The sequence below is a fragment of the Hibiscus syriacus genome, unplaced genomic scaffold, assembly GCF_006381635.1.
Source record: "Hibiscus syriacus cultivar Baekdansim isolate YM2019G1 unplaced genomic scaffold, ASM638163v2 tig00111132_pilon, whole genome shotgun sequence".
In the NCBI taxonomy this organism is placed as follows: domain Eukaryota; kingdom Viridiplantae; phylum Streptophyta; class Magnoliopsida; order Malvales; family Malvaceae; genus Hibiscus; species Hibiscus syriacus.
Genome location: NW_024062992.1, coordinates 73271 through 129586, shown reverse-complemented (window position 1 = coordinate 129586; position 56316 = coordinate 73271). Strand labels below are relative to the sequence as shown.

Sequence of the window (56316 nt, the reverse complement as noted above, 5' to 3'; positions counted from 1 at the left end):
TATATACAATGCTGAATGTGTCTTCCCAATGTCATTTGCATCAAGAAAACTATAAATGACCTCAGCATCACTACAATGCTCAGCCTGGAAATACAATATCCAGTAACATCAAGTCATCAACTTCGCAGCAACTGATTCAACTTTTTAAACTCAGGAAAAACATGTCCATTTCCTTTAGTATGCTTTCCATGTGATCAGCTAACATGCTAAGCAGCCTATTATCAATAAACTTGGCATGTGAGCTAGCATAAACAAATTAAACAACATTAAACTTCACCTCCCATATAAGATGATAAAAAAGAAGGTGAAAAGTACCCACATATTCTAACCAAATTTTGAGGTAGCGGAGGTCATCTTTATAACGATCTGAATTCCAGAAAGCTCGAACACATTGCTCGTAGATCAATACGAGACCCGAAAAGTCTCCACCTGGTGAGAATGCCTCTTGAACCCATTTAATGCAACTTAACCCACAAAAGAAAAGGTACAAAACAAACAATTAGCCGTAGAAACGGACTGCCCATATCTAACTTCGAACAATAACATCTTAATTAAAAAAAATTAAATCAACGGTAGTTGCTCTTCATTTTTTGTACTTAATTAGTTTCAAATTACAATCATTCAAAATGTAAAACTCAAATCTATTTTCAGCAGAACAGAACATTCAAGATTCAAATAAAAGTTAAGTAATGGTAAGAATAGTTACTCAAGCCAAGGCTGGAGATGATCTTCTCCTTTATAGTCGTCAATTGCCTCAATCAATCTCCTAAAGATCCAAAGACAAAGTACCCAGATAAGAAGATGGACCAAAATATAATTTCTTTAAAAAAAAATAGGTCAAGACACAGACACGCACAAGATAATAGTAGATAAAGATTATGGAATAGACCTTCTGTTATCAAGGAGAGATTTCTTGAGTTGATCATCGGTGTGAGTTTTGAGAGCATGGTTTAAGAAATCGACATTGCGGCCTCTCTTCAAAGGCCTGACGTTTTCTTTGAAGAGTTCCCATTCGTTTCCGGTTTTTCGTTTCGATACAAGGAACTCAGTCTCTGGATCCATGGCTGCTGTTCTGTTTGAGAAATGGGAAAGGAGCCAAAAAGAGAGAGAGAGACAGAGAGAGAGAGAGAGAGAGAGGAGAATTCAAAATTTGAAATGTAACAACGGCTCCTCCTAAAGTTGCCGTTTTATGGAAATCAGGTCTTGGAATAAATTAACATACTCATTGGGGCTGCTCTGGGCTGGGCCATTTCCCATTTTTTTTCTTTTTAAATGTTTGGATAAAAATGAGTTTAATATGCCCAAGTTTTGACGTTCACATATCAAGTTGGATTTGACCCATATATATATATATATATATATATATATATTTATTTTTGTATTTTTTATAGGGTAAACTACACGGGAGACCACTAAACTATGGTCATAAATGAATTTAACCACCGAAGTTTTAATTGAAAAATCAGACCACTCAACTATTTAAATGTTTTAATCAAGTCACCGACTATTAGTTTTTAACGGAGGTGGTGACGTGTTATTAATAAAACTGGCACAATTCTATATTTGTCCTTAATATTTATATATTCTATCAATTTAGTCACTATTTTAATTCAATTAAATAAATTTAACTATCCAATTAGAACGTGACATGTGTCAATACATAATTGGAAGGTTTTATTTATGAATTTTAAATTATTTAATTAAATACTTTTTCTATCCATTCAGGTGGTGACATGTGTCACCACCCAATTGAAGTGAAAATAAAAGGACAAAGTTGCGCTCCAGAAGATTCAAACCAATGTCATGGGGATTATGAGCAACCAAGCGCCCAAACCATTGGGCCAAAGATCCCCAATGGTTTAAAGCTACAACAATTTGTATTTGAATTTGCAACCTTCTCGACTTTGCAGGTTCACACTCTTCATCTTCTTCTTCTCTACCTTAACCAAACCACCACCTTCTCCATTAACAACAAATCGAAGTCTATAAAGTTTGAATTTTATGTTTTTTAATCCTGAGGGTATAGTAGAGAGAGACGATAATAATGGGACGTCGTCTCTTTTCTTGTTTCGGCAAGGGTTCATCTTCATCTTCATCAGGGACTGAAAACCATGCCAAAACCAATGGAACGGTATATAAAGCTCCGCTCCCTGAAGGTCCGATCATGGTGGAATTGTTTTCTTCCCAATGTTGCACGACGTCCCCGACGGTTGAGCTTTTGCTGTCGAGGCTAGGGAGAGGCGATTTCCATCTTGAAGCTCCGGTGATCGTGTTGGCTTATCACGTCGATTGTTGGGACTATAACGACTAGAAATACCCTTACGGATCGAGTTTATGAACTATAAGACAAAATGCTTATATCGAAGCCTTGAAACTTGACACCATGTTTACACATCAGGTTATGGTTCAAGGGAGGGCTCAATGCATGCTTGATGATGAAGATGTTCTTTTGTCCACCATTACTACTGCTCCCATATTTCCAGCTCCATCATTCAAAGTCTGTTTTTGCTTTACTTTTCTTTGTTTTCTTCCAACACTTTATCGTTATAACTTGGAAAAACTGCACTACTGTCCGATTATAGGCGAATTTCCAGAGGCCGAGGAGCTTTGGTAGTGGTTTGGTTGAGGTAGAGAAAAAAAGATGAAGAGTGTGAACATACAAAGCCGAGAAGGTTGCAAAGACAAATACAAATTGTTGTAACTTTAAAGCATTAGGGACCTTTGGCCCAATGGTTTGGGCGCTTGGTTGCTTATAATCCCCCCGACACTGGTTCGAATCTCCTAGAGCGCAAATTTGTCCCTTTATTGTCACTTCAATTGGGTGGTGACACATGTTTATGAACTATAAGACAAAAAGGTTATATCGAAGCCTTGAAACTTGACACCATGTTTACACCTCAGGTTGTGGTTCAAGGTAGGACTTAATGCATGTCTAATGATGAAGATGTTCTTTGGTCCACCATTGCTACTGCTCCCATATTTCTAACTACATCATTCAAGGTTTGTTTTTGCTTTACTTTTCTTCATTTTCTTCAAGCACTTAATCGTTATAACTTGGAAAAGATGCACTACTCTCCGATTACAGGCAAATTTCCAAAGGCCAACATCGGAGACATTGCAAGTGATACTAACAGGAGGAGCTTTGGTGGTGGTTTGGTTGAGGTAGAGGAGAAGAAGATGAAGATGAAGAGTGTGAACCTACAAAGCCGAGAAGGTTGCAAAGACAAATACAAATTATTGTAACTTGAAACTATTGGGGACCCTTGGCCTAATGGATTGGGCGCTTGGTTGCTCATAATTCCCCTGACACTGGTTCAAATCTCTTGGAGCGCAACTTTGTCCCTTTATTTTCACTTCAATTGGGTGGTGACACGTGTCACCACATGAATGGATAAAAAAATTATTTAATTAAATAATTTAAAATTCATAAATAAAATATTCCAATCATGTATTGCCACATGTCACATTCTAATTAGATAGTTAAATTTATTTAATTGAATTAAAATAGTGACTAAATTGATAGAATAAGTAAGTATTAAGGATCAAATATAGAATTATGCCAGTTTATTAACGGACACATCACCACCTCCGTTAAAAATTAACGGCCGGTGGATTGATTGAAACATTTAAATAGTTGAGTGGTATGATTGATTCAATTGAAACTTCGGTGGTCAAATTGATTTTTGACCATAGTTTAGTGATCTCCCATGTAGGTTACCCTTTTTTATATTATATAATTTATATTTATTAAACAATTTATTTACTTTTTTATATAAAAAATAAAATTATTGATCGTAATCTAATATTAATTAGGACAAAATCAATGTTTTACACACCATAAACTTAATCGGCAATAGTTAAAACTCTTTGAAACAACGTTATAATAATTATTCACAGTAGTAATGGGTTTGAACTAAATTTCAAAAATTTTGTAATCAACTTAGTTTAATTAAAAAAATCAATTTTAAAATTTCATATTTATATTTAACATCTTGCTTTAATTTGAATAATTAAAATTTTGTTTCATTTCATTTTTAAAATATATAATTTTAAATTAAAATAATAAAAATATATATTTAAACTTCTTAAAACTTAGGGTAAATTATGCATTTAGTATTTAAATTATCAGTTTTGATCCGTTTTAGTTCCTAAACTTTCATTTTTTTTCGAAACCATACATAACGTTTAATTTCTTGTTTCATTCTAGTACTCCGCAACTAAAAACTTAACGTACAAGCCCATCGGCCATCGCATCCGTCAGCCGATGAAGTCCAAATTTTTCAACCACACCTTTTCGACCCCTTAAACGCAATAACGACCTCTGTTTCATCAAGAAATGCCTCAATCTCTCCCAAGTTGATGATGAACTTTTCGATTTCTTCATCATCCGATCTTAATGATTCACCATCTAATAGGTTTGAAACTGGATTATGTTAGTCGAATCGTCATTCTCTCGTGGTCCACAATTCAGATTGGTTGTCCGTCCACCAGAGCTATGCCATGTCAGCCTATCCATTAAGTTTTTAACGACAGGATACTAAAATGAAATAAAAAATAAACATTATGCATGATTTAAAAAAATAAAAGTTTAAGCATTAAAACGGATAAAATTGATAGTTTAGGTACTAAACAAGTAGTTTACCCTAAAAATTATAATTTAACCCCGAATAAAGGCAGAATAATTTTGGCGGAGTCCCTCACTTGCCCTTGAGCTTATCCGAATTCATCCAAAACTAGTTTTTTTTTAATTGAAGAACCCTCTTTTTCTTCTCTTTCATATATCCTCTTCTTAACCATGACAAAGAACCCTCTTCCTTGATCAAACAAACCAACCCAAAACACTCACCGCCCCCCCCCCCACCAAAAAAAAAAAACAAAGAAGAAGAAGAAAACCTCGTTTAGCAGGCATCATCCATGGCAGCTCTATGGTTTAACTCACTGCCAGGAACCCTAGAAATGAACCCAACATCATCTGTTAGTCCAAACCCTAAGCTGTCTTTTGCTTCATTTCACTGTGATAGCAAGAAAAGGGTATCTAGAATGGCAGTCAAAGCAGCCAAATATAAAGGGACTCAAATGAGGGAAAAGAAGCTAACCGAGTTGATTGAGAAAAAGGTTTTAGAAGCCAAGCAAGTGTGTGAAGGAGATGGGACATCTGACGAGTGCAAGGTGGCTTGGGACGAGGTCGAAGAGGTAAGTCAAGCCAAGGCTGATCTCAGGCTTAGACTTCAAATTGAAAAGAAAGATCCTTTGGAATCCTTCTGCCAGGAAAACCCTGACACTGAAGAGTGTAGGATCTATGAAGATTGATGAACCAAAAACAAAAGTAATCATTTTTTGGACCTGCTAGTGTTATTTAGTTGAAAATAGTAGTGAGGGATTGTTAATTTGTTGTTTGAAACTTTGAATTATTAATCCAAAGTGTATGGTATGGATCTTCATTGTTATTCTGTTTTCAATCAAGCTGAGTTATGTTATGAAATTAGACCATGTTTATTAGAGATTAGCTTTGCTCAAATATCTGTGTTATAGTTATGTATCTGTCTTCTATCCTCGAAAAGCTTCGATTTTTTAATATATATTTTGGATCGAATGTGACCAAAAAACAACAAAGCAACTGTGATCAAATCAGATAGATATCAATCAAAATCAGATTAAATTTTGGACTCACCAGTGTTGGTTTGGTCCCCCTGAATCTTGAAGAGCAGAAAATGAGTTGGATGATAGATATCCCATCCACTTGTATCTTTAAACCACAATTTTTATGTATTTTGATGGGATTTTTAGTTTCTAGGATCCTTGTTGATTTTTTATGTAAGCTCAGTTAATGTTCCTATTCCGGACCATAAGTAATCAGGTCCACAGCTGAAGGAAGAGTTGCAGGTGACAACACTTGTATTATTGTATACATCCTCAGCAAAGAGTTAAGCAACAATTTGATGACTGGCATTTGACAGTCCCAGCACGAAGGATCGCTATTCGCTAAACCATAGTGAACCCTTGAGTGCATTGCATTTTAACCATACCTGTGTCTGAATAATCTCATCACTTGCAGCAACCTCTTTCAAGAATCTATTGAGGGTATCATTAGCAGGTCCAGTGTCCCTGACCGCACTCGAGCTGTTTTAGCAGTTCTTCAATCCTTGGATGAACAACAGGACGGGATGCTTCCCTGGAACAGGCACAGCCGTTGAATTTTCAAAACAAATATCTTTTGTGGCTTCTCACTATGATTCCAACGTGCTCCTGTCTTAGATCATCCTAATTTATCTGTTTTATTAGTTCCTTGTTCTCTTGATGGGTCCTAGTTCCTCTGCTTTGTTCATCGACCAAGATGGTTTATCATCGGTCTCTCATCGCCCACTTTGGGTGACTTACCAGAGAGTTGAGTGGCATCAATTATAAAGCATTTGAATCCTCCTGAGATACGTAAACTTGCAAAGTTGAACCCAACATTTAGAGGTGCTTCTTGGGTTGAGAAAATTTGGGGTTTGTTTATTGTTATCTATCACATATATTGGTTGGTTGTTAGCTCAACATTCATATGCCTGTTTCATTAATGGCAGGAGGATTTGGTTCCTTTCGCAGGCAGTGGCTGGATAAGAACACAAGTGGTGTCTGTGTTGGAGGATACAAGTACTATGATTGCATCTTTAACTTAAACATTTTTAAAGTAAATGGTAAGATTCAAATCCACACAAAATGAGAAAATGTGAACATCTTTGATCACTATCAATTAGTAAATCTTAATTTACAATGATATTTTAATTCCAATGACAATTCACGTTACATAATTGATTTAGTTTTTCTTTTGAAGGGGAACAAATAAAAGGTTTGTATAATCAAATACCCTTTCTCTTATTACTCATTCCCACACAATTATGTAGTGCAATTTTTCCCTAGTCAACAACATTTATTATATCTCCATTAAACAAGTTGTACTTGGGCACCTCACCAAACCAACACTATTAAATGAATGATGATAATATTTCAAGCAATATAAAATTCAATTTTAAAAAGTTTGATTTAATTTTAAAATTCCTTCTGTCCCGATTGGCGGCCTCACATGCTTTATGGGGGACTTCTTCCACCCAGAAAAGGTAAGTCATATCTCGTAAAACTTTCCTCGCTAAAATATGTGCTACCTGGTTCCCATTTCTTTGTGCGTAGGTGAACTTGCATGAATAGAAATATGATGGTTTGGCTCGAATGTTATGGATTACATGCATATAATTGGTGATTTTTGAGTTGATTTGGATTAAATTGGATCGGAGTCGTCATTGACTTTTGGGGTTAGGTAGGTTAAATACCTAAAAACATCTTTTAAAACAATTTTAAGAAAAAAATGTTTTTAAGACAAAAATAGGTATGCGGTATCAAAGATTCAATTTAATGGGTCTGAGACTCGGTTACGTGTGAGTAAGGATAAGCATCCCTACAACACCCGAAAACTAGTACTGAATCGCTTACACATTGTCGTAAATAGTGGAAAGTATGAATCGAATATAAAGTAAAAAATGATCCATTTATTAAAGTGTGATTAATTTGCACCGAATTATTCAGTTAGAGAAAATTCTTTAACTTGAAAAGAAATCTCGAGATTTGCAATCCTCCATCGGGAAGACTATCTCGTCTATTTCTCACCTGTAAAGCATATTCCCTCCTTGATAAATATGCGTATTGAATATAAACTGAAAATTGACATTTGAATAAAATATTTTGCTATTTTAGAAACATATATTGTGTCATTTGAATTAGAACCGATTAATTAGCACTAAAATAACTTTGATTCATTTCAAGCTCTCATTTTTTTCGATCATCGTATCGGATTGCAATACTTTGATTAAGTGATACTTTCCACGCCCGTTCGAAAAATGCAATTCTCGAAAATATTCGAATAATATTTGTAGATAAAGGCGTACAATAAAAACAAATGCGAATGGACATAAGTGAAATAAAATATTTACAATAAATAAAGCCAATAATATTTAATTAATATAATACAAATGACTACATAATATGTAAAATATGTACATGCATAAGAAACTGAAATAAAAACAAATGAATATTACAAACCAAAATACAATGAACAAAAATAAAGCATTTGTTAATTCAAAGGACCAAAATGGGGAAAACAGAAACTTGAAGGAGCTAAACAGTAATTACAAACAACCCAGAGCCAAGATCAAAAATATTAAATAATACAGGTACTGGAAATGAAAATAACCCATTAACAACATTAAGGACTGGAATGAAACAAACCAAAAACATAAAAGGGCAAATAATATTAATCCTAAATACAACAATATTAAAACAGTGACCAAAACGAAACAAACATAAATCAAGGGTCAAATTTGAATATCAACAAAAATACACAACACATGAAATCAGTGACTAAAATGAAATAATCACAAATATTGTAACCAAAGTCAAATATAAACGAAAATAGTATGATACATAGGATGATGACTTATATGTAAATGTAAGAAATTAAATGCTAGAAAAGGAATAATACAAAGCTTGGATTAATGGCCAAAATAGATTGATACAAACGACCAGGGCCTAAAATTCTATTAGCCCATGCACGAAAATACACTGAACCCCCCACACACGACGTCGTTTTACACTTAATATATATATATATATATATATATATATATATATATATATATAATATCCAAGGCCAAAAATGGCCACCCCCTTCATTTGTTCGACCTTTTCAACTGAGGAAAGAGAGAGAGTTTCCCAAACTCTACCAACTTCCCCTCATCGGAAAGAGGGAGTCGTCTCTCATCGGCGACAGTCATGACGGCTCATGGCGAAGCTCACGGTGACTCACGGTGGCCAGAGGGAGCAAACGTTCCCAAAAGGCTCATCTCTTCCTCCTTAACCCGAAAACGAACCTCGTTCAACATAAAAAAAACCCTCTAAAGCCCTATATATAGTCTTTTACCTCTTGAGAACTTTGGAAACTGGTAACTTTTGGACTCCCCACTTTTTTCGAACCAATGTATGTGTCTCTCTTTCTCTCTTTTGGCTTTGTGGTTCTCATTTTTTTTCTCTCTCTGTTGTTTGTTTCTTTTTTTTATATTCGAATCCCCTTTTTATTTTCCTCCCATCCCCTTTTGTCTTTTATACCCTTTTGCATGTGATGGTTTGATGGATTTACTACTGCCTATTGGGCCAGATCTCCCTCGAGATTTCTTGGATTTGCCTCTTTATATTTATTATTTTTTCTTGTCTATTGATGGATTGTTTTGACTGATGGGAGCTTGTGACTTATTTTTTTATTTATTTTACTATTTATGACAACATCAGGTGGATCGAGGACTCACCAGTGATAGCCCACAAAACTGAGAGGTGACCGGTGCAGCTCACGCGCGTCTAGAAGACGAAGGGTCAGGCGCGTGTACCACATACGCCGACGAGGGACTGTTCCACTTTAGTAAACGGCGACGATTGTTGGATTAGGGTTTAAAAACCCTAATTCTTATTTGGGTTACAAATGGGTTTGGAGCTGGGCAGGGTCGGATCCTGGACTACTGAGTGGGCTTCGAGTCTGGATCCTAGGTTGGGTCTTGTAATTAGGTTGACTTGTTGGGCTTCATTTGTAATCTGGGCTCAGGGTGACATCATGCAAAATAAATGTAAATAAATGTTAATATAATAATAATAATAATATTTTTTAAGCCCCAAACAAAAACGAGTGTCTAAAGATGCCCTTTTTGCACATTCTTGTGTTAACAAGAATAGGGCAAAGACGAAAAAGACAATAAGTTTTTGTCCGATTCTCTTTTTTGGTTTTGAGATTTGATATGTTTATTGTCGGAGATGACACTGCTCATACGTGATGAAGAGTTCTGGTCGTCTAAGGGTGACACAACTCTTACGTGATGAGGAGATCTTGTCGGTGGATGACATGGTTCATACGCAATGAGGACAGATGGCCATCTTTAGGGATGATGATAACACGGTTCCTACGCGATGAGGATGACTGGTTATCTAGGGGTGATGCGGCTCCTACGTGATGAGGAGATATGGATGACACGGTTCCTACGTGATGAGGATGATAAACCATCTTTAGGGATGATAACACGGTTCTTACGTGATGAGGACGACTGGTTATCTAAGGGTGACACGACTCCTACGTGATGAGGATGACATGTCATCTTTAGGGATAATGGTTTCAAGAGAAACCGTCTCAAGAGAGACAAAACTTGTTTCAAGGGAAACAACCTCAATGTTTATGTTTTAAGGAAACTGTCTCAAGAGAGACAAAATTTGTTTCAAGGGAAACATACTCAAAGATTTGTGTTTCAAGAGAAACTATCTCAAGGAAGACAAAACTTATTTCAAGAGAAACAGACTCAAAGATTTTTTTCAAGAAAAACTGTCTCAAGAGAGACAAACTTTGTTTCAAGAGAAACAGACTCAAAGACTTTTGTTTCAAGAGAAACTGTCTCGAGAGAGACAAAACTTTGTTTTAAAGGAAACGGATTCAAAAACTTTTGTTTCAAGAGAAATTGTCTCAAGAGAGACAAAACTTTGTTTCAAGAGAAACAAACTCAAAGATTTTTATTTCAAGAGAAACTATCTCAAAAGAGACAAAACTTTGTTTCAAGGGAAACAGACTCAAATATTTTCTTTTCAAGAGAAATTGTCTCAAGAGAGACAAAACTTTGTTTCAAGGGAAACAAACTCAAAGATTTTTTTTTAAAAGGAACTGTCTCAAGAGAGACAAAACTTATTTTTAGAAAAACTATCTCTAGTGAGACGACGCTTTGTTTCGAGAGAAACAATCTCAAAGGTGATAATTAATCTACTTGTTCCTGCATGTGGAGGAAATGCCTTTAGAAGATCCGATCGTTCAATTCAGGATGTTGAATCTCCAAAGATGCCCCAACATTCATCATTTCTTGCTTCAGCAATGATTTTTAAGTATGAGCTTTGTGTCTGAAAGCCACATGTCAACTACAAAGATCTACTCTAGAGAGATTGTCTTGTTTAAAAAGCGTTTTTCTTATTCTTTTACTTTTAAAAATTTGAAAAATATCACTTAAAAGAATTTTGAAAAATGTTTAATCAAAGATTTTGAAAAATATTACCTCTTTCTAGGTTTCACAATTGAGGTAAATCATAAAACAAGAGTTCATTGGATATTAAAGAATTAATTACACTTTTAATCCTTTAAAAAAATTATAGCCATTTGACAAGTGTCAAGATTAATGATATCTTTGAGGTATGATTAAGTAAGGAGATGATAAAATGTCTCAGGTTGTTGTCTTTGGTCAAATGTATGGCATTCTCGTTTCTTTGATGTTTACTGATATGATGGAGTAGCTTCTATGCTCATCTATTGAAAGTGTTCTCTGACTCCCAGCTCTCATGATCATATTCGGGTTGTGCGATGCCTTATCAAGGGATTTGTGATATTACCTTCTATACAACAGTTACACAATCTTTATATTCGAGCCACCTTTTTAGGTTTTCAACTATAATCCTCCTTTGGTTTTAAGACGTTACTCAACATCTTGAACCCCCCTTTGTTATTTTTTCTCTATCATGCATTAAAGATTTTAAAAAAACCTTTTTTTTGTAAATAAAAGATTAATCCTGATGCGTGGGATGAGATCTGAAGATAGTCTCTTATGTTTAGAAATCCATGTATGATTAGAAGGGACTTTTTAGGCACATAATGTAGGCTATGGTTCATGGTTATGAAATAAAAAGATAAATAGGCCTAAACAAATGTTTAAGGGTTATTGAACCAAGGATCAATTCACTGTGATACATTCAATCTTGCCTTGCTTGATTTAAATCTGCTCGTATGTGTCTTTTATTTTCTTGATGTTCCATGATCTTCTGGTGAACTGATTATGGAATGATTGTGCTTGATCAATCTTATGGTTTGAAACTCGATGCGTTATTTGACTAAAGAGACTCTTTGCATATGCTTCTTGTCCTCTTTCTCTTTCTTTTGTTCTTTTTTCTTTGATTTTTTTCTTTGCTTTTATCTTCGCCTTGATTTGATCTTCGTACTTTGCATTTGGTTCACCTTTTGGTATCTTATGTGGATTGATGGTCTTCACTCATGCGAGAATATTTTCTTTGCTTTGTCCCCCAATGTGGAGGGTGATCTTTTGTTGAAGCAAAAGAAAATATAATTTAGGCTCAAATGGGGACACAAGGGATATATATTTCCTCCTTTTGAGAAGGGATAATGAAAGATTCATCATTTCATACATATAATTCTTTGCAAAAGAGGTATATCTAGGGGGGATAGATTTTTCAAGATTTATTTTATTCACATGAAAAAATGTAATTAATGCATGATATAATTATTTTGAATTAATTTCCTTTTTTCTTCATGCTTCTAGCATGTCTCAATTTCTCAGACTCATCTTCAGAAAATTGATGTGAGATGCCCAACGTTGTGTCTTCTTGTAGGAATGTTCACGTTCAAGTGAACATTTGGTACTCAATGCCTTCAGATTTTATTGGTAGAAAAATGTTGATTCTGCGTCTAAAAAGACTATAATGTGACTTTATTGGCTCAACGAAAGGTAAGAATATTACTTTTTATGTGTCGAAAAAGATAAAGACTATATTTCAAAGTCTCAAAGAGGGGTAATGTCAAAATTTGGTATTTTGGTAGTGAACATGAATTATTTCGGGTAAAGAATCGGGAGATTTTATTTTGGTTTTGGATGGTATAAGAAATGTCTAATCTTGCCATGTCAAAAATATATAATTCTTGAAGAACTAAAAGAATATGTAATTCATTCAATATTCGAAGAACTACAAGATTAAAACTCGTTCAATTATTCAACCTTAGAAGGTAGCATAAATTCAATCATTAAACGATTTAAAAATATTTAAGCAAATATTAAAGACAGAACAAAAACGAGTTCAAACAAAACAATGCTCTCAATGCAATTGCAAAAATGCTTCTTGGTAGATGTAAATATCTCTTCTTGATTAGAATGTCCCATCATTCTTCGACTGTCCATGCCCTTGAATCAATCAGATCTTGGACCTTGTGCTTTAATGCCCCACAATTATCAATAGTTGTGAATGAAGTTGATCAGTTAGAAACACTTCCTCGGAGTCCCCACGAGATACAATTAATGCTTGTAAAAATGCTTAAATGAATGCCATGCAAAATACAATGATGCAAATGCAGATGCAAAATGTTGATCCCAACGGTGAATATCATAGAATAATTTCACCAGAGATAAAAGCCTTCACATTACAAGGTAGTCCATTTTATAGAATGCTTTCGCTTAGATGTTGAGTTTGAAATGGATCACTGCTTTGTCTCGGATCTTCGTCTTTGAAAATGATGCCCCTCAACCGTTCTGTAACCTAACTTCATTAATTCCCCAGCGGTGCTGAAGTTAATGTATCGTTTATCGATGGTTAGCGATGAAATGATCGTAGATAAGACTCTACTACTGGATTAATCCTCGGATCAGTGGATCATCACTTCAGTCTCGAATGTTGCACGATCTTCGAGTAAGTCTCATTCTTGTACTCTGAACTTCTTTTAGCCCTCGGTGCATGTCTGTGTAAGTGACTGTTTGATTGAAAACTTTTACCTCTTCTTGTGAAAATTTTCTCTCGAATATCCCCTTGCGGATCAACATTTTCACATTACATCATGACGATGCAATGCAAAGAAAGATGAAAAATGGCACAAACAAGAGAAAAGAAATAAGTTAATACAAGTAAGATAATTGACATAAATAAAAATGTTATTCAGAGATGAATATAACACCTACCCCGACATAATATCTACCCGATCATGCTTTCATTAGATAACAATCCTACCCGAACATGCTTTCTACCCAAATGATTTATTTTAAGAAAATAATCATAACCACATGGTATCTAGTTCGCATGATTTATTCGACAAAATTTAAAGCGAAAAGGTAAAGGTTCAAAAACATTCCTCCTTTGTACACACTTATTTTGGGTACCTACTGACAAACAAAGGTTCGGTATGACTATACCTAGGGTGATCATTTTATGGTTCATTATATGCATGGTTTCGGCTCTAACAGAAAAAGGGTACTCGAATTATCCTTGGTGCTGGTGCCCCTTGGGCTGCCAAACCCTCGATCCTCACCCATTATAAGTTTCGAACGGAATGAGTTCAATTCGAAGGGATTCACTTCCTTATACCCGTACTAGGAATAAATCCCTACGAAGATATAAGGCATATATCCCAGGGGTTATTTTCTAAAACTCATACGAAGAATAAATTCTTACAAGAGTAAAGCATTCACCCCACTTATCTAGAACGAAGCTCGAGTCTAGAGCTTATGTCAAGCAAATACTCGTGATGTGTGTGAGGAAGAACATACAAACCTTAGACTCAAAAGACGAACAAATAAAAACTCTCAACAAAAACTTGGACAAAGCTAAAAGCAAAAATTAAAACGTTAGTATGACAATTAAAAATGAAGAAATTAAAAACTTTAAAAAATGGATCATAAGTTAACTAAAGACTCGAACTCATAATTTCCACTACAATGATAATGTGTAAGCGACTTACACCCTGACTTTCTAAAAAAAGGCCCCTAGTAGAGTCACCAAGATGTCATAACCATTTTTTTGAAAACAATTAAATATTATTAAAAAAACAATTACGACTTTAATTTGGAAAATTGGTGATTTTTGAGTTGATTTGGATTAAATTGGATCGGAGTTGCCATTGACATTTGGGGTTAAGTAGGTCGAATACCTAAAAATATATTTTTAAACAATTTAAAGAAAAAAATTATTTTTTAAGACAAAAATTGGTATGCGTTATTAAAGATTCAATTTAATGGGTCTGGGACTCGGTTACGTGTGGGGAAGGATAAACATCCCTACAACGCCCAAAAACTGATATTGAATCGCTTATACGTTATCGTAAATGGTGAAAAGTATGAACCGAATACAAAGTAAAAATATGATCCATTTATTAAAGTGTGATTAATTTGCTCCAAATTGAATAGTTAGAGAAAATTCTTTAACTTGAAAAGAAATCTTGAGATTTGCAATCCTCCATCGGGAAGACTATCTCGTCTATTTCTCATATGTAAAGAATATTCCTTCCTCAATAAATATGTGTATCGAATATAAAATGAAAATTGACATTTGAATAAAATAATTTGCTATTTTAGAAACATATATTGCGTCATTTGAATTAGAACCAATTAATTAGCACTAAAATAACTTTGATTCATTTCAAGCTCTCATTTTTTTGAACGTTGTATCGGATTGCAATACTTCAATTAAGTGATACTTTCTACACCTGTTCGACAAATGCAATTCTTGAAAATATTCGAATAATATTTGTAGATAAAGGCGTTCAATAAAAACAAATACGAATGGACATAAGTGAAATAAAATATTTACAATAAATAAAGCCAATAATATTTAATTAATATAATACAAATGACTACATAATATGTAAAATATGTACATGCATATAAGAGACTGAAACAAAAACAAATGAATATTACAAACCAAAATACAATGAACAAAAATAAAGCATTTGTTAATTCCAAGGACCAGAATGAGAAAAATAGAAACTTGAATGAGCTAACAGTAATTACAAACAACCCAGAGCCAAGATTGAAAATATTAAATAATACATGTACTGGAAATGAAAATAACCCATTAACAACATTAAGGACTGGAATGAAACAAACCAGAAACATAAAGGGGCAAATAATAATTAATCCTAAATACAACAATATTAAAACGGTGATCAAAACGAATCATGCATAAATCACAGGGCCAGATTCGAATATCAACAAAAATATATAACACATGAAATCAGTGACTAAAATGAAATAATCAAAAATATTATAACCAGAGTCAAATATAAGCGAAAATAGTATGATACATAGGATGGCGATTTAAATGTAAATGTGAGAAATTAAATGCTTGAAAAGGAATAATACAAAGCTTGGATTAATGGCCAAAATAGATTGATACAAACGACCAGGGGCCTAAAATGCTATTAGCCCATACGCGAAAATACGCTGAACCCCCCACATACGACGTCGTTTTACACTTAATATGTATATATATATATATATAATATCCAAGGCCAAAAATGGCCATCCCCTTCATTTGTTCGACCTTTTCAACTGAGGGAAGAAAGAGAGTTTCCCAAACTCTACCAACTTCCCCTCATCGGAAAGAGGGAGTCGCCTCTTATCGGCGACAGTCACGACGGCTCACGGCGAAGCTCACGGTGACCCACGGTGGCCGGAGGGAGCAAACGTTCCCAAAAGGCTCATCTCTTCCACCTTAACCTAAAAACAAACCTCGTTCAACATAAAAAACCCTCTAAAGCCCTATATATTGTCTTTTACCTCTTGAGAACTTTGAAAACTGGTGACTTTTGGACTCCCCACTTTTTTCGAACCAATGTATGTGTCTCTCTTTCTCTCTTTTGGCTTTGTAGTTCTCGGTTTTCTCTCTCTCTCTTTTGTTTGTTTCTTTTTTTATATTCGAATCCCCTTTTTATTTCCCCCTTCATTGTTTTTTTAAAGCTAGTTCCCCTTCTGTCTTTTATACCCTTTTACATGTGATGGTTTGATGGATTTACTGCTGCCTACTGAGCCAGATTTCCCTCGGGATTTCTTGGATTTGCCTCTTTATATTTATTATTTTTTCTTGATTGTTGATGGATTGTTTTGACTGATGGGAGCTTGTGATTGATTTTTTTAATTTCTGTCACTGTTGATGACAACATCGGGCGGCTCGAGGACTCATCGGCAACAACCCACACGACTGGGAGGTGACCGATGCAGCTCACGCTCTTCTGGAAGACAAAGGGTCAGGCGCCTGTACAACACGCGCCGACGAGGGACTGTTCCACTTCAACGAAGGGAGGCGGCGATTGAATTAGGGTTTAAAATCCCTAATTCTTATTTGGGTTGCAAATGGGTTTGGAGATGGGCTACTGAGTGGGCTTCGGGTCTGGATCATGGGTCGGGTCTTGTAATTGGGTTGACTTATTGGGCTTCATTTGTAATCTGGGCTCAGGGTGACAGCTTGCAAAATAAATGTAAATAGATGATGATGATAATGATAATAATAATAATAATAATAATAATAATAATAATAATAATAATAATAATAATAATAATAATAATAATAATAATTTTAAGCCCCGGACAAAAACGGGTGTGTACACTATGTCCTCAAAAAAACAGAGACCTCGGCAGAACACAAAGGCTTCAGCTTCAGACACTGTTCGGGCTCGGTGAGTACTCCTACGACAAGCTCCTAAAATTTGTCCCATATAATCTCGGATTGTAACTCCAATGCTTGCTCTGTTGTTTTTAGGGAGAAATCCCGCATCCACATTCACTTTGACCAGCGTGTTCGGTGGCGGAGTCCATGGAGTTGAAGGGTTTGGGCGAGGGTGAGATAACCTATCCTCAAGAGTTTGTAGTTCAGCAACATATCCAAGAACAAAGGTAACTTCTTCCTCTGGGTTTTGAATTCTGTTTTCATGTACCATTCGATTTCTTGCATGCCATAGTACCTAAATCGTTAGACCAAATTGTTGTTTTTGCAACCTATTATAACGATTAAACACCCAATCAAACCAATCATGTACGCCCATCGTTGAAATTGCGGAAGGTCACACGACTCCAAGGTCTCTCCACACTCTTTGCGCAAAATGGCAATCCCTAATAAAATGGAGCTCAGATTTAATCTCTGATAAACATCTAGGACGAAATGAATTATTGGCTATTCTTTTAAAATGTAAATTCCTAAAACAAGGCACATAATTCATAAATACTTTCCGCATCAATATTCGAACGAAGACACGTTTGCGCATTCACATCCAGGTTTAATGTGCCCACCAGCCTCCTGTAACCGCTTTTAACCGAGGAGATACCCGTTCTTTCACCACTCCAGACTTTGATATCTTCTACCAGGGTGTTCGAAAGATGAATATTTAAAATGACACATGCATCATTCTGGTCAAAAATCTCCATTACAGGTTCCACGCTCCAAGATATGGTACTGTGCAAAATAAGATCTGAGACCTTATCTACATGAGCATCTCTCGGTGTTGAAATCCTCCTTGAGATAGTTGTTGGTAACTAGTAATCATTCCAAATGAGCCCCAATTCAAGTAACCCTCGACACTCCAAACACTCCTTCAAATTAAGGATGGGTTTGAGCCTAAATCCGTTCTACTAAAATCAGATTGAGAATAGTATGTAGCTCGATAGACTCATGCGATAAGGGAATTTGATTTTGCATGAGCCTCAATCCTTGCTTTGAAAGGAGTGCTATGTTGAACTTCCCAAGCTCCTTAAAGCCCGTTCCACCTTTGTCTTTTGATCTTCTAAACTAGTCGCGAATGCTTTTGAACGCTCTCTTCTTACTCCGGCCAACAATCGCTGGTAAGCCCAAATATTTTTTCGGCCTATTGGAACTGTTGACCTCCAAAATTCTGCACACATCCCTTCGATTCTCATCAATGGCATTCGCCACAAAGAATATTCCCGACTTCTCGAAGTTTACCAATTGACCGGAATATTTACCATATTTTTTTTCAAAATACTCTTAATCCTCGTTGCTCCCACTTATTAGCTTCCCCGAAAATCATACAATCATCTGCAAAAAGCAAGTAAGTAAAGGCTATCCCCTTGCTATTCAAACCCCACTAAGATCTTCCACATTCGTGGAAGAGTGAAAAAGAGATGATAAACCTTCAGCATAGATGAGGAGCATATAGGGACTTAGAGGATCTTCTTGGTGAAGACCCCTAGAAGACTCAAAGACCTCACCAATGTGACCATTAATTACCATCGAGTACGTGACCGATTGGATACAATCCATCATCCAACCAATCCAAATTGAGTTAAAACTCATTCTCATCATGACATATTCCAAAAAATCCCATTGACTCGATCATATGTTTTACTCATGTCCTTGAGAGTGAATGAACCCTCTCTGCCAGAGCGTTTGTTTTTAAGGGAATGCAAAATTTCATAAGCCAACATGATGTTATATGAAACTAGTCTCCGTGGGACAAATGCACTCTGAGCCTCGTCAATGCATAAATGCAAAACCTCCTGCAAACAATTAGCTAGCATCTTTGAAATAATTTTGTAAATCACATTACACAAGCTAATTGGATGAAATTGTCCCATCTTCGAAGGGTTAAGACACTTTGGGAATTTATACAATGTGGATTCGGTTTACCTCGCTCAAAGGATGAATTCCAGAAAGAATTTGCAGAAAATAATTCGAAAATCTTCCCCAGTGTGCCAAAATTTCTGATAAAACACTGCTCCCAACCCGTCTTCTCCGGAGGCTTTCATCGATGCCATGGACTTCAGCGACATCGCAACTTTTTTGAAATTGACGGATGGATTCCTGCAAATTTTTTTTACCGTAGAAGCTATCCCTTGAGAAGTGAATATATTAGCAAAATAGTTCACTGCCACTAGGTTGATTTCAATCTGATCATCATGATAAGAGACATAAGCATCTCAGAGGTCCGAAATTTGTTCTGCTTGAGGCCATTTTGTGAAAAATTACAGTGTTTCTATCATCGTGTTTCAACCAATTAGTTCGCGCCCTTTACTCCCAATAAAGCTTCTCACAATCGACCTCCATATTGAATGCAAGTTTGACCTTAATTTTAAAGATAATTGTGAATATAATTTTTTATTATATTTATCTATTGGGTTAATATCGTAAAAATCATAAGGAGTGTTTTACTATTATATGTAAGAGATGAAAGCCTGGCTTAGAAATATATATAAAGAAGAGGCATGTGAAAACAACCCGCCACACTTGTTAATAATGTTGAGATTTTGAGAAAGATGGTTGCAGATACGAAAATGATGGATCTCTCTATTTCAAAACCAATTTGACATATTTTATATAATACGAATTATTACTAAGGCTATTCATTCTCTAAAATCTGAAGAAACAAAGACCTAGAAATTAAAACACCACTTTTGAATGCCAGCATAACCCTTTATCAGATTAGATTTCGTCTTTAAGAAACCCCACTGCAGCCCAACTTAAAGGCACTTCTTCACACCAAACAAAACGGGCTTACTCTGCTGTCAAATTAAACCTACACAGGAGGGATTTCAGGGATATTGGTGAGCACAAAAGTGTGTAACATAATATTCTCATTTCAATGGTTGATTTACCTTTGACTTGTTCAACTAATTATGTGCACTAACCTCACCTGCTCTGTTCTGGGTAACGCCTTTTCAGAAGTAAGCTGGGACAAGGAAACTGTTGCGGAATACGATTATCGGATAGAGTAAAATCGCAACTGATAATTTGAGAAAATAAAAATGAAGATAAAAAAGACACAAATTTTACGTGGAAAACCCCTAAATAATATATGGTAAAAACCACGGGCAACGGTAGAAGAATTTTATTATGAGAAAATATGAATTACAACTTCTCTCGATCTACCAAGGAGAAAACAATGACAATTCTCTCTTGATAAAAAGGAGAAAACAACTCTCAAGAAAACTATATAAATTCTCTAGTATTGGGAGAAAACTAGAATGATTTGGGATGGTTTTGAAGCTAAATGAGCTAGGGTATTTATAGTTGAAGCTTAAGGACTAATCTTGAAAATATCCTAAAGTACAATGACTAAAATTTAGCTTTTACCATTGTCAAAAAATCAACAAAAAACATATTTTTCGGTGCATTTAATTATTTGCACTTTCGGTGGAATGTGCAGCCGATTTGGAAATGTGCAGCCAATTTGGACTTTGGAATTTCAACAATCTCCCACTTGAATATTAGATTGGAACAATCATATCTTCACACAATTCTTTCTACCTTTTACCTTCATGTTGCTTACGTCTCTGACAGACCACAGGAGGATTGACACCAGGTAAATTTATCAGCGTTGATCACATTCGTCATGAAATCTGCTATGTTGTCTTTGGTATGAATCTTCTGCATATCTATCGTTCCTTCTTCCACCTTTTCACGAATGAAATGGTATTGAACTCGTATGTTCTTTGTCCTTGAATGAAATGCTGGATTCCTTGCTAGATGCAAGGTGCTTTGACTGTCACAAAATAGAGAGACATACTTTTAATTGTGTCCAAGCTCTCCAATAGCATTTTCAACCAGATTGTTTCTTTACTGGTTTGTGTAGCTACTACATATTCTGCCTATGTTGTGGACGTAGCCACAACTGACTGCAATTTTGAAACCCAGCTTACAGCTCCACCAACAACTTTGAACACATATCTTGTAGTAGATTTGCTTTTATCCAAATCCCATGCATAGTCAAAATCGACATACTCATTGATAAGTAAGTTTGATCCTCCGTAACATAATGCAACATTTGAGGTCCCTTTGATGTATCTCAGGATCCTCTTTACTGTATTCCAATGCTCTTTGTGTAGATTCGCCATGTACCGACTAACCACTCCCACTGTTTGTGCAATGTTTGGTCTTGTGCATATCATAACGAACATTAAACATCCCAATGCTGATGCATACGATACTCGAGACATCTCCATCATCTTTTCTTTACTGCTAGGACTCATACTGGAGGATAATTTGAAGTTAATAGGATGAGGGGTAGAAATTGGCCTACAATCTTGCATGTTGAATCGTGACAAGATCTTCTTCAAGAAATTCTTTTGTAAAAGCCAAATCTTCCTATTACTTCTGTCTCGGTGAATTTGCATCCCTAGAATTTTGTTTGCTGATCTCAAGTCCTTCATTTCAAATTCCCTAACTAGTTGTGCCTTCAATTATTTAATATGATCTTTGTTAGGTCCTGCAACCAACATGTCATCCACATATAACAACAATATAACAAAATCGTTATCACCAAACCTCTTGAAATAAGCGCAAGGGTCTGCGTTAAGTCTATTGTATCCAAGGCACATAATGAAGGAATCAAATCTCTTACACCAACAACTCGACGCATGCTTTAGACCGTACAAAGATTTGTTCAACCTACAAACCAAGTTATTTTTTTCTTCTTCAAAACCTTTAGGCTGGAACATATAAATCTCTTCTTCAATATTATCATGAAGAAAAACTGTTTTAACATCTAACTGCTCTAGATGTAAATTCAATGTAGCACACATTGTCAAAACTACTCGAACTGTTGTTAGTCGATTCACATGAGAAAAAATTTCATTGAAATCAATTTCTTCTTTTTGAGCATATCCTTTGACCACCAGTCTTGCACGATACCTCTCCACTTGATCGTAACCATTTCGCTTGATCGTCACCATTTCGCTTGATTGTCACCATTTCGCTTGATTTTGAAGACCCATTTATTACCAATTGGCTTCTTTCCTGTAGTATTGGCACAAGGTCCCATGTATTATTTTTATGAAGGGCTTCAATTTCTTCTTGCATCGCCATCATCCATAGTGAAACATCTGAGATGTTTATTGCCTCCTGGCATGATTGCTCACAGTCCTCTGTTAAAAGACAGTATGCAATATTTCATTCTATAACATAATCTGAGTGCCAATTGGGACGTCTTCTCACACGATCTGATTGACGAGTTGTTGGAGCTTCAGAACTCTCTGGTTCTTGTTCATCATGTGCTGGTTCTGCTTCAGAAGAATCTCCTTGTTCAACTTCATTTTCCACATGTATATGCGTAGTCTTTGACTTTTCAGTGCTATCATCGTCTTCTTTTCTTTGTAGCTTATAATCACTTTGTAGGCAGTGGGATCCCACAAGCGATACCCCTTTACACCATCAGCATACCCCAAGAATTTGCATTTCCAGGATTTTAGATCCAACTTTGAAATTTCTTGGTTGTTGTACATCACGTATACAACACTTCCAAATACATGGAGGCTTAAATAATCAACTAGTTTACCAGTCCACATCTCCATTGGTGTCTTCAGCTCTATTGCAGTTGATGGAGCTCGATTCACCAAATAACAGGCGGTATTGACTGCTTCTGCCTAGAATGATTTTCTAGGCTTGCATCCCTCAACATTGCTCTTGTTCTTTCTAATAATGTTCTGTTCATCCGCTCTACTACTCTATTTTGTTGAGGAGTGTTCGCAACTGTGAACCGTCTTTTGATGCTTTCTTTCCTGCAAAATTCATCATATTTTTCGGTGCATTTAATTATTTGCACTTTCGGTGGAATGTGCAGCCGATTTGGAAATGTGCAGCCAATTTGGACTTTGGAATTTCAACAATCTCCCACTTGAATATTAGATTGGAACAATCATATCTTCACACAATTCTTTCTACCTTTTACCTTCATGTTGCTTACGTCTCTGACAGACCACAGGAGGATTGACACCAGGTAAATTTATCAGCGTTGATCACATTCGTCATGAAATCTGCTATGTTGTCTTTGGTATGAATCTTCTGCATATCTATCGTTCCTTCTTCCACCTTTTCACGAATGAAATGGTATTGAACTCGTATGTTCTTTGTCCTTGAATGAAATGCTGGATTCCTTGCTAGATGCAAGGTGCTTTGACTGTCACAAAATAGAGAGACATACTTTTAATTGTGTCCAAGCTCTCCAATAGCATTTTCAACCAGATTGTTTCTTTACTGGTTTGTGTAGCTACTACATATTCTGCCTATGTTGTGGACGTAGCCACAACTGACTGCAATTTTGAAACCCAGCTTACAGCTCCACCAACAACTTTGAACACATATCTTGTAGTAGATTTGCTTTTATCCAAATCCCATGCATAGTCAAAATCGACATACTCATTGATAAGTAAGTTTGATCCTCCGTAACATAATGCAACATTTGAGGTCCCTTTGATGTATCTCAGGATCCTCTTTACTGTATTCCAATGCTCTTTGTGTAGATTCGCCATGTACCGACTAACCACTCCCACTGTTTGTGCAATGTTTGGTCTTGTGCATATCATAACGAACATTAAACATCCCAATGCTGATGCATACGATACTCGAGACATCTCCATCATCTTTTCTTTACTGCTAGGACTCATACTGGAGGATAATTTGAAGTTAATAGGATGAGGGGTAGAAATTGGCCTACAATCTTGCATGTTGAATCGTGACAAGATCTTCTTCAAGAAATTCTTTTGTAAAAGCCAAATCTTCCTATTACTTCTGTCTCGGTGAATTTGCATCCCTAGAATTTTGTTTGCTGATCTCAAGTCCTTCATTTCAAATTCCCTAACTAGTTGTGCCTTCAATTATTTAATATGATCTTTGTTAGGTCCTGCAACCAACATGTCATCCACATATAACAACAATATAACAAAATCGTTATCACCAAACCTCTTGAAATAAGCGCAAGGGTCTGCGTTAAGTCTATTGTATCCAAGGCACATAATGAAGGAATCAAATCTCTTACACCAACAACTCGACGCATGCTTTAGACCGTACAAAGATTTGTTCAACCTACAAACCAAGTTATTTTTTTCTTCTTCAAAACCTTTAGGCTGGAACATATAAATCTCTTCTTCAATATTATCATGAAGAAAAACTGTTTTAACATCTAACTGCTCTAGATGTAAATTCAATGTAGCACACATTGTCAAAACTACTCGAACTGTTGTTAGTCGATTCACATGAGAAAAAATTTCATTGAAATCAATTCCTTCTTTTTGAGCATATCCTTTGACCACCAGTCTTGCACGATACCTCTCCACTTGATCGTAACCATTTCGCTTGATCGTCACCATTTCGCTTGATTGTCACCATTTCGCTTGATTTTGAAGACCCATTTATTACCAATTGGCTTCTTTCCTGTAGTATTGGCACAAGGTCCCATGTATTATTTTTATGAAGGGCTTCAATTTCTTCTTGCATCGCCATCATCCATAGTGAAACATCTGAGATGTTTATTGCCTCCTGGCATGATTGCTCACAGTCCTCTGTTAAAAGACAGTATGCAATATTTCATTCTATAACATAATCTGAGTGCCAATTGGGACGTCTTCTCACACGATCTGATTGACGAGTTGTTGGAGCTTCAGAACTCTCTGGTTCTTGTTCATCATGTGCTGGTTCTGCTTCAGAAGAATCTCCTTGTTCAACTTCATTTTCCACATGTATATGCGTAGTCTTTGACTTTTCAGTGCTATCATCGTCTTCTTTTCTTTGTAGCTTATAATCACTTTGTAGGCAGTGGGATCCCACAAGCGATACCCCTTTACACCATCAGCATACCCCAAGAATTTGCATTTCCAGGATTTTAGATCCAACTTTGAAATTTCTTGGTTGTTGTACATCACGTATACAACACTTCCAAATACATGGAGGCTTAAATAATCAACTAGTTTACCAGTCCACATCTCCATTGGTGTCTTCAGCTCTATTGCAGTTGATGGAGCTCGATTCACCAAATAACAGGCGGTATTGACTGCTTCTGCCTAGAATGATTTTCTAGGCTTGCATCCCTCAACATTGCTCTTGTTCTTTCTAATAATGTTCTGTTCATCCGCTCTACTACTTTATTTTGTTGAGGAGTGTTCGCAACTGTGAACCGTCTTTTGATGCTTTCTTTCCTGCAAAATTCATCAAATTTTTCACTTGTATATTCTCCTCCATTATCTGTTATGAAACACTTGATCTTATTTCCAGAATCAAGTTTCACCCGTGCTTTGAAGATTTTGAAAATGGAAAACACATCTGACTTACTTTTAATAGGGTACACCCAACATCTCCTGGAGTAGTCATCAATAAATGAGACAAAATATTTTACTCCGCCTAGGGATGTAATTGATGCTTGATATACGTCAGAATGAACCAATTGTAGAACACTTTTGCCTCTAAAATTTGACGTGTTGAATTTCAATCGGTGCTGCTTACTTGTTATGCAATGCTCACACAAAGTAAGTGATACCTTTGTTAAGCCTGGAAGTAACTTTTGCTCCACAAGGACTTTCATTCCTTGTTCTGATATGTGTCCAAGTTTTTTATGCCATATCATTGCAGAATCTGAACTACATGAGGCAACAGAGGCTTCTGCTTCTAGCAAAGTCTCCCCCTTCATCATGTACAAGTTTGCAGCTATCTTTTCGCCTTTCAGCACCACAAGCGCTCCACGGAACACATTCATGATTCCTTTCCGTGTTTCAATCTTGCTTGCATTATTATCCAACAATCCGTAGGATAATAAATTTTTCTTCAGGCCTTTCACGTGTCGCACATCTCGAACAACTTTAATTGTTCCATCATACATCTTCAATTTGATGGTTCCCACGCCAACGATCTCTAAGGCATGATCATTGCAACTATACACAGATCCTCCTGATACAAGTTCATAATGATGTAACCATTCTCTTCTTGAGGTCATGCGATATGTTGCTCCCGAATCAATGAGTCATATATCTGCAAATCTTTTTCTACCTTCCACGGTGGTTGATGCTTCACAACATAGAGCATCTCCATCATCTGAAGTGTTCGTGGTATTGTCTTGTGGATTGAAGTTTTTATTTAGACTCCAACAATCATTCTTCAAGTGACCCTTCTTTCCACAATTGTAGCACTTTAAATTCTTCTTGCTCTTCGACTTCGATCTACCATGTTTGTAACTGCTGTTTTGGTCACGTTATGTTGATCTCCCTCTCATCGTTGTCAACGTTTCTGCTTGTTGCAGATTTACTTGTATGTCTTCCTTGTTCTTGCGCCGATTTTCTTCTTGTAGAACAACAGCTGCAACGTTATCGAAGACTAGACTGGTGACATTATTGTTTGTCAAGTTGATGATGAGTTGATCATACGAATCAGGTAGACTTTGAAGTACAAGTTCAGCACGTTCTTATTCTCCTATTGTACATCTTAAGGATGTAAGCTGAGAAAATAACGTGTTTAGTGTGTTTAAGTGCTCCGTCACTGAAGTAGATTCTGGCATACAGAGAGTGTACAATTTCCTCTTAAGGAAAATTTTATTGTGCAACGATGTGACCTCGTACAATTTAGTGAGATGATCACATATCTCCTTAGTTGTCTTCTACATATCTCCTTAGTTGTCTTCTTCTCCTTGATGCTTGACAATACTTCATATGCTAATGCTAAATGAAAATTTTTCATAGCATTCCCGTCCATTTTGATCCATTTGTTCTCATATGTGAAATTTACCAGCATTTCACTGATAGCTGTTAGACAACCGTCTTTCCTCAGGATGACCTTCATCTTCAATTTCCACAATGAGAAATTTCTCCCATTAAACTTTTCAATATCAAATTTCATTGCCATAACTTCTATTACGGATAGCTCCCACTATTTCACTATCGTGAATAGTTCTATAAAACCTTCAAAGAATGAGTAATACATGCTTACTTTATTATGTTGAATGATACACCTTTTGATAGGAACCACAAAGACAACAAGTAGATATTACACACTCTAATCTGGCTCGGATACCAATTGTTGCGGAATACGTCTATCAGATAGAGAAAAATCGCAACTGATAATTTGAGAAAATAAAAATGAAGACAAAAGAGACACGAATTTTACGTGAAAAACCCCTAAATAATATAGGGTAAAAACAACGGGCAACGGTAGAAGATTTTTACTATAAGAAAATATGAATTACAACTTCTCTCGATCTACCAAGGAGAAAACAATAACAATTCTCTCTTGATAAAAAGAAGAAAACTCTAAAAAAAACTCTCTAAATTCTCTAGTATTGAGAGAAAGCTAGAATGATTTGGGATGGTTTTGAAACTAAATGAGTTAGGGTATTTATAGTTGAAGCTTAAGGATTAATTTTGTAAATACCCTAAAGTACAATGACTAAAATTTAGCTTTTACCATTGTCAAAAAAACAACCCATTTTTCTGTGCATTTAATTATTTGCACTTTCGATGGAAATGTGCAACCAATTTAGACTTTGGAATTTCAACAAAAACGTGTTGCAAATGGTAGGGGGACGCAAACCCTAATACTGCTACGATGTAATCTCTTATGGGTTGCTGGTATCTGTTATACCCTACAGCTTCCTCATAAACCAAATTCTTCTTCTGTTTATGATTTCGTTTTGTCCTAATACAATGAGGAAACTTACTATTCCATCACCATATAGTGGTATTCTGAATATGAAATAAATTTCTACCTTCAAATCTACACTTCAACGTAGATAATTTCTAGTAAACAAAATTAGACACCGAGACTCCAGACTTTCTACATATATTGAACTTTAATAATTCTCAATGACTGATAATCTTTCTAAATCTGAAAACATGGTACAAACAACAAGTTCTAACCTACCTAGGTCGAGCCAGGTATATAGTGAACATCCATAAGCTACAATATTTCATCAAAATAATCTCTCTATAGAATGAGAAATAAATACAGGACACAGATATCCTACACGCCACAATTGAAAAATCATGCAACAAGGATCTTTAATTATGAGTCTACCTAATTTCCAAGGAAACTTTTTCACAGGTTCACTTACTTGTAGAATGCATGATAGAGATGTTCCTTTCTATTATGCACATTAGCTGAAGAATAACATGCTGTAAAGTATCCCTGAGGTGTGATTTACAATCTTAAATGTATAAACAACCAGCACAAGTATGACCATTCACATAATATAATCCTGGAACAGAGATAAAAGAGAAATATACTCAACATATCAATCATATACTCGTATTTCCCTTCATTCTGCTAACAAATTTACACCAAGAGGGATATATTATGCCAAAGGACACCATAGCACTACTTAATTTGTATAACAAATGAATAAGCCCAACTATAAACCCTAAACAACTTGATATCTCATCATCGTCTCCTAAAATTGTTTATTTGGAATTAGTAACTTTGATGAGATGGCAAACATATATAATTTACTGTTCTGAATAAGAAATTACACACTATCAATGCATCAGACGTATACACTTGAAACAAAATATTAGCCTAATCTATTATAACAAAAGGATCAAAATGGTAAGCACTTCATTTTGAATGATTCATGGAATCAAAGGAATTACTGGACCTAAAATCCCTCACCTCTTTTGCGTTCCAATCTTCATCAACAATGATTTTCAGCAATTCGACTGCCTTACTCTTTCCTTTAGCACTTCCATTCTTCGTCAAGTCAGTAATCCCTTCGATAACTTTAGCACCCATATCCATAACTTCTTTCCTCCCCTTCTCGCCGCCGCAGCGAGCCAAGTTCAGCAGAGCCGCCACTGCGTTTTCCCTTATTCTTTCACTGGCTCCAGTCCCTTCATCCAACAAATCACCCAAAACCCTAATCCCACCCGCCTTCCTCATCGCTTCTTCACTCTCTTCGCACCCCGCAATCTGCGCCAGCACCGCCGTGGCATCCTCCACGATCCCCGTCCTCGCATCCCTGACTATCAACGCCACCAAAGCGGGAACCGCACCGAGACCCACCAAACTTGCCCGATTCAACTGGTAGAGCGCGATCCCAAACAAAGCCTTCAAAGCATCCTTAATCGACCGAGGCGGCGCGTTGTTTGCAGTGATGATCGACAGCAGTGAGTAAAGAATATCACGTTTCGATCCAATTATCGGACGGTAAGACTCCTCCGCAATGAGAAGGCTGTGAAGCGTGGCGGCGCAAGCCTGAACCGCGGTAGGAGAAGGTGAATTACTGAGCGCGTGAGATAACGCGTCTAGAAAGCCGCGGGTGGACATGAGAGAAGCGCGCGAAGTAATGGAGAGATTCAACAAAATGGCGGCGGCGTTTTCTTGAATGGTTGGAGAAGAACCGTAAAGTGTTTCGGAGAGGTAAGGAACGGCTCCGGCATCGGCAATTAAGGATCGACTTTCGGGATCATGTTTGGAAATCAGGCGTAACTCGCACAAAGCTTCAGTTCGGGTCTGCTCGGAAACTGAGCTTAGTTTGGCTACCAGATTCCGAGCCGTTCGGCGTTTAACTTCCATTGATTTGGGTTTGGTGGTGCAAATGTTGGGTAGAAAATGGTAGAATCAAAGGGAATTTGGGAGAACCAAAACCAATAATTTATTTTGAATATGACTGAGGCAACGCATTGCTACTATTTTAGGATAATTATAAATTAACATCATCTTCAACCAGCCCCAGTCTAAGTCGGTTTTTCCAATAGCATAAATTACATAAAGCATCACTCAACTTTCTTCTTACTCTTATTTTGGACACTAAAAGTTAAAAAATTTAATTTAATCTCTGAACTTTTGAATTGCTTATGCTATAGCTACTTGGCCGTTTATCTATCTAATTGTCCTAACTTTGTATTTTTATTAATTTTTTAGATTGGTCTCTAGGTCGATCGTTGTTTCCTATGATAGTTAAACCAAAAATTTATAGAATGGCTTATTTTAATATCGAAAATCTAAATTCAAACTTTGTTTCACCTGAATTCATAAATCTTAGATAAACCCTAAACCCTAAATCTAAATCAATCCATAATCATTAAATAATAAGCAAACTCTAAAACAGATGACCCATGTTCAAATAAATACCAATTTTATCATCAATGCTCTAGTGATCGGATGGAGAATCTCAACAATGAAAAGGTGGACAACAACGAAGAGAATAATATATCTAAAATCATGATGATATGATAGTTTAATGCTGAGATCAGTGAGTGAGAATACCAAAAGTTTAAGAAATTTTGAGAATTTTGTGGAGTTTCCATGAAAAACTAAACTGAATTACTTATAGAGGAACAAAATATGAGTTAGACGACATTATTGTTGGTCGAATGATGAAGTTTCAATGGATTGAAATTGTAGAATGACATATTTGTGGAGCTTGGGGTGTTTATTTTATCAAGCAAACATCGATTTTATGTTTAGAATGGTGACACAAATTTGGTAGAAATTTTGGGACTCGTTAGCCTCCAACGATGATGGTTGGTAGTGGTTAGAATAATGATGGCACGATGGTCAAAATTTGAGTTTGGTTTAGATTGAGTGAGAGAAATTGAGTGAAAGAAGAAGAAAGAAAGAAAGGAAAATAAAAAAAGAAAAGTTTTTAAATAAGAACCTAAAATGATGCCATTTTGATATAAATTGTCATGTTATAGCATCGTTAATTTTCTAAAAACGGCGTGACCAAAACAATAACAATTCAAAAGTTGAATGATTAAATTAAAAAATTTAAACTCCAATGATCAAAACAGGAATGGAAAGTAAATTGAGTGATGAAATAAAGTAATTTACCCATTGCAATAAAACTATTACAGGATAAATATAAAATGGTATATGAAATGAAATTTCATCTATAAATAAAATTTTCATTTAATAAACTTCCCTCAGAATCTCAAAATCTGAAATTCTTGAAGGAATGATTTCATTGGGGATTCCATAAACTCACTTCTCTTAAACGACAAACCATCCTTGGTGATGGGGCAATGCTTCCACATGAAGGGAAAGCCATGATGACGATGTTACCTTGTTCTCCAAGCAAACTTGCCATCAGTGAGTCTTCCAAGGGCTTTCAAAACCTTCCATTACTTGAATGTTTGTCCACTGCTAAACTTCCAAAGTTCAAATCTTTGCCCAAAACAGACATGATTATGTCATTGTTGGAGTTATACATCCATGGCTGTCCATTGTTAAAAGAAAGTTGCACAAGGGATGGAGGGAACGACTGGGACGACAATACATTGCCACGTTCCTTTTGTTCAGATTGATAATAGATTCATCTATGATTCTGAGTTGGGGGATATATGCATTTTCAGACAAATTGAGAATCTCTTGCACATATCTTCATGTATCGAATTTCTGGTTTCATGTCTTGTGTTCTTAAGCATGTTCAATACTGCGAATTATTAATATATATTTAAACTTATATATATTAAAACTTTGAAAGCAGTTACGTTAGACGAATAATGGAATTGCCCAAGCAGAGACGGTATTTAGCTGCAGAGCTCACGGGAAACGCCCAATCTCAAATTGGGCACATCGAAAAGGATCCTATGGTTCTGTTGCTGCATATTGGCTATCACATTCAGCACCGAATTCATATTATCTGGTGCCGATGCCATCGCCAAACATGTGATGCTGCTTGCTGTGCTGTGGATTAACAGGTTATCTTCTGGCAGTGTCACGTTCATGCCGGCGAACATCAACGTTATCGTTGGTGCCACTATCGGTACATTGTGTAACATGTATTGAATATTCCGAGAGTCGTCACGTTGGCAACCTTAACATGTCTCTGGAACTCATCTCTGACAGCAACATAGGCTGGTGCGACTAGCCGGGTGAAGACGATACGTAGGTTCAACGGAAAAAGTTTAAAGGCGACAATTTTAAATGAAGCTTTTATAGTTACATTTCATGTAAAAGATTACCGGAATCAGTAATGGTGCCGGCACCAGTGGTGGTATTGAAAGCAATGGCAGATGGTGGGATATCAACAATTCTGTTTCCAACTCTGATTCCAATCAGATTCACAAAGTAAAGCGATGATTTCCTAGGGTTCTTCAGCAACGGGGTGGATTGATCTTCAGGGGCTGCCCAACTGGCCTAGGTCTCAATCACCCAGAAAAGTTCAAGGACCTAAAGTTGGGAAAACAGTAAGAGAATGTGGATTGGTACAAGTCTTGGTTCTGAGACAGAAGGGACAATGGACCTCGACCAAGCCCCAACAGACCCTGTGGTGGCACCGAGTTGCCGGTCGTCTGCTGCACACAGCCAAAAGTGTAGCCCGGGACAGAGTCGGTGGCTAAGGCGGTTGTGTCCTGTGAGAGGTTCACTGCAATGGTGGAACCACCGTAGGTCATGTTGAATACGCAAGTGTTGGTAGTGGCATTGCAGCTGGGATTAGGCACCTGCTTGCATTGAAGAGCTTGGCATCCGAGGGTGTGGAAAGTGGTGGATTTAGCATTGTCGAAAACGGTGGAAGAGCAGTCGGTGCAAGGTATCCAAGCCGTGTCGTTGCTGGTATCCATGGACATGAGCAAAGTTCGAAGTGGGGTTCCGATGGTGGCTCTCACGATATAAGTTGGACTCTGCACCATCTGCCTTCCGGAAGCTATTGGGACCACGGATTTCTTGGCAACAAGGCTGGACAAGTATTGACATCATCTTAACTAAACTCGAAACTCTTTTTTGGGAGGCTTGAAGGCGAGAAAATAGTTCACAACTGGACTAATTTCATTTTAATCCCCTAATACGCTAAAATTATAATTAATCCATACACTTTAATTTATATATTTTAATTATTTACTTTTATAATGTTATTAGTATACTAATATTGATAATACTATTAACTGTTGTCATTAAAATAAAAGCAACTTTAAATATTTACTTGACAATAAATTTATTATTAAATGAATTTTCACATATTTTTTAACGTTAGATTAAATAAACAACTAAAAACAAATATAATGTCATCCGTTTCATCACAATAAAAAGACTAAAATCAGAATTAGACAGTTAATAATTGCACCCATTTTATTAAGATTTGAACCATTTGGCATATTATTAGGGTTTATGTTTAATCCACTGTTGATTCAACATTTATTTATTTTTTATGATAAAAAGAGTCAATTATATTTTATATAGTATATTTCCATTAGTATATAAAAATTAATTTAAAAATACAAACTTTTTCGTCATCATTTATATTTCAATCCAAAACAATATAACATTTTATCTATAAATCATTCAATATAAATCAAGCTTTGCATATAAAACGTTACTATAACACAATAATTAAATTGTATTGTCCTTTCTTCCTCTATCGTTCCTTTTTCCATTATGTCCCTTTTCCCTATACTGTTTCATTTACTGTTATGTATCTTTTACTTTACTATGTCCTTTACTGTACTATATCTTTTGTTGTAATATATCTTTTACTATATTATTTCTTTTAGTTTCAATATATAGCTCAATGTATAATCATGAGTATTTAGCCCTTATCGAGGACATAATCTCTGATAGGAAAGTATGGAGACTAAAGACTAGGGTAGTCGAGTAGTGTGGGTCACATCTCTAGGGTGTATCATCTCTGTCTTCTTTTAATGCCTTTGTAGTAATTTCCATGAATTCTACTTTTTATACGTTTCTATTATTGGTATTTATGTAGGCTTAGAACTGGGCTTGCTATCGTGGACTTCTGTGTAATATTCTCTTCACTTTTAAATTTAGTCGGGTCTTACGTTTCTGTCTATATGCAGAGATTTTTTCGCAGGGATTTATTTGCAGGGATTACTTCCCATTTCAAACGCGCATATAATATTAATGATATTTATGACTGCATATGAATATTGTTCAACTATGTATTTATGTATTTATTTATACATGCTTTGCATTTTATCTATATTTTTAATTTTCTGACTGCCGGAGGTCTTCCACGGAAGCTACTCTCAACCTGGCGTTGGGGGCAGCCTACTACCCTACCTCCCCTTACCCCATTGCATATGGGAATTGGGTTTTGTTGTTGTTGTTGTTGTTGTTGTATAATCATGAGGATACATAGTACTCGAGTCAGTCATGAATATTTAGTATGGTATGTAATGTATCTGTCTATAACTGTATGGCACATAAGTGCCCTGTATACAACATAGCTTCCAGTAACGGTATGACACATTTAGTGCCCAATATACAATATAAACTGATAGAGATGCGGCAACGGATGATAAACGTTGCTCTTCGTTGGAGAATCAAACCTAGAAAGCTCTAGACCCGATCAAAGAACAAGGGAGAAAGAAGAGGAAGTTTTGGGCATTGGTAAAGAATGTAGGTATTTGGATTAATGTTGTTGGAAATTGAGACAAATAAAAAAGGACTAAGACAATGAAAAATAAGGATAATAAAAAAGATGAATAAAATAAAGATAAGAATATATAAAGATAAAATAGATATATGTAATGGAAAGGTTAAACTTAGTCAATGGAGATGGCAACAATAATGGAGAAAAAAAGATAATGGATTTGTGGAAGATGAAGATAGATGGATAAATGTCATGTCGAACCCTCCTAGCCGCAATGAAAATGAAAACTTGATAATACGACTCTAATCAGCCCTCATAATCACAATGAAAAGGCAAACCAAAGTGTGGAGATCTCTCTCTCAATAACTTGAAAGGAATTAAAAGAAAAAGAGGATTCAAAGGCATAAGGCAATCAACTCTTGCAAAAACGTACTCACGTTGTATTATTATTCAAAGAAAAGTTGTGTTTACAATGGTGGGAGGAGTCTCCTTTATATATGTGAGAAGGAATCCATGTTGTAACATAACTATGTAATAAAATAATAAATAAAAGATGTTCTAATAGCAATAAACTAAAAATAATTGTTTTAACTCTATCTTAATTCCTAATAAAATAATAAATCTAATAGTAAAAAATAATACATCATCATATATTAAATTATATTACAAATAATCAATAAAAATATTGAAAATTCGTAATATTTACAAAATCCCATATAGGAATTTCTTTATGCGTTGTCTTCACAAAAATTAGCGTATCGTGAGTTCTGGATATTAGATTGATGCGATTCAAGAACCGTTGGAAAGCTAAGAGACAACCAGTCATAACTCCAGAAGACATGTTGATCAAATAACATCAGGATCCCATTCAAAAAGTAGTCGCAAATCTATTTCTCTACTGTTATTCTTTTCCAAGGCTTGGTTGTGTGGATCGATTGTAAGCGTTATTCCATCTTCCTTTGATGTGAGCCTTGTGATGCATGTATCATAAACTACTAGTAACAATATGACACATTCAATGCCTAGTATTCAGTATAAACTATCATTAACAGTATGACACATTCAATTCCCAATATGCAGTATAAACTGTCAGTTACAGTATGGCACATTTAGTGCCCAGTATGCAGTATAAACTGCCAGTAACATATCGTACATAAAGTGCTAGAACACACATAAAGTTTCAGTATCAGTGAACGTACAGGTATTGTAGAACACAACATCACTGTACCAGTAATCAAATATGGTACCTCACAACGTCAAAACATCATGAGACCCATAATGCACATATAGTGCCAATATCAGTAATCAACAATCATTTCACCTTGTGTACCACTGTCTCTCAAGTCTTATACATTGGGATTTTATTTAAATCTTACATCATTTTTCATATAAAATATTTATAGGAAAATTATCAAATTCATATACTATTTTAATCATATACTAATACTTTAACTAAATTCCAATTTGATATGTTCCTCTAATAATCATTTATTATCATAATTCACTTAAACTTCACATATCATCTTATAATCAATTTATATTTTAACCATAATTTCTCCATATTTATAGTTTATCTTTTTAACTTATACTTATTCCAAATCAGTCCCTATTTAATATTTTAACTTCAGAATCACCATTCTACTATTTACTACTCAAGTGCTTTAATACTCATATTTATTTAGTAACTTTTAAACTCACCATTTTACATTTTGGTTCCCAAAATTTAACAAACTTACAAACTAACCCAAAATCAACATTTCAATATTAAATCAATATTTTAATATTTGATTCCAATATAATGCTTATTTTTTTTAATAATTAAACATTTGTCGTTTAAGTTCTCGACCTTTTTTTTTCAATTTTTTACAATTTGGTCCTTATACTCTTATAATCTTCCAAATTCAATTCCAAATCCGTAAATTTTAGCCCTAGAATATTTTTTTAGAATTTTATCTCAACCTTTTTCATTTTATTCAATATAATCTTCTTCTTTTTTGTCATTTAATCATAAATTCATGCATCATAAAAGAAATTCGAACACTCAACAACATATTCAAATTTTACTCATCAACTTTATACCAAATTCCATTTCAGACCACAACTATACAAATTTACAATTTAGTCCTCAATCTTAACAAATTTTACAAATAAATTTCAACTCAAACTTCGATTAATATAACCAAAATTTCCGGCATTTAATTAAAATATATTACCTCAACAATTACACAATTTTCACTTAAGTCCTTATCTTTTCCATGTTTAAGATTTGGTCCTCAAACTTTACCAACTTTCTAAATTAGTCCAATTTCACATTTTAACATCTAATTCAACATTCTAACATCTAAATTCCAACATAGTACTTCAACTAATAAACATTTACACTTTAATACTCATATTTCCCAATCTATGCGAGTTAGTCCTATTACTTTCATACATTTCCAATTTGATACAAATCAACATTTAATATAAAATTCATCATTCCAACATTCAATTTTAACATAACACATCAACTATTAAACAAGTGTACTTTTCAAATTATGTGAATAGGTCCCTATATTTTCAATTTTTAAATTGGTCCAAATCACATTCAAAGCATGTAGAATTACTCATATATCAGTCCTAAACCTTGTAAAATTTTCCCACAATTTTTTTCTATTTTCTTCCTTTAGACCAAATTGATTAAAGTGTCTTAAGCTTGATTTTCAACTTGATTCAAACATGAATTCATCATCTACCTATCATTTCCCTCCAATCTTAATCAATTCCATATCAAAACTAATCAAATCCAACATTTTATCATAAATCCCCTAATGGTCGAATGCTTCAATGAATATTTCTAATGATCTTCAATTGATTTTCATGTTTGTTTATGACTTTACTACACACTTAACATAATAATTTAATCTTATCTTAATAAATTTCAACTTGTTCATCATCCACTCAAACAAACAAATCATTGATTCAAGCATGAAAACCATGTAAAATACACGTCAAATGATAAAGAATTTGATATAGATAATTTTTCTATTTCATACCTTAATCCAAAAATCAAAGGAAAATGGCTAAAAATAAAGAAAAGAAAGAAAACATACCTTACCTTTTTTTCATCTATGGTGCACGACATATATAGGGAGAAGAAGAAAATTCATTAAATCAATATAAACAAACTTTACCCTTTAAAAACCATGAAATTACCAAATTACCATGCCTCTTGTCCATATCATCTTCCTTTTATATTTTTCAAAGTCAAACATAAACAAAATATTTCATATTTTCCTAATTTACCCCTATAATTTTCAAAAATTACAAACTAGTCACTATAATTAACAATTTCAGTTTAATACAGAAAATCAATCTAAATTCCAAGGATCCATTTCAAATTTCACCATTATGAAATATAGAAATAATATTTCTAACCTTTTTTCATCATCCTTCAATTTTTCCTAATTTCCCGATTCGATTCGGTTATTTGAATATTTTATCAAAATTTATCTCTTGATAGCTTTTTACACAGCCTCTGTATCAAAAACTAAATTCCATATAAAATCCATTCTTAAGGATGAACTATTCATTTATGGATTAAAATTTATTTTTAGAAAAAATTACTACTTTGGTCCTTGAACTTTTCCTAAGTTTCTACTTTGGCCACCAAAGTTTCAAAAATTACATTTTAGTCACTATTCATATTTTGGTGTATAAATATTCCGAACATTGAGCTTGCAAGCCCTGCGCCACATAATACCTTTACTATACTACATGCACTCATAAAATAAGCATGCTAATAACTATAGTCAGAGAAGCAATACTAATATGACATTGATGCTACCAAATAATATATTTAAGGTATATCCACTATCAAAATGGTTTGAATCTTATGCTTCCCTTAGTTTACTACTAAAGACCTCAACATTAGTTTGCATATATTAGTCTCTAACCACAATATCATGCTACTATGTATCATCATATGCAATACGCAATCACACAAACACAATGATAATATATGACGGTCAGGTACTAATCATACGACAATGAAATGAATCAAGCATGAAGTCATATCAAAATAAGTACAATATAATTTATGGTACGTAATATCACAGTAATGTCATCAGATAGCTAAAGTGACTTAGCATTAGGACTAAAATGCCTTGACACTGAATTCTAAAGTGTCTTAATAATGATAAAAAATGCATTAGCACTGATAGTAAAGTGCTTAGCACTAATTGGAGAATATCTCGAGTGTCAAACAAGGGCATAAGTCTTGTGGGATATTACCTCGTAACGTTCTCATACTTATCACACAATTATGTAGGGTTTCTACTTGTAAGCTTTTAGTATTACGATTTTGGTGATCTTTAACCCCCTTTTCGAGTCTTTAACCCAAAACTAGGATTTTTCTTAATTCATTTCGATGGTATCGATACTAAGCCTTGTAGTATTGATATTGACCCTTGAGTATCGATACTTACCCTTGGTACTGATATTGATTTTACCTTCAATATTTTGAAAAGCCCTAAAGTATTTGTACTTTCATCCGGAGTATTGGTAATACCCTTTTAAGTATCGATACTACTCTTGAGTACCGATACCAATTTTGGCTTTTTCAATTTGAAACTTAGTGGTGGTGTCAATACCTTACCATTGGTATCAATACCCAAAGAATAATATCGATACTTTACGAATATAATACTAATATTACCCAACCCAAAAACCTCGATATTATTCATTTATAAAATTCTTACCAAGTCTTTATTAACAAGCTCTTATTATAGAGCTAAATGTTTCATATCATTATTATCACATTGTTATCTCATCATTATTATTAATTACAACAATTCTAGACTCTTCCCTCTAGTTTTAATTCATTACTCAATCACTTAGTAACATAACTCTTACTATCATAGGTATTTCATTCACTTAGGCCTATAAGAGGAATTCAATAATTTTAACCCTTACGGGAATTCTAGTAATGATCACCTCACTCACAAGTATATCATATGTTTAAGACTTATAGAAAGAGTTCTTAATTAATTATTATTCTTAACACCTTTTTTCATGCATTCTCAGACTTTTCATATCACTTATTATGAACAATGGCATTTTGGTCATTCTACCCATTCAATGATATTTTAGGATTTCTTTTAAGTTTAAAAAGAAATCCTTAATGCCTTACATCATTTCTTAGAGTCTAATGCATTCAAAAGTATTTTCATATCCTTATAAGATACTATTTACAACTAGGGGTAATTTGGTAATTTTAGGCTTTAAGGGTTTAGGGTTATTTATCACCTTCCTAAGCTACATGCTCGATCTTAATTGTTATTAAACTCCTCGCTTTTGAATTTATTCAACATCTTAAAGGCCACTAAACAATCATCATCAATGGTATCGATATCTACCTTAAGGTATCGATACTTTATACCTAAGTATCAATACCAAAAATAGATCTAAAAGAATCCCAAAATACCCTTAGTATTGATACCATACATTTAGTATTGATACTCTTTCAGGTAGTATGGATACTCTCTTGAGTAGCAATGCTGAAATCAGTTTCGAAATGGACGAAAAATCACCGTTTATATTTTTCAAAGGAGTTGTATTGGTACTCCTCTCTACAGTATCAGTACTACCCTTTTGAAATAGCTTAATTTTCCTAGAATATGAATAATAGTACCGATATTATTCATGCAATATTAATACTACAACCTAGAAATACACTGTTTAACACGGGAAACACCCTCAAACTCTTGTTTTAATATCTAAGTTAATTATTAAAGCTTATGGAAGTCATTAAGGGTCTTATACATCATTTTTACACCAATCTAACACCAAAAACATCCCTAAAAACAAATCAAGCACCAAATCCCCCACATGATTTTCCACCCCATACAAGCAAGCAACTCATGTAAATGACATACAAGTAGTAAGGAAGAATTATAGTGTGTTACCTCGGTTCCTAGCAACCCAAAACATCTCTAGCTTACCCAAGAACCAATATTTACTTGACTTTTCTCTTTGGAGGGGTGTTCTTGCACCACTCTTCCTCCAACCAAAAGCCACAAATTGATTCCAACATGGAAAGGAAAGACACTAGTTGTTAAACAACAACTATATTACAAGAAAATCGAATGGAAACATTGAAGGAAATTCTTGGAGCTTAAATCATTCTTAGAACCTTCAAGAAGTTCAAAACCACCATTGGAGGAGATGATGAGCTTTTCATGAAGCTTAAGAACTCAAGGTTATGAATCTTACTTCTAAATTTTTAGATGGATAAAGAAGGTGAAAAAAAGAGAAGCCTTTCACTTGCCATTACTTGGAAGAAGAAAATATAGAATAATATTGAGAGAGGAAAAGAAGTGCCTTTGGGACACAAAAGATAAGTCCCTTGCCAAAAACCCCAAAGACCCGCGTGAAAATCAATTAGAAATTCTCCCAAGTCAATCATGGTTTTTCTCAATGGTAAAATTACATTCTAAGCCCTTCTCTTTTCACCCAAGCTTAAAAATTCCCTTTTTTATCTCCACTAATGCAAATTTCTTATCTGCTTGATCCCAAATTTGAACCGGTGAACCTCAATGCTATATAATAAATCTATTAGATAAATTCTCGGATCAACACGAAACTAGTAGCTTGGTATTTGGGTGTTACACATACACAACTTTTTAAAAATAATAACAATAGAGATACCTTTATATTAGTAATTTATAAATTTATGCTGAGATCATATCGCTTATATTTTATCATTTTAATTTATTTTCAATGAATCAACTAATTCAAAAAATATATATATATATAAGCCCACATTTCTTTACCTGCAGCCAAAAATACGATGTCAAAAATAGATTTGCGAGAAAGTTCAGACTTTTGAATTTTTCTTTATGAAGTGTGACTGAGCAATGTGCTCAACTAAGTTGGAGTGCAGTCACTTCGGCGTCCTCCTGAAGGATCAGCGTGACTTCCTGTGGTGGTGTCTGGTAGTATCTAGCTGAATTAGTTTCTTGAGTTGTCATTTTTGCCATGAAACCCGCGAGATACTTTTGAATATTATTAATCAATTATATTATATATTTTATAATCATTACGCAGTCATGAATCCATGATTTTATGACCGACGAGGAATTACTCGTTTTGTTTTATTTCTCTCCCAGTGAGCCAAAGGGGGCACGTACTTGTTTGTATTGATTCTCTTTTTTCAGAAAAGCAAGATTTTTTATTTTAGAAAAGTATAAATTATATTTTAAATATATATTAGCATTTTTATTATTAGTGTTTATTATCATCTTATGCAAAGTTTTGTAGGATGATTAATGATGTTTAAATTTATAATTTACGATTAATAATTATTATCTTATTTAATTTCGTAAATATATATCATTAGATCCAAAAACTAGGAAAGATATAAGTGCATTCAGGTGTAGGAGATACAAATATTGTAGTTGGGAATATAAATAAAATGCGTGTGAATTGGGTTGCTCATAATTGTTTAATAAAAAGGTCTAGGGAATGAAGTTTTCATCTCTCATGAAATCATTCCAATACGAGATTGACTCAAGTGTGTTGAATCTCATCGTGAAACCCAGACCATCCACCTTAGCTCGTGACCCCAACAGTTTGGCTGGCAACCTAAACAACTTGTCTAAGAATCCCCAGTTCGCCAAATCTTCCATCTTCGTCTCCACCAGCCTTTCCTTCACAACGATTTCTTCCCATTCTTTCTTCTTGTCTCCCATGGTTGTTTCGTACCACAAACATCTCTTCCGCCACTCCAACTCCAAACTTTTCTCCCAGTATCGGCCACATCTCCTTCCAGGTAAAACTCGAACCATTGATTGCATTAAACGCCTGGCCATAAGATGAACACTCTCCATCACTGCATGCGGTGGCCACCGCCCAAATCTGTTGCTCGGCGACGAGTCTCGCATCGGAGCCATCGATATAACTCTCTTCCCAGCACTCACGTGTCCCTCCAAACACAGAAGGGAGGTTCAAATGTTTACAAATAGCACCGTAAACGCATAAACTCCCTATGAAATTAAACAAAGCCCTGTTGGAGCCACCCATCAATAATCCAGGTCTATGCACAGTCCAAGCCACCTTACCAGTCAATCTCTCATGGACCATATCTTCAAGGACATGGTAAAAGTTGGAGCTCCCACTCGGCCTCCGAGGCTCCGCCATTCTTCGTCGAACGACTGAATCGTTTTCCCATTCGATGGTACATAATGACTCATCCCCGTGTGAAGTGCAAAATGCTTCAACTCCTTTGCTATGGGAAGTATGTCATTCAAGGCATTGGACATCATTGCCTTGTTTTGCTCTCAACACTCTGGACTATCCAATGGATGCTGGCTTGCCCAAGTGACCCAAAAAACGTGTGTTGCATCGCGCAATCTTGATAGCTTCTGCTTGGTTTCAAATGGATCTAAAAGGTCGCATGAGATGAAATGGTAGCTGCAACTTTTGATTGGTATTGTATCGGGATTTCGAGCTACCCCATAGATCTTCTTCCAATTGGGTTTTGAGATAAGCCTCTTGGTTAACTCTCTTCCGACAAGACCACTGACCCCAAAGATAATGGCAACGTTGTTAGTGTTTGCCATTGGAACGTTTGGGTTTGGGTTTGAACTCTTAAATTTGTGTTATGTTTGGTTTGAAATTAAGTTTGGTAAGTTGGAAATTTTATCTTGGTTGATGGTCAACTTATTGGAAAATTCATCTTGGTTGGTGGCTAACTTATTGGAAAAATCTTTGGTAGGTGGCCAACTTATTTTTCATCTTTGATCCCTAAAATATTAGGTTATTTATAAGTTTAGTCCTTAAAACTCAACTATAAATAGGACTAAGTATTTCATTAAATCATCCCAAAAAGTTTTCTCTTCCATTTTTGTAATATTTTGTTGATAGTGAAGTTATCATGTGGTGCCCGAGGAGTAGACGATATTCTCGTTGAACCTCGTAAATTTGGTGTGTTCTCTCCTTTATTGTTTTTTATTCGGTTTTTCCATTGTGTTTCAATATTCAATAGTTTGACGGGTTTATCCGATGTGCAACCTTTGGTGGTTTTAATCTTGACATTTTAGGTCAATTTTGAAACTACGTTCGTGTGGGAAATAACCCGAAATCCCCAATAATTGGCATCAGAGCTTCGGTTGAGGTTATCCTGGTAGTTTTGTTGCTAAAAAGATACAGTTCGTGATATTGAATATTGTTCGTTAGAATTAAAATGCCAAAATACAGATCAGTTGAGACATCAAGCTCTTCATCTAGATCGATGAGGAGGGTGATATCAAATGCAAATTTATCGGTGGAGTTGTTCGATGGATCCGATCATTTTAGCATGTGGCAAGGCGATGTGTTAGACGCTTTATTCCAACAAGGTCTAGACATCGCCATTGAGGAAGAAAAACCCGAATATATGGAGGAGAAAGAATGGGGAACAATCAATTGTTTAGCATGCAGCACAATTCGATCTTGTCTTTTCAGGGAGTAGAAGTATGGCTACTAGAACGAGACTTCTGCAAGTAAGATGTGGAAAGTATTGGAGGAAAAATTCCTAAAGAAAAGCTCTCAGAGTCGTCTCTACATGAAGAAAAGATTGTCCAGATTTGATTATCAACCAGGCACCAGTATGAATGAACACATCCACTGCGTTCAATGAACTAGTGACAGACTTATTGGGCATGGATGAAACCTTCAAAGATGAAGATTTGGCCTTGATGTTGTTGTCATCTCTTCCAGATGAATTTGAGCACCTTGAGACAATGTTACTTCATGGTAAGGATAATGTTACCCTTAAAGATGTAACTGTTGCTTTCTATAGTTATGAGCTCAGGAAGAAAACCAAGAAGGAGAGCAAGTACGAAGCAGCGAAGGCCATGGTGGCAAGAGGTCGCTCCAAAAGTCAAAAGCCAAAGTGGAGAGGGAGATCAAAGTCGAAGTCCAGACTGGGAAAAGATGAATGTGCCTTTTGTCATGAGAAATGCCATTGGAAGAAAGATGGTCTGAAGTTGAAGAAGAAAGGAAAAGCTGCTCCAGATGCATGTGTTACAGAGCATGATGCAAATGACTCTAACATATCATTGGTTGCTTCATCAATAACATTCCATTCAGATGAATGGATACTAGATTTGGGTTGCACCTATCATATGTCCTCTAATTGGGAGTGGTTCTCCGATTTAGTAGAACTAAATGCAGGAGTTGTTTATATGGGCAATGACAATGCCTATAAAACTGTTGGGATATGTTCAATTCAATTGAAGAATCAAGATGGATCAACCAGAGTTTTGACGAATGTCCGATACGTGCCTAGTTTGAAGAAAAATCTCATCTCGTTGGGAGCCTTGGAATCCAAAGGCTCATTAGTCACTATAAGAGATGGAGTTTTAAAAGTCACATATGGCGCACTTGTGATGATGAAGGGCATCAGGAAAAATAATTTGTATTACTACCAAGGTAGTACAATTATTGGAGCAGTTGCAGCAGCTTCTGGAGGTGATGATTTGGACGCAACCCAGTTGTGGCATATGCTGTTGGGACATGCTGGAGAGAAATCCTTGCAAATTCTGGCAAAGAAAGGATTGTTGAAAGGTGCAAAGGCTTGCAAATTGAACTTTTGCGAGCATTGTGTTCTGGGAAAGCATAATAGAGTGAAGTTTGGCACCACTATACATAATACAAAAGGTATTGTGGATTATATTCACTCAGATGTATGGGGTCCTTCAAAGACATCGTATTTGGGAGGAAACCATTATTTTGTAACTTTTGTAGATGACTTTTCCAGAAGAGTTTGGGTGTATCCGATGAAGTCTAAAGATGAAGTGCTTCGAATTTTCCTGAAATGGAAAAATATAATCGAGAAACAAACTGGTAGAAAGATCAAACGTCTTAGGACGAACAATGGAGGGGAATATAAAAGTGACCCATTCTTTGACGTTTGCCAAGAGTATGGTATTATTCGACACTTCACTGTTAGAAATACACCACAACAGAATGGGGTGGCAGAGCTTATGAATCGAACACTATTGGAGAAAGTTCGATGTATGTTGTCTAATGCTGGGTTAGGCAAGGCATTTTGGGCTAAGGCTGTCACATATGCTGGCCATCTCATCAATCGTCTACCGTCATCATCAATAGGAGGAAAAACACCATTGGAGGTATGGTCTGGAAAACCTGCTATTGATTATAATTCCTTACATGTATTTGGATCCACTGCTTATTATAATGTGAAGGAATCCAAGCTTGATCCGAGAGCAAAGAAGGCTCTCTTTATGGGAATCACCCATGGAGTGAAGGGATTCCGCCTTTGGTATTTAGACACCAAGAAGATAATTTGTAGCAGAGATGTTACCTTTGATGAATCTGCCCTAGTAAAGAAGGTAACAAATGAAGCTGTCCAGACAAGTAGTACTCCGCAGCAGGTGGAGCATACTCCAAAATAGGTAGAGTTTCAGCAGACGATGATCCCAGAAGTTGATGCAGCTAATTCTTCAACTCCAATAGAAGAATTAGAAGATGAAGAGGTTCAAACCCAAGAACCATTTGAGACACCAGAACCACTTGCAGTTACAAGGCCAAGGAGAGAAATTTGTAGACCTGCTCGATTTGTTGATATAGTGGCTTATGCTCTTCTAGTTGTTGATGATGATATCCCTATCACTTACCAAAAAGCAATACAAAGCTTAGAAAGTGATAAGTGGAAAAGTGCCATGGATGAAGAAATGCAATCTCTCCAAAAGAACAACACTTGGAAACTGGCACAATTATCGAAAGGTAAATGAGTAATTGGATGCAAGAGGGTATTTGGAAAAAAAGATGGATCTCATAACAAGAAAGATGTTCTCTACAAGGCACGGTTGGTAGCTAAAGACTACGCTCAAAAGGAGAGAATTTACTACAATAAAGTATTTTCCCCTGTTGTGAAGCATTCCTCCATTAAAATATTGTTGGCCTTAGTAGCACAGTTGAATTTGGAGCTAGCTCAACTTGATGTAAAGACGACTTTCTTGCACGGTGATTTAGAAGAGGAGATCTATGACTCAACCAGAAGGAAACAAAGATGGTGGTTATGAGAAATGGGTTTGTAAGCTGAACAAATCGCTATATGGATTGAAGCAATCTCCGAGGCAATGGTACAAGCCATTTGATAGCTTTATAAGGAGACAAAAATACATTAGAAGAAAATAAAATCATTGTGTGTATTTGCAAAAGCTCAAAGATGGATATTTCATTTATCTTCTCTTGTACGTTGACGATATGTTGATCGATTCAAAGAGTCAAAATGAGATAAACAAATTAAAGGCTTAGTTGAATCAAGAGTTTGAGATGAAAGATCTAGGTAAGGCCAAGAAGATTCTTGGTATAGAGATAAGCAGAGATAGACAGAAATGGAAGCTTTGTTTAACACATAAGCAATAACTGAGAAAGATATTACAATGTTTTGGCATGAATGAAAATACCAAACATGTAAGTATCCCACTGGCTTCTCATTTGAAACTTAGTTCTCAATTATCTCCTAAAACTAACAAAGAACGAGAGTATATGGAAAAAGTTCCATATGCTAATGTAGTTGGGAGCTTGATGTATGCAATGGTGTGTACGCGTCTTGACATTTCACAAGCAGTTGGAGTTGTGAGCAGGTATATGCATGATCCTGGAGAAGGACATTGGCAAGTTGTGAAATGGATTCTACGGTATCTCCAACAAACCGTGGATGTTGGTTTAGTTTTTGAACAGGATGAAGCACTTGGTCAGTGTGTGGTTGGATATTTTGATTCCGACTATGCTGGTGATTTGGATAAGCGTCGATCAACTACTGGATATTTTTTTACTCTTGCTAAAGCCCCAGTAAGTTGGAAGTCTACATTGCAATCTACGGTGGCCTTGTCTACTACAGAGGCAGAATACATGGCAATTTCAGAGGCTGTAAAGGAAGCAATTTGGCTTAACGGGTTAATGAAAGACTTGGGAGTTGTTCAAAGTCACATTAGTCTCTATTGTGACAGTTAGAGCACTATTCACTTAGCGAAAAATCAAGTATACCATTCAAGGACTAAGCATATCGATGTGAGGTATCACTTTGTGCGAGAGATCTTTGAAGAATGAAAGATTCTACTTCAAAATTGCGACATCAGAAAATCCTGCAGATATGATGACCAAGTGGTAACAGTAATCAAGTTCAATCATTGTTTGAACTTGATTAACATACTGAAAGTATGAACACCTTCGGGTGTGTGGCGCTTGTGAGCGCAATTAGAGGCACAACATCAAATTTGGGGAGTTGAAGAAGTTGAGTAGGCTTGGTAATTTCAAGCCAAGGTGGAGATTTGTTATGTTTGGTTTGAAATTAAGTTTGGCAAGTTGGAAATTTTATCTTGGTTGGTGGCCAACTTATTGGAAAATTCATCTTGGTTGGTGGCCAACTATTGGAAAAATCTTTGGTAGGTGGCCAACTTATTTTTTCATCTTGATCCCAAAATATTAGGTTATTTTAAGTTTAGTCCTTAAAACTCACTATAAATAGGCATAAGTATTTCATTAGAAATCATCCCAAAACAAGTTCTCTCTTCCATTTGTTGTAATATTTGTGAGTGAAGTTATCATCCGATGTGGTGCCCGAGGAATATACGTATTCTGTTGAACCTCGTAAATTTGGTGTGTTCTCTCCTTTATTATTTTTTATTCGGTTTTTCCATTGTGTTTCAATATTCAATAGTTTGACGGTTTATCCGCTGTGTAACCTTTGGTGGTTTTGATCTTGATAATTTAGATCAATTTTAAAACTGCGTTCATGTAGGAAATAAACCTGAAATCCCCAACACTTTGAACCATCTTTATAGAAAGAAATGCACCTAAGGAAGATGCTTGTATCTTAAGCTTCTCTCCTTTTTGAAGAGGCGGAGTTTTGTTATTATCCATTCTCGAGTTAAGTACAATATGTATATATATATATATATATATATATATATATATATATAATAAAATCCTTTCTTTTTAGGATCACTAATGTTTGAAAAATTATATTACGATTGCTACCGTTATCAAGTGAAAATATTATAACACAAGTAATTAATATTAACAGTGAAGTGATTATCTTATTAAAAATCAATAATAATAATGATCATAATGTAACTTTTCAAGCTTTAAGCGTGAAAAGAAAAACTAAAAACATTAGTGAGCACTGGTATCTCAGTTACACGTTCTTGAGACCTTGAGGTACTGTTTGGTTCGGGGAATGTGAGATTCCCATGGGAATGAAATCCACATTCCCATGTTTGGTTGGCTGGGAATCTCATTCCCGGTAATGTTTTATTACCAATAGCGGATTTTTTGGGGTATATTATCGGGAATGTCACACTACAACAAAAGTGTTCTGTAGTGGCGTTTTTACCGGCGTTTGGAGAGTAAACGCCACAATATTTTGGAATATAGCGGCGTTTATAATCCGAACGTCGCCAAATGATACTTTAGCGGCGTTTTTCCAACAAACACCGTAATAGAGTTGTAATTTAGCGGCGTTTATGGCACAAACGCCGGTTTATAGTTATTTATAGTGGCGTTTTATCAACAAACGCCACAAAAGATTAGTCATTTAGTAGCATTTTTCTAAAAACGCCCTTATAGAGTAGTAATAGTGAGGCGTTTATTGATAAACGCTGTAATATGGTTGTTTATAGTGGCGATTTTAAAAAACAATGCAATATGCTTCATCAATATGTGATACTTTAACGATGTTTTTTGTACAAATGCTGCAATATAGTAGACATATAGTGGCGTTTTAAAAAAAAACGCCGCAATAGAGAAGAATTTTGCGGCGTTTTAGGCCAAACGCCGCAATATAGTGATAATTTAGCGGCGTTTATACCACAAATGCCGTAATAGAGTGATAAATTAGCGGCGTTTATATCTCAAAGGCCACAGTAAATAATGCTTTAGCGTCTTTTTTAGACAAACACCACAATAGTATTACTCAATAGTGGTGTTTTTTTGTATAAACGCCGCAAAAAATATGTGATATTTTTCTAAAAAACGACGCAAAATGTTAAATATATGGTCCTCCCTTTTCTCCTATCTGAACCCTAAAATCATTTTAACTATTCTTCCCTCAAAGCTTCTTCTCTGGTACAAAAATAGGCTAGGCACGATTCCAAGCGACGTCGTCTTTTGAATATCCCGGCGATCAAATCGACCCTCTGACCGACGAACTATAACATAATTGCACGGTTTTATCCCTCTGATCACTAATGATATTTTTCATTTTTGCTTTTGTTGGTATTCTGAAAATAGGGAAAACCCATAAATCTAACTTATTGGAGAAAAAAATGAGCATATATTGTTAGTTTACTGGCGTTTTGGACTAAAATGCCCTTAATTTTTTTTCAAAAATATTCTTATTCTACGAAGGTTAAATTACAAATTGATCCTTAAACTATTTTAGATTTACAAAAAAATCTATAATTAAAATTTTATATTAAGTTTAGGGGTTAAAATAAAATTTTACCCTTTCATTAAACCTTTTTATATTTTCAATTTTGTAAAAAAATTATATAAATTTTATGAATTTAAATTTTTTAAATAAAATATATAAATATTTTTCAACTTATTAAAAAACAAAATATATAATAAGGACAATTTGATCAAATATACATTCCGATAATCTTTTATTTCTTTAACTAAACACGACAATCTTACATTCCTATTAAACCAACCAAACACAAAATATAACATTCTCAGTAATCCTATTCTCTAGTAATTTTTTATTCCTACTAATAATCTTACATTTCGTGAACCAAACGTACCCTGACAAGTTATAAGCAGAGACCGTGGCCGATTCTTTGCAGACATGCTATCTCAGTTACATGTTTTAAGTAAAAGGTATTAAAATATTCGTGAAGCTGTTTAATCATATTCAAGTTTGTGTGTCAATGGTCAAAGCCGTTATCCATGGCCTGATCTATTTCATATGCACTATTTAATTAACAACTTCTTAAAAAGAAAAGGGTAAATTACATGCTTAGTGCTTAAATTATAATTTTTACCCATTTTATTACTTGAACTTTCAATTAATTTAAAATCATACTTAAGGTTTACTTTTTATTTCATTTTTGTATATTTGTTCAAAATTTAACGTTAAATTTAAAAAAATTGAAAGTCTAAAACGGATAAAAACTGATATTTTAGGTACTAAACACGTTAAGTTTTTAATGGTGGGATACTAAAATAAAACAAAAATTATGATTTTCAAAAAATTAAAAGTTTAAATATTAAAACATGCCAAAACTAATAATTTGAGTATTAAATACGTAGTTTACCCAAGAAAAAAAAATAAATTTCCATCTTTCCCGCTCCAAAATAATTGCAGTTGCTGTTACTATGGGCGTTGTAAACGAATATCAAAATCTTAATATTTTTCTTATTGTTTCTCTATCAAATTAAATAAATGAGTAAATTAAATGAAGGAGTAATAAAATAAATTTATTTATCAGTTTATTATTTTTTTAAAGGATAATCATAAAATTCACTGGTTTGAATACAAGCCTACAACAGGCTGGAATGATAGGGTTCTATCCCAATACTTTGAATTGAATAAAAATTAAGACTCGATTTTCAATTTGTTGTTGGAAATGACATCAAGAAATTAAATGGAATAGAGGCATCGGGAATCATGTGGTGTTGTTAAAAGTGACGACATTAAATGTTTTTTTTAAATAAAAAAATTAGATAAAACATAATTGAAAATTTTCGTTGGTTAGAAAGGGGAATGAAAGACAAACAGAAGAACTTGGTTGTTAAAGTGACGACATTAAATGTTTTTTTTAAATAAAAAATAGATAAAACACATAATTGAAAATTTTCGTTGGTTAGAAAGGGGAATGAAGACAAAACAGAAGAACTTGCTTATGCTATCTTGGGAAGGAGACTCTATACAGTCTGCATTAAGAAGTAGAAACTTCTGTCGGCGGATGTCGAAGATAACAGCTCTTCGTCAGACTACACCCATCTTCGAAAGTATGTAAACGCAAAAGTTTCCCTCGCGATTCGTATGGAGAAATGTGAGAGACCAATTACGATTCTTGAGATTACGAATATGCTATGATAGATCCCAACGGTGAGTATATACATCCCGAATCAAAGAAAAGAGCTAATCGTTCATCAACTTCACATTCAATAGCTCGGAAACCCTTATCCCATGCGATCATCAAACCATGCGAACTGCTTGAAGTTCGTCTGCCATGCGGGCAGATCCCGATAAGCGCTGAAAATCCCAGAATCCATTCGCCACTAGCATTCCACCAGTTCCTGCTAGACCCGGGTTCCCTTGACTCACGCCATCAATGTTTAACTTAATGATGACATCCCTTGGAGCTTCCCAAGTCACCATAACTGATCCTCAGGGTCCTGGGTAATTTTTTTGTAAGCCAGCAGCACCCACTTTTGTCGCTACAACAATGCTTCGCCACATGGCAATTTCATCCGACACTACACCATTTTGATCGAAGGTCCTAACACATCGATATGTCCAGAGCTTCCACAGAGTTGCTGCAAACCTAGCGATGTACTCCTCCGAATGTTTAGATTTGTCAAGATTTTCAGCCAACCACGTCTCTAATTCTGTGATAAGAAGTCCTGTGCGGAGAGTCTGGAAATGTTCCAAATTTTCGAGCGACAGAACAATTCCTCAATATGTGAATCAAATCTTCAACAACACATTCGCAAGAAAACACCCAAGAGAATATTTGATTCCAGGACGCTACTTTTGCATTAGTGAGCAGCCGATTACACCATGCAAGCCACACCAAAAATTGCCATTTAGAAGGGATAGGTAAGTTCCATATCCATGAGAAACCCTACCAATTCACCATAATCCTCGGCAAGAAGGGCGTATGCTGATCTCGTACTAAACTCACCATTTGTAGAGAGGTCCCAAATATAAGAACATGTAAGTTGAAACTCTTGGTAAGGATATATAAACTTATTCGCTACGTCCATGGGAGTTGAGCAAAAAACACGTTCTAAATCCCACGTACCATTGGCCGTTAAAAGACTCTTAGACTTTTGTTGAACTATCCACAATAGATAACGAAACATCAGGGTACGTAAAAGAGGCTTCCCCAACCAGTCATTCCAAATAAAGTTTCTCACCGTTTCCAACCCGTTTGATCAACCCACCAGCTACCTCCAGACCATAAAGCAAACTTTTCTAGGTGTGAGACTAGGAAGTCATCTTGCCATGGTGATTAAGTGCAAAGTAAATTGGATCTCCGTCAACACCATATAGCCTTGAACTCTTTGATCCATAGCCTTTTCCGGTTGATGCATGAAGCGTTAAGCCATTTTTTTTAAATAAAACATAGTTGTGGTGTCTCATCTGGCGAATACCAATTCCAATACCAATTTTCGGTGGACAAACGATATCCCAAGCTACCAAACGAGGGGAACATTTTACATCATCACCAGCCCACAATAACCTACGATTGACTTGATCAAGACTTTGATAGGTATTCATAGGCAGTTGAGAAGTTAACATCGTATACGTTGGCACCGCGGGCGCACTGACCTCACAAGAGTGGCTCTCCCGCCACAGACAAATGCCTCGCTTGTTAAGCCTTAAGCTGCATTTATCCACAAGCTCTATAGGTTGCTTTGGTAAACCGGCCATGAATGGTACTCCAAGATATTTTTCAAATCCGAAGTAGCACTTAAATTTAGAATTTGGCCAAACCTTCGACTAGCATATGAGCAAGCTTTTAGAGATATGAAGAACTTCGACTTATCGTAACTCACTTTTGCTCTTAAAGCAAGGTAAAATCGATCCAAAATAGATTCAAAAACATTGGTTTTGATCTTCAATGCCTTACCAAATAAGAATAGATCATCAACAAAAAGTAAATGAGATCCGAGGACCATCCTTGCCCAATTTGATTGGTTTCCAAGTATTATTTTCAACGGCTTGTTGAATCAATTGACCAAGGCGTTCCATGCAAAGCACAAAAAGATACGGAGAAATAGGATCGCCTTGTCGTAAGCCTCTAGAAGGGATGAAAAAGTCTGTCTTCTCACCATTCTAAAGCACCGACAACCTGGAGCTCCGAACCATAACATAATCAGATCAACCCAAATGCGAGGAAAATGACAAGTGTTTCTTCAAGGAAATCCCAACGAATCCTTCCATAAGCCCTTTCAAGGTCAATCTTAATAGCTAAAGACCATTCTTCCCCTAAATCTCCTCATTTTATGTATCTCCTAATCTAGGAGAATATTATCTGATGCTTGCCAACCCGAGATAAAACTTGCCTGAACCGAAACTACCAAATCTTCTAAAAATGGCCGTAGTCTTTCAACCAAGACTTTTGTAATAAGCTTGTAAGCCACATTACACAAACTTATAGGGCGTAACTGCTTTATCATCTCTAGATTCTGCAATTTGGGAATAAGAATGAGCAGAGTTACATTTAACGCAGTGGGAAATGAATGAGCCCATGTCCAAAGCTCCACGAACCAAGAAACATGGGCAGGGCAGAGTGTATCCAAGAATTCCTGATAAAACCCCTCCTGGAACCCATCAAGACCTGGGCCTTCCAAGGTTTCATAGAGCGTAAAACTTGTTTGATTTACTCCTTAGTAATGTCTCTAACCAAAATCTTATAAATCTCGGGGCTTAATTTTGGGCAAGCTAAATTTGAGAGATGGACGAGGGATATCATCAGCAGCAAAGAGATCTCGAAAAAAACCTGTGACCAACTGTTTAGGGAGTCGGGTTCAGTAACCCAATTACCATTTAAATCTTCAGCATTACAATCTTATTACTCCGTCCGATTGATAGTTGAAAGTTAGAATAAGTGATAGTTACGGTCCCCTTGTTGCAGCCATTTTACTCTCAACTTCTAAGCCCAAGGTTTCCTCATGCTCAAGAAGATATTATACTCCGCAATCAACTTTTCCTCTAAGAGCTCAATTGGTGAGAACTCCTATTAGATGGGAGGTTTTGAATACTATGGATTCTCGCGCGAAGGCTTTTCTGACAAAAAATGTTGCCAAAGGCATTCTTGTTCTATTTGGAGAGAGCTACTGACAAGTTCATAGTGTTTTCCACAAAACCATTGTTCAAGGAGCTCCAAGAATTACAAACAAATCACGAAATCATGCTTTCTTCAACCACATAGCTTTGCAACAGAAAGTGCAATTTCCCCTATTCACCCCCATCAGGGCGAAGCTGGACCAACAAAGGGCAATGGTATGAGTGAAGCCGAGGAAGGTGGGTAACGAGGCTTCGGGAAGCAAGTACGCCATTGGGGTGGCTAGAGCTCTATCTAACCATGCTTGAATTCTATTCGGACCTTTCCTCATGTTCCACCATGTGAAAAACACCTTTGAACCCCATGTCCATCATATTACATTTGACTATCATGTTATGAAACAACCGACATCTAAGAGGAGAGGGAATTCTACCCCCAATTTTCTGTTAAGAAGAGTACATCATTAAAATCGCCTGTAATAAGCCACGAAATAGAGACTGGACCCTACAAACTCCACGAGATTAGACCAAATTCGTTACAATATTCCAAGGTGGGGCTAGCGTAAATAATGGACAACAAAAAGGGCTTCATTCTTCTTGGTGACAGTACAATGAATAACCTGCTGAAAATGAATGGAAAACGTCGAGTGAAACTGTTGATCGTCCCAAGTAACTCATGCCCCCTGAGAAGCCAACCGGATAAAAAATATGAAACTTCAGAAGGGTGAGTTTCCTTGCTACACGTTCAATGACTCTTTCAGAAATTCTTGGTTCCACTAGAGCAAAATTTTGGCCAACTAACACTAAAACATCCTTTGCATTACAGATAAACTATACTATCGGCACCTCTACAATTCCAATGATGGTGCTTATTAATAACGAGGGTAGAGTTCGCAAGTGGTTCAGCTTATGCATTCAATACAATGTAAGGTACCTTGTCTTCCTAAGATGGTGGTGGAGTTGTGCTGGCAGTACTAGTAGTGTTGAGCCTGGTGCGCTTCCTCAGTGGGGGTGGGGCTTATTTTAGGGTCAGAATTGGGTTCATCAGGTTGTGTGTTAGGACCTTCAGTGTTCTTGGATGCGTTGTATCTAGATTTACCGTGGCATATTGGTTTGGAGTAGCTTGTGAAGTTCCCATGTCATTGTCCTTGGTTTTGTCCTTGTTGAATCTCAATATCACGGGAAGCTTTGCATTAGTATTTCCTTTCAACCTGTCGTAACCGTCTTTCGGTTGGACTGCGAATTGGGCTTCGACGTGAATGAGTGGGTTTGGAGTCGTCACCGATCATTTATTTTAAAACAAATAGGTTGATCGTATACCTTATTCTTACCTGATATGCATTCTACTAGAAATATGTCGTGTTATGGAAAACGTCGAGTGAAACTGTTGATCGTCCCAAGTAACTCATGCCCCCTGAGAATCCAACCGGATAAAAAATATGAAACTTCAGAAGGGTGAGTTTCCTTGCTACACGTTCAATGACTCTTTCAGAAATTCTTGGTTCCACTAGAGCAAAATTTTTTGGCCAACTAACACTAATAACATCCTTTGCATTACAGATAAACTCTATACTATCGGCACCTCTACAATTCCAATGATGGTGCTTATTAATAACGAGGGTAGGAGTTCTCAAGTGGGTTCAGCTTATGCAATTCAATACAATGTAAGGTACTTTGTCTT

At 35.7% G+C, this 56316-nt stretch overlaps 3 protein-coding genes and 2 pseudogenes across 3 annotated transcripts; 2 read left to right on the top strand and 3 right to left on the bottom strand.

Moving 5' to 3' along the window:
* Positions 1-2044: 2044 nt before the first annotated feature.
* Positions 2045-3166, top strand: LOC120154570. Its single transcript, XM_039166274.1, is given in 2 exon segments — positions 2045-2497; positions 3086-3166. Coding segments are annotated over 2 exon segments (534 nt in total).
* Positions 3167-4723: 1557 nt separating this feature from the next.
* On the top strand, positions 4724-5463 carry LOC120154602 (calvin cycle protein CP12-3, chloroplastic-like). Its single transcript, XM_039166299.1, has one exon. The coding sequence runs from the start codon at positions 4915-4917 to the stop codon at positions 5308-5310; it is 396 nt and encodes a 131-aa protein (XP_039022230.1). The 5' UTR covers positions 4724-4914; the 3' UTR covers positions 5311-5463.
* Positions 5464-16140: 10677 nt separating this feature from the next.
* On the bottom strand, positions 16141-43245 carry LOC120154600 (annotated as a pseudogene).
* On the bottom strand, positions 28581-29947 carry LOC120154601 (U-box domain-containing protein 11-like). Its single transcript, XM_039166298.1, has one exon. The coding sequence runs from the start codon at positions 29863-29865 to the stop codon at positions 28909-28911; it is 957 nt and encodes a 318-aa protein (XP_039022229.1). The 5' UTR covers positions 29866-29947; the 3' UTR covers positions 28581-28908.
* Positions 31743-32984, bottom strand: LOC120154568 (annotated as a pseudogene).
* Positions 43246-56316: the final 13071 nt, after the last annotated feature.

What these genes read in the sequence shown, in the direction of transcription:
- LOC120154602 (XM_039166299.1), top strand. Translation starts at nt 4,915, where the DNA reads ATGGCAGCTCTATGGTTTAACTCACTGCCAGGAACCCTAGAAATGAAC.
- LOC120154601 (XM_039166298.1), bottom strand. Translation starts at nt 29,865, where the DNA reads ATGGAAGTTAAACGCCGAACGGCTCGGAATCTGGTAGCCAAACTAAGC.